The following is a 72,089-nucleotide window of genomic DNA, read 5'->3' as shown; positions in this document are numbered from 1 at the left end:
AAATTATTGTTTCCTCTTGCTCGAGACACATTTGAACCTTGTCTGTATTTTTTGATTCCTTTGCTAAGTTTTATAGGCATATTCCCAGATCTGTGTGCCACATGCCACTTACTTTCTCAGCTCTAGAAATGGCAAATAAAATACAAGTTAAGCCATCATTTCCCCAGGGCCTTAAACAGCTGAAAACATGCCTGACCCTTGGTTTTTGGTCTTTTATTTTCAAAAGAGTGTGTGGATATTTCAAGGAAAAGAGGCTGCCTTCTAGCTGACTTACTGCTTCCTTCCAACCCACCTACCTGCTGGGAAGTCGTGGCAGCCATCTTTGGACTGGCAATCCCACTGCTCCCCAGTGACAACCAGTCAGCACACGGCTGGGTGAACCCAGGTGCTGCTGAACACCCTGGGACCCGTGCTGTTGAACAAGATGTGGCTTGTCGGTGTGTCAGAGCAGCTTGTAGGTGGGTGGCTCCCAGTTGACAAAGATTCTCCATCAGGTTCCTTTCGTCTTTGTGCCTGCGGATGGCTCGACTCCTCCCAACGTGAATGGTCCTGCTTTTTCTCACGAAGAAACTTCTGTCATTTCTCTCCTTGTCGCTCTTCTTCTTTTCCCTCACATTCTTTTTCCACTTCTTCCTTCTAAAACCTGTGGGGTTTATACTCTTTTCTAGCTTTTTTCTTCTTTTTCCTATTTTTTCATTCTGGAAAAATGTATGCTTAGATTCTGATTTGTTTGCTCTTCTCTTCCTCCATGTCATAGTGCCCCTTTCTGAGGGCACAAAAAAAAATCACTGTTTATTTTCTGTCTCCCTTTTCTCTCACACGCATACATTTCCCTAGGTAACTATTGCTTCCTTCCAGGATATCATGCCCACGGAATCAGCTTCATGTTCAGGTCCAGAACAGAGAGCATTTAGCGACCTTGCATGCTGCCGTGCAAAGCCAGATTGCAGATGCTGGTGTAAGATGTCAGCAAAAGTGACTGAATGCTATAACTTGTTTGGTCACCTCAGGCAAGTCATCTCTCTTCTGTGTTTCATCTCTGAAATGGCTCTAATGATATGTAATGCCTTTGTGATTTATGGATGGAAAACTCTATGCACAATCTGGTATTATTGTTATTGTTGTTGTTTTTGTTATTGTTGTTATTATCATTATTATTTATGCAGCCTAATTTGACCCTTTAGCTTCTTCCAGGTAAATTAATGAGTATCTCAAGATCGTAAAGTAGATACAAATGTGAATAAATAGCAATTTGTTGTTTTGAGGCCTATCTCTCACAATACAAATCTAAAGGGTTAAAGGGAGGACTACCTTTCTAGGACTTTGTTTTTAAGGCACATATTTAATATTCAGAGGTCGGCTATGAAACCTGCTCTTTGGTCAGCCAAGTTTTTATTCTAAGAATGTTTTTTATAAGTAGTTAGGAAACAATGGAACACATCCGAGATATTTGGAATAATAACAGCAACTGGATTCTTTCTCATATAGTGGTAGGTTGTTTCTCTATCTAATCTGATGAGATAGAGCGCTGTACCCGAGAGGAATGACCTAGATACAGACTCCAACTGACAAACGTTTTTTAAAGAAAGGAGATCCTGTTCCATGTCAGTGATGGGCATTGAACTGCACTGAAGAACTGAGGGTGTAATTCACAGAGCAAAGAGTTGCACTAGGCAATGGTTTCAATGTACTGAGGATTGGGTATTTTCCTTTAACAAATTTGTACAGCAAAACCACTAAAAGCAGGCTAGATATTGCTTAATGGAGTCCTTCTGCTTTTCCTTCATTTGATTTATCCCTGCTTTCCCAAACAGCACCATTTGTACTCTTGATTCCTGGCTGGCTATTTGGGAACATAGGGTGAGGTCCAAAAAAAGCACTTCTGAACAACTGAGGTGGAATTTAGGTGCCTACATCAAGGCCATAATTCACAAACAAATGGGCTAAACCACTTAGGCTTCAGAGAGCTTTTAGTCTCAGAAGAACCTGTAGTTCTGCTTCTGCACATGCACCTCACCTGCTGACTTACGTGTAGGTCCCAGGTGGAACTTGCAAACTGCAAGTATCCCCTAAGCCCTCTGAGCAGCCTAACCTGTGATGTGATCCCCCACCAAATAATTCAAGGTTATGACAATGGCACAGACCCCTCAAAAGTCCTGTCCCAGGGATGAAGTCTAGCTGCCAGCTGATGTCAGAGCATGAACACGCAGGGAGTGGGAGGTGCGGATTCTGGTCCCTGCTGCTCAGGGTACACTCAGCTAAAGAGCTAGACTCCCTCTTGGTCTCCTGGTTTAATGAATGTTGCATTCTTGAATGCACACCTTCAGAGAAGTTTTTAAAGGTGGTTTCTGTCTGGATTTATCCTACAGGAGCTGTGGATCTGAATGCCCTTAAACTGGAGACTAATTAGACCTATGTTTCACGTATACCAGGTGAGTGGCTCAACCAGTAGGTCACTACCCACTAGGAAGGGAGTCGCCATCCCTTTTTGGAAGTCTCCTGAAATGGACATCTAAAGCACCTCAGCTCACATGATTATTTTCAGCTCAGTGTCTGAGTCTCACAGAAGCACATCATAAGGCTGCAAACATGTATCCTCAACAATGAGACAGACAGATTTTCATAGAACTCCATATGTTTGGATTTTTGTCTGAATCTTGGTTTGATTTTAATTTTTAGGTATTTTTCCCCACTCCCCTTGTAACATGCTTAGGTGTCTAATTTGTTCTTTCAGGATACACTCCTCCTGAATTTGATGTCCTGAAAGAAAGAGTGAAGACACGCACATCATCCTGCCTAAATACCTCTTTTATATTCAGTTCTTTAATCTGAACAACTGAGAATATAGCTTTAAAGCAGTTTCTTACAAAACTCTTAAAATCTACATCCCACATAGTTCATTAGCTACTGAGTGATGAACACATCACACATTTATCCAGAATGGCCTGTCTAATTAGCAGCTGTAAAAGATAACAAATGGAAAGAGCTGTCCGATCTCCTCCAGCCATCTAAACGTACGACAGCGTGTGCCTGTGGTCTCGTGCCCTGTTAGTTCTGTTCAAAACAATTTCTTCAGTGATCAGTGAAGTTGGCAGGAATGAAGGCAGCTCAGCATCTTTAGAGATCGTGCTGCTTCTTTAGGTGCTTGTTTGACCCAAATTCTAGAATGAAAGCCCTGCTAGCCACTCCTTTTAATCCCCGCATACACCATTAGAAATAAGGCAGAGCTTATCAGTGTCCATGACGCTCCCCTTTAGATTGTTTGTGGCTTTGGGGAGTCCTCTGTCTACCTTTATGAATGATAATGCAATAACACAACCATTAATATTTATCGTACAAATGATAAATCTGGTTAAAAAAGAGACAGTGAAAATCACATGCCATGGCAGTGATCCACGTGAAAGGAGCATGTATAATATGTTACTTAAAGAAACTGTGGGATGAAATTAGCAGACACCTGTATATATTTTTGAAGAATCTTCCAGACCACATTTGGCTGAACATGAATGGTCAGAAGACACTGCTATTCAACAGGTAAATATACACATTGTCATCAGAAGATTTAAATACATTTACTGACCAGTGTAAAATACTGTTTGTTCTTTAAATGTCGATAACAGGAAAGGATTAACTGTTGGCCTTTGTGGGTTTTTTCCCCACAACTTTGACTAACTCAGAGCATCTTAGTTTAGCCCAAAATGTTTTCTTCTCTGCAGAAACATTTCCTTCAGCTCTTTATAAGTTTATCTGTTTTGTTTGTTAGATAATCTTTGGCAATATTTTATCCATGCTATCTTAAAGAAATTAATTGTAACTACTACAGGTGGTTTGTTCTCTGGAAATGATAAGCACTGTGTTTCTTCAGATTAGAGATGGAAGAGGTAAACTTTAATCCATGGTTAAAAAGGGGAAAAAAAAAATCTGTTGGTTTTACTTCTTCCATTGATCAGACATTGAGGTGGTGTTCATTTTAGTTAACCTCAGCTGTTTAAAAGGCAGATGCTTAGTGTAGATTTCCCCTACAGCCAGTGGAAGCAAACCTGAAAAATGGCTCCAATGGACGATATACATCACCTGCCTTAAACACTGGACTCGCCCTCTGTAAGCGCCTGTATCTTTCCACTAAAAACCAAACAGATGCCTAATTTTGGGTTGTTAAAATTAGGTAAAATAATGTTATCACAAGGCTTTAATCCTGTACTGATCTTGGAGGCTTTGTGAGGCTCATGGTGTCCCAAAGATTTAGATTTCATTGCCTTAATGCATTAGCACATACAAATCAGTATTTCTATGCACTAGAAATAAACAAGGAGCTATCAATGGCTACAGATAATACATTTTATTCTTCCAGATGTTTGCCAAACACTTTGTGTCATTCTATATGCATTATCTGTCAGTTTTAAATAAATGCTGAATATTACTTAATTTGTTAATTCAACATGTTCAAAATTCTTTCCTCAGAAGTGGTGGCTTTTTCCCTTGCCCATTGACTGCCACTTTAGATCAAGATTACTAAAACTATCCAAGGCAGATACTGAAATTTCTAGCTAATTAATCTATGATTATTTTGGTTTCCATGGCAGTATAATGATAGGCAGCCTATTTATAATCTCAGAAGTAGGCTCTAGTTCAGTAGCTCACTCCCTCTCTGTTTAGCAGTGTTTATTTTAACCCCATGGTTAAGTTCAGTTGAACACATTTATTGGGAACTTTGTCAACATCTGTCAGAAAGATGTCGCTGGGTCTAGCTGGACTTTTGATCTGACCTAGTACAACCATTCATATATTCTCAAGTACTTTTCTAAATCAGGACAATGAAATATATTTTATAAAGACCATATGAACCCGCTATTAATGCCCCGCAATTCTTATTTAGTAAATACAAACAAAGCATTTCAATGGCTGCTTTTCTTAGAAGAAACACTTCTGTTCATTGTTGTGCAATTTATTTATTTTTTTTTAATAGAAGTTTGCATTGAGTAGTCTGTAAAATATGTTGTCAAAGGCAAATGAAATGATGAATCCTGCAAATGTGACACACAAAATTTGCTGCCTCTGGATCTCTTCCATTTTTTCACGTTTTTGGTAATCTGTGAATAATATTCTGCCATGAGATACTGCATATGTTTTACATGTAGGTAGCGACTGGATGACAATTACAGGAGGGCAGCTAGCCAACTAAATTGGCAAGTGCTAAATTGAACTGGATATCCAAAAGCAGGAATGCAAATATTTTGGTTCAAAGTTTAATTTATCTAAGTACAATACTTGGCACCAAAACCTTTTTTTAAATAATTTTCCTTACTCTGCATTCATGAATCAGTCCAGTGGTGGGTATATGCCTGAGTGATTCCAGCTACAAACTGCTGAAATTTGATGTTGGCTGATGCAAAAATGTAGCTATTACAATGATTTGACATCTAGCTCCACATCTTGAGTAGACACCACTACCCCATTTAAAACTAATTCCTCAGGAGTGACATCTCATGCACAGGGATTATGAGTCATTAAATAATCATTTGGTAACACAGTGCACCCCTTGCCTCTGGAAGTGGTGTTCAGCATGGTGCATACTCAATTAATCAACCTTAAAATAATGCTTTCCACTCTCCTAAATTACACTTCCCCTTCTAAGTTTGTAGAAAAGGCTCATTTAAATAGAACATGATTTTAAAGGTAGGAATGAGCCTGGGCAATGTAACTGGAATTCAGGTCTGAACTTTGTCAAAGGGCTGAGTGATTGGATCTGGTGCCAAATGCTACTTTATGGCTGATTTGAACTGCTCTGCCGGTACAAGTCGGAAGGAAAATCATTAGATGCAGCTCCCTGATGACTCCTTCTGCGGAAGGAAACCTGTGGAGCGTGGAAATGGCTGGTGGTTTGGAGAGCTTCAGCTATCCTCATTTGTTTTAATGGCCTTTTGGGGCTCTGAACGTCAGTGTGCATTCCGGTGCAGTTGGGGTATCCCTGATGGATGACCACTTCTGGACAAGGCTGTGCTTGTCCCTGAAGGAGGAGAACATTTAGTTCCCACACCCAGCCAGCTTGTAACAAATACAGCTTAAATCACCCAAAGCAGAGATTTACAAACTATTTTTATAGGATACCGTGGCAGTGGGGTGGCAGATATCGGGAACTGCAGTATGAGTACCAATAAGGGCAGGTCTGGCTCTGTGTCAGCTTGTATATTGCTCAAAATAGCTCATGCGCTGTTAATGATACATGTATTACAGCTGATAACTCCTAATGGCCTCCACTTCACAGCTGAAAACTGATGCAAGTCTGGCTCCTAGCCCATGGATATTTAATTCATGTTCTACAAATGTTACATGGTATTCAGGCCTAAGTCAAAATTCCTTCAGACTTGGGGCTTTGGCCTTGACTCAGCACTATTAAAAATGAAAATACATGGAAACATCATACTAACATTTTGTACTCAGCTAGCATCACACATATTTGAAGTAATTTTGATTTGAGAGAGCATTTTTGTTAAAAATCATGATTTTATAAATATATTTATAAAGAAAAGAAATATGCACTTGAAACTCTATTTATTAGCTGGTTTTTAATTGTATTCATCATCCTATGATCTTGTATGAAATAGCAGTGATTTCAGCAGCACTTTGCTGCTTTACCTCACCCAAAGGCTTGGCCCACAGGCTGAAAGAGTGTAAACCACTTGTGTAGGTGAAGTTATAGGATGTGAGCAAAGATTGCTGTTGCCATAACAATGAACATTGCTATTGTTCCTTGTGATTGAACTAGACTAATGACAAAATCTTTTAAACACTTTTTTTTTGTAATGAAATTTTCCGTGGTGTCAAAGTCTTGCAGACACTGCTTCAGCAGTGTTTGATAACATGAACATAAAGGAAATAAGAGATTATAAAAAGACATAATTAATGGCAAGTGGTCACTCTAAAAATTCTCAGTCCATTAAAACTATTTTTAACTTAGTTATTTTGGCCTTTATGAATTATTTCGTGCAATGCAATTTTGTAAAGTTAAATTTAACAGGAAATAACAATCATTTGCATGTGACCTATTGTTCCTTTGCTTTTATGGTGGGGCTCTTTTTTTCTTAATTTATCTACTTAAAAGTAGTTGTCTGGTTGTCTGTGCTTACTCTATAATCAAGGAAAGAGATAGATGGGATGCATGCTCCTCTGGGGACATTTATCTTTTTTCAAGTGACAGTAGAGAAACCTGGAGGAGCCAGCTAGTTTAGGCTACCTTCTGGCAATTAAGTTAGGAAAGATAAACCCCACTCTAACGTACAGGTCATATTTCATCTGCTTGTTGGCATTTTGCTTTTCCAGTGGAACAGGGCAGAATTTTGACTGAATATTTTTCATTCTAGAGATGCTTAATTCTTCCTGTACCACTTGTAATCTATAGCCAGAGAGGAACACTGTGATCAGCTGTGACCTCCTCTACAGGAAGGACATGGGACTTTGTAGGTGAGTTTATTCAAGAACTAGACACACCTTTTGAAAAACTGCCCAAACTTGAGTTAAAGGTGTTAAAAATATGCACCTGACATTTTTTGCCCGAATGGCTTGAGTCTCAGCTTCCAGCTGTAGTATCTTTCCAAACCTTTGTCTGTTGGTTCGGATGCCCCTCCATTATTGACTTGTTTTCCCTTATAGATATATTAAAGACTGCGTTCAGCTCAGCTTTTAGCCCTTTTTTTGATAAGCTTAATCAATTCAGGTCTTTGAGTCATTCATTATAGGATGTGTTTTCTGATCCTTTAATAGTTCTCATGGTTCTGGTCTGATTCCTTATCAAAATGTGGATACTGGCACTGGACTGTATCCTAGTGCCAATTATGCAGATGATAGAGCTTCCCCAGTGTGTTATCCCTCTTAGCTACAACATTTTACTGTAGCTCATATTCAACAGATTATCCATTATGGTTTGCAAAGTGATTTCAGAATTACCATTTTCTAAGATGTAGTTTCCTACCCTATAAGGATGATTTGGCTTCTTGGCCTGTTTCTACATTAGGCCATTTTAAATTGCACAAATTTTGCCTTTACCTTTTTCTCCCAGCCTCTTGTACATGATCTATTCCCTGCTTCATTTGAAATTCTTCTGGTGTCTGTACACCCACAAGCTTTATCAGTAACACTTTCATACTGAGTCATCAATACAAATGTTACTCAGTGTGAGGACAAAGACAAATTCTGGGAAAGCCAAACCAGGACACTGCAACTTAGTAGGTTCTTTGTTTACAATCCGAAACCTGCCTTTGAACTGTTTCTATAATTTCACGTGTGTGATTTATGACACAGAAGTGGCTGTTTGAATAACACAAAGTTCCCCCATTAAAGTTCTATCAGCTTCTCTTTGCATCCAATTAGTCATTCATGGCTCATGGCTCACGAGGTGGTCCTGTGTCAAAGGGACGCTCAGCTGTTTCAAATAAGCAGTCACCTGCAGTGGCTGGATGTGAGGGGCAAATATCTGGCTATATGCAGGTTGCAGACGTGAAGCTTTGTAGCTCTTTTTGCCATTGCTTGGGATGCTATGCGTGCAGTGTAAGTTACTGGGCATATCCAGCTGCAAATAGAGCATTTTAGAGCAAATAGAGCAGAGTATACTGGGTAAGTGCTTTTTTGGTATGGAATCAAAGCCTACTGTGAAATGACCCCAAGCGTGTTTTGGGCTTTGCTGCAGTGTCGTGGTGGCAAAGCGCAGTGGGCTCTTGCATGGCTCGTATAGCCTCGAAAACAGCCACACAGGGAAACGATGTTTGAAGATGTGCCTGTCTTACAAATGCGGTGTTCACATTTCAAAGGTCACAAATCTCAGAGGATTTGAGTTTTAGGTGCTGTTTTGGGCTTGATTAAGTAATGTGTACATTCCTCTAGGGTCAAAATCAAACCTGTTTTTACTGAATGAATGGTGGGGAAGAAACATTCAATTCATAGAAAGGCCAACATCAATTCACTATAAACTCCTTCCTTATTAGTGACATGATAAAAGATCAAAGGGCTGCTGCTGTATGTTTCCCTTGTCAGTTTTTGCTGTAATAAAGATAGATGGTCATACTGTTGTGCTGAAAAAAGTCTGGCTGTTATACAAAATTGTTAAAAGGAACACTTTGTGTAAGTTAGTTTTATTGTGAAAAGATCTGTCTTTGAAAAATAATAGAAATCCCTCATTATCCAGAAAAAGGAGGAACTTTGCAGCCTGCAGTGTCTTACATTTAATCTCTCTGTTTAAAGCTCCACACCGGTGACTGGTGACATTTATTTTGCTCTGTTTTAACACATGCTTCCTTTCAGCAATGCTATCTGCCCATCAGGAATCAAAGCAAATCCAGATGGCTCAAGAACAGATGGCTTATGGTTTAAGAAGCGGGGGTCAGATTCAGCCATACAGCATACCAAGTTCACAGGAGCGCTCTTCTTACTTTTAGAGATTTTGAGTTGCTGAATAATGATTTTTCTTTGCTTTACTATTGTCAGGCTGTGAAAGTTAGCATGCATGGAGAGTGAAGCCAGAAGGTGCTGTAATAGGGAAAGTTCAGCATGCTCCACTCAAGGGAAAGAATGAATTTCTCATATGGTAAAAAGGCACAATGAAGTGGTTGCAAAGCCAGAGATCTGAGAGTTATTTCAAAAATCTGCTTTGCTTTGAAATTTGAACCAGGGTCCTGGAATAAGTCTGATAAGGAATGCTGGAGAAAGCCGTGGTGTTGCCAGGGAAGAAGAGAAAGGGGGATCTAGCAACATCACAGCAACTTCCCTGTTACATGACCAGAAATGGGTCTCTTGCAGCTACAGGAGACAAACTAGTGCCTGATTATGTCTAAACGCAGATCTGTTTGCAGCCATATAACTGTGATACAGAACATCAGCAGCCATTGCAGGACACAATGGTTACATATTACATTAATGACTCAGGGCAAAATTCTGTTTCAGATGTCTAAAAGGCATCTCACCCAGACCACAGCAGACAAACTCATTCTCTTACCCCAAATTTGTAGCCCGATAAGTCTTCAAGGCAACCTTGATCACTACTTTTCACTGTCTGCCTCCACTCTAGAGGGAGAGAGAAGAGCACAATGATAGTGTCCACACGTGTTTCAGGTGTTTCCACATCCAGGGGATAATTAAAGAACTGGACTTGATTAGTACAAGCAGTAAGACTACTGTGCATGACGTATGTACATACTGTCAGTAGAGATAAAGTGCCTTGTTTTTGAAATACATGTAAGGATGCAGTCCACGTAGTATTTTTTATCAGTAAATCCCAACTGTAATACAAAATCAGAAGTATTATCCCTACAATACAGATGGACAAAGAAGCAGAGGGAAGTAAAACAGTCTAGTCTTTCAAGATCATGGAATAGAACAGTATTTGGAAAAGAAGCCAGCTCCCTTAAGTCTTACTTCAGTGATCTGTTTATAGGCCATAAAAGGGAATGAATGCAGTTTTTTAATTCTCAATGCCTGTTGTAGAAAGGGAGAGTTTTGAGAAGGGAGCTTAATGAGTCGGAAGATTAAAAGGTAATCCTACTGAACTAAACTTTGCATATATTTGGCTTCTCTCCCTTCAAAGACTTTCTGTTGTCCCCTTTGTACTGTATTCTTCACCTAAAGGTTGGAGTGAAAGGAGAACTGCTGAAGGATTTCGGAGGTGGATATGTGTGAATCTATCTATATTCTTCCCTCATTCTTTCATGATGTGGGAAACAACATAAATTGGGACATATCAATGTGGTATATCCCTCCTATGCTCTGTATTCTCTTGTCACGTAGTATCACAGAACAGTTGAGATTGGAAGGGATCTCTGGAGGTCATCTGGTCCAAGCCTCTGTTCAAGCAGGGCCACCCAGGTTGTCCAAGATCGTGTTCAGGCAGCTTTTGAATATCTCCAAGGTACCCTCACCCTCACAGTAATAAAAGTGTTTCTTGATGTTTAGGAAGAATGTCCTGTGTTTCTGTTTGTGCCCATTGCCTCTGGTCCTACCACTGGGCACCACTGAAAAGAGCCTGGCTCCGTCCTCTCTGCACCTTCCCTGCAGGTATTTACGTACAAGGATGAGAACCTCCCTTGAGCCTTCTCTTCTCCAGGCTGAACTGCCCCAGCTCTCTCCGCTTCTCCTCATAGAGGTGCTCCAGTCCCTTCATCATCTTTGTGGCCCTTCACTGGATTCTCTCCAGTATGTCCACGTCTCTGTTGTACTGGGAAGTCTGGAGCTGGACCCAGCACTCCAGCTGTGGCCTCACCAGCGCTGAGCAGAGGGGAAGGATCACCTCCCTCATCTTTGCCTTATGAGGTCCAGGGCACCGTTAGCCTTTTTTACAACAAGGGCTCATTGCTGGCTCGTGTTCAACTTGATGATCACCACGACATCCCAGGTCCTATTCTGGCAAGCTGCTTTCCAACTGGGTGGGCCCCAGCATTGGTGCCTGGGGTTGTTCCTCCCCAGTTGCAGGACTCTGCACTTCCCCTTGCTGAATTTCACGAGGTTCCTGTCAGCCCATTTCTCCTGCCTGTTGAGGTCTCTCTGGATGACAGCATGACCCTCTGGTGTCTCAGCCACCCCTCCCAGTTTGGTGTCATCAGCAGACTTGCTGAGCATACACTCTGCCCGCTCTGCCTCATCATCCAGATCCTTAATGAAGATGTTAAATAGGATCGGACCCAGTGTTGTCCCCTAGGGTACACTGCTAGTTTCTGGGCTCCAACTAGACTTCATGCCACTGTGTCATGTTTTTGTTCTGTCTGGATTGCTTTTCATACTTAACTGTAGACCTTGAAATAACAAGGAAGACCTGAGAAGAGAAAAGGGGTGGGGAAAAAAGCAGCTCCCCTATAGAAAATGAACATGATAATTTTATTCTTTATTGCATTGTGTTTGTTATCTGCTGGACATTACATATTACCTCCATTTGGTCCCTGCCTTCTGTCTCCCTTTCCAGTCCTGTAGCGGAAGAAAAGACATAGCTGGAGGAATACAACCTCCAGGAAAATCCTTAGGGATCAGCATAAGCAGGCATAAATTAGGAGGAGCTCTAAGACACTATATTTTAGAGTGAGGGCCAGGCTAGCCCATCCCAGTAGTAAAGGCATAATGGGGATGATTCATTTGCATCAGGGTCTCAGCTGAACTTGAAGACCAAGCCTCTGATGTTAGTTCTTACAGACAACATTGCCTCGCTACAGCTTCTTATCTGGGTGAACTTTACAAAACCATCTTATCTGGCAGGAAATGCAAGGAGTAATATTAAGCCTCTAATGGTTCGGTTTCAGAAATCTTGCTCTTACCGTACATATAATCAGCACAGCTGTGACTCCCTGCTATCGTCCTGAGTGCATCTTTTTCTCCCAAATACATAACCAGAACAAATGTTCATCTGCTGCAGAAGGGCTTGATGCTGACATGACAGGGATTTACAGGAGCAGAGCTGGTAGAGCAGCATGAGAAACGTGTCCTGCCTAGCTCTAGCTAATATTCTCAATCTCCTGGTTATTATAAGATTTCTAAGATTTCTGAATGTCATCCCAACTATAAATTAGACCATCGAGAGAGTTACAGATCCCTGTATGTTCTCCCTTCCTCTCTGCCAGTCATTGTCAGTAAGCAAAATTAAATCCTTCCAGGTAAGAGTTGTGACATATTACATCCACTTTGCATAATTTACTGTGAAAGATGTAGGGCAATGGAAAATAAGAAGTCCAATGATGGCATCATCCAAAACCCCTCCAAAACTTATACTACAAACTTATTTTGAAGTATTCCTTTTGTCTTTGCAGAACTTTAAATCTTTTTTTGATGAAATAGATCTACTCAACAAGCACTTTTTTTCAGGCCTTTGGTATTTCCTTAAAAGCTAGTGAAATATTAATGATAATTTTAGTCACAGATAATATAGTAAGAAGGACCCTTATAATGAGATAATCTCACCTTTTGGATGCACCAGCCATGGAGTTTTCTCGTAAATTGAATCAAAACATTCCTTGTGTGGTAAATCTACATTGAAACAGTATGTGTGGTGCAGGGTCACCCAAACCAGCTCTAAACAAATTAGCCTGGGTACCAGCTGCTGTGTTACTACGTTAGCTGAGAGCTCTATCAAGACTAATGAGTTCTGCTGAGAAACAGGCAGCATTAACTCAGGTAAAGCACCCTGCTACTGTGGTATTCTCTTACTCCTAATTTCATAATTTGGCTATTGTGTTGGTTTTCAGCAGCTAAAGATCTGTTACAAATATTTTGAATATTGTTTGTATGTATTTAAGCTTTGGAATGAAATAATTCAAAGTAAAATTTAACTCTACTCTGTGTATTTATGTAGATGGGGTATAATGAACAGAATATATTTCATTTTAACAGCTCTTTATCTCAGTGAAAGTAATTGTGCTTCATGTGAAGGGAAGTATGCAACCTGAACTTACCTGTCAGAATATTATTGAAGATGATGTGGAATTATCTGGCAAACTCACAGCTTCCATAAATACACTTCCTAATGTATTTCCCAATGAGTGGCTATATTTTTTTGGGGGGGGGAAGATGGAGTAAAGCCTTTCTCATTCTAAGATTTAGCCTGGCAGGGAATTGAGAATAGTCTGTCATAAGTGACCTATAAGCAGATGCATGTTGTAACCCTGCTGTACATACAGCTTGGGGACATTGTAAAAAGCCAGATTTTCCGCTGGATGTTCTTGGATCACCAGTGAGAGTAGAGTAAGTGTGCTGCAGACCTTCCAGGCTATTCTCTGGGTTTCTTTTGCGGCTTGTTGTATCACATCTATCTGAGCTTTTTATCCCAGTTGAATGGCAAAAGCTACATCTGCGCTGAAGATCTAGCAGAAATGTCTTTTTTGAACTTCTGCTAAAAGTGGTAAAATCCAGTGGGTCCTGTATCCTGTGCAGGTCACAAATGAAAATGATTTAGTAGAAGCTTTGTTGGAGACCCATACATGCATAGATGCCACTTTTAAAAGGAAGAGCCTTTAAACTAGAAATGTTCTACAGTACTTCTCTTGGTATTTGATTTCTCTGACTTTAAACTTTTGGGCAAACATTTTGTGGATCAACAGGAAGGAAGCATGTGTATGGAACATGATTTGTCCGGGAGCTGGTCTAGTCTACAGATTCTTATTGAGTATATAGATCTAGCCTACAGATTCTCGTAGAAAATGTCATTGACCATAGAAATGACCAATATAAAGGACATTCCTTTAGTATCCTCCCCTCTTACACACACACATCAGAAGTAAAAAAAAACCTTATAACAAAATATAGACTCTTCTCAGTAACAGGAAAGGAAGAGTTAGGCCATGAGAAATATTTAGTTATTTCTATTTTTCACTAGGTGCACTGAGATACTACAGTGACAGTGGTCAAACAGGGGCCCCGCTCAATGTAACTGCGTAGTTAGACAGACAGACTTCTCTCCCAGATGGCTCAACCCCCACAGCTACTAAACATTTGGCCTTAGGACAAAATCTAAAGCTGTATGGGTGTTATATGCAGAAACATAACACACCATGTCTCCTCTGCCTCAAAACAAAAAATCTACTTATATCTAAAGACAAAACCACATTGGCATGCATTTGAAATTGAGTGCCGAAAATCACTAGTCTTTTGGAAAATGCAATTATGTGCATAGAAAGTACGTGGGGGTGTAAGAGCTTGAGAGACAGAGCCACATGGCATGGCTGTTTGCAAGTCCTCCAAGCTTTTTTCATTTGAATCCCTTTTACTTCCCAGTAACTGTTCTCCATAATAAGTGTAACCTCCTCTGGGCATTTCCAATTTGTCAAATTGAAAACATGACCAAGATTTCCATTTTTTGGCTGATATTCTAAGGATGGGAGTTGCATTAGCTTCTTAGCCAGGACAGTCAGCTGAATAACAACTTTCTGTACTGTAGCATTTTTATCACAATAAACTCCAGTGAAATAATAGAATTCTTTTCTTGAGCTCAAGCAATTTATGTGTTATGCATTGAAGTGTTGAGAATAGATTAATAATTTTCGGGAAAGGGACTGTAATAACCAGCCATTCAGCTGTGTGAACTCTGAAATAGCACAAGCTGCAGAACACAACCCTGCAGTCCTTTGTCAGGTGAGGTAACACCAAGTTAAGCTAAAGCATACCTTTTAGAAAGGCATCCTCTAATAGGTTGAAGATTTTGAGTGCGAAAAATGCCATACAGTCCTTTGTAAAGTCTTCCAATGCCTAATTATGGTCTCCTTTTCCCCACTAAAGATTACTGCAGTGGAATTCTTATTACCCACATTCTTGTCCCCTAGGATAAGAACACCTTATAGAATAAGGAGAAATCAAACTATTTCTCACTCCTGCGTCAGCAGTTCTTGAAGTTCTGCACAGTTTTATAAGCGCCCAGACATTGTAGTGATGGGCACATCATAAATATCCAGAGGTTGTTTCCGAGGCGCCTACAGCGTAACTGTACGGATGACTGCAGCACACGCTAGCAAGCCTCCCTGGCTGAATGTCGGTAGGGTGACAAAGCAGATGCAATGGCACAGGCTTTGTCCAGGCTTTGCCATTACTGAGAACGCAAACCCCGGGGCTCTGCAGAGGTCCTTCGCTGGATGCCAGCCCAGACACAAGCCTGTGCCACTTTATCTCACTGCTGTTGCTGCACAGGCTGAAGGGAGGCAGGGCCGGGCGACGGCTGCTCTGCGCTTTGGGCAAAAGTCAGTGGTGGGACGGGGATTCAGAGCGCAGACCGTGAGCAAGCAGTCTCGTCCTGGGAGCCTTGCTGGCTGCCTGTACCAGTGTGGCTGAAATAACCAGCACCGCTGACTGGAAGGAGAGCTGGGAAGTGACCAGCTTCGTCTCCCTCCTCTTCCTCTCATCTGCTTGTCACTACTTAGCTTTCTCCTGGCAGAGGGACAATGTGGACTCCTGAAAGGGCCCTCTCTTACTGGGGTGACTGGGGAGTGGACTGCTCAAGTGGTGCGTGATGCTGCTGGCGCTGCCCTTTAGGCTGGACTTGGAACCATGTTAACCCTCAAGAAAATTGGAGGAGCCCTCACTCTTGTGTTTAAAACTGATTTTGCCCTAATCTGCTGCCCACTGCTAAGGCATACCTTGCCTAACCCTAAACGTGCTGCATGCCACAATCACACTTTATTTTGCCTTTTGTGGCAAGATGAGATAGTGTCATGCTCTGAAGCAGAAAGACCTGTGCTTTTTGCACAAGGAGATTCTTATTTGTACGTTGCATTGAAGGAAAATTAGATTCACAGTGTTGGTTACATTAACTGTTGTGAATGTAAGGAATATTTGAAGCCAATTTAATAATTAAGCTGATTTCAAGGGCCTATCAACAAGACTGTCTGCACTTCAGCTCCATAGCGGAGCCACTTGAGTAGAGAGTGTTCGCAAATATACAATGAAGTTGACAGATTAGAACATGGTTGAAATTACTATAGATTAAAACAAAGTAGGCAATAAAAATGCAAACACTCTGAAGCATTTTAATAAGAGTACAGTAAATCAGCCTCAAACAGCATTCAGCAACACATGCCGTGGGGATTTGGGGCTGCTTATCCAAACTGTCCTGTGCAATATTGCCCTTTCCTCACCTTCTCTATAAGAAGGCTTAATCTTTGCTGAAAGATTCAGATTTGCCACCCTCTAACTCCCCCTCTGTTTTCCCTTAGATTACTCTGAAGAAGCCCTGTATATTTAGGCCTTATTAGACATGGAGCTTGACCTGAAGTCATTTGAAATCAACTGCAGTCTGTGGAGCTGGATGAATATTTGGCACCATGGAAGTCATTAAGATTAAAATGCTGAATGGAGGCTACACAGCTAAGTCACTGTGCATTGAGTTAAATGCACACCACCTTCTTGTCAAGGAATTAAATATGTATTGCACAGATAACCATGGGATTTTTATTTCGGGTGGGCATTTTAAGAAATTATTTTACATTTTGAACAGTTGCCAAACTCTCCTTCGGCTCAGAACAGCGTAAGCTTTTTGGCTTTGCTTATAGGCTCTTTGGCAGCAGGGGTTTTATTTATTTATTTATTTCACTGAAGGCAAAATCTGATCAATTTATGATCTTTAATGACAACAGTCATTGAACAGAGCTTGCTTTTAATTTCTCTGGCATCACTGCTAGGTGGCAAATCATATACAAATGGTTCCCCTTGATTTCTAATACCTGCTGCACACAAAGGCGTTAATTGTCTAATAATGCAGCATGAATATGGACAGCAGTTTTGTCAGAAACGATCTCACCATTTTTTTTAATTTATCTGTTTGCTGGGGGCTTTTGTTAGCACCTGGAGCTGAGTTGCTTCAACGTATTATGCACCAGCAGTCGTGCCGAGCAAAGCGATGACTCAGGCCCTGAGAGGTTCCCGCATGGTGACCGCGTCTGCTCACAGCCAGCACTGCCCTTAATGGCAGAAAATGAGCTAGAAAACGCACTGGCCAGGTTCTCATGCCAGTCTGTGTAGGGCTTTGCTACCTGTCTCAGCCTTTAGGGCAGTATTTCTCAAACCAGTAGCTAAAAGGCGGTCTGCAAAAGGACTGCAACATTTCAAATGCTTCATCCCCACTCTTACTCCCACGCCTTCCAGAAGGAGGCAAACGTTAAGTAGGGAAAACCAGAAGTAACAAATTCGCCTTCAGCATTCCAGCCATTAAATGATTGCCAGTGTCATTATGAAAGATGAACACTGGGGGTTTTTAGACTTTTTCGCTCTAGAAGAAATCAATTGCCTTTGGGATTTAAAGGAGTTTAAAGACTAAATCATAATCCCTAGGGAGCATATCTCTAGAGCAAACATTTGGCAACCTGTTTTGACTAAAAGTTTTTGAAAGATCACAAAAGTATGCTACAAAATCCACTGCCTGTCAACAGGTTTCTGACAGCACCTGGTGCATTGATAACATTACTATATTTCAGGTGATGCTACAGCTGATTCAGACTGACTTCAGTTGCAGGACGAGTTACATGCTTTAAACCCTTAGCATGGCTCTTCTTTTGCTGATGTAGCAACTTTCAAGATCATATTTGTCATAAGCACAGATTTTTTTCTCCATTAGTTTTCCTAAGAAGCCCAAATCTCCCTGTTTCCAGTTTGAGTGGTTCTTCAGGTTGCTCATAATTCAAGTATTTGTACTTTTAGCACTTACAACATTCAGAGCTTCTGATGCAATGCGTATGAGTCATGTATCTCAAAGTCTTCTTTTCTGGGATTCTAGCCAAACAAGGCGATCTTTCTTTCTTCTTTTTCTTCTCTCTCTCTTTTTTTTTTTCTGTAGAAAGAGAAGTCACTATCTGAAAGGAAAGTGCCTTAAATTTGAAACCTTGCCCTCAGGTGAAGCCGTTCCACTACTGAAAAGTCTTGTGCTATTAATTGTTTAAATAATAGATTATCTGAAGGCCTGCATGCTTCTTAGAAACAGAATGAGAGATTTGGGTGTCAGCACTGATTCCAGAAGTTCCAGAGCCTAAAATGACTCACAAAAATACAGGATGAGGAGAGGAGCAAGAGCAGGTAAGGACTGTGAGAGCGCTCCATCATAACTGAGCAGATCACTTCACTTGCATGTTGTTGAAGGACACTAGCTGGAAAAAAGAAAGGAAATTCCAATTTTGTTTTGTAATACTATGTCTGAAACCCAGAAGTTATTGTTTACCTCATATTGCAAACAAATATTAATGGTGATTTCCCTGCGGTCGTGATGATAATAAAGGATCTTTGAAAAATATTGATTAGTCAGAGAAGAAAGACAGAGGTAGTGAAAAGCAGTATATGAAAAAAAATTGCTATGCAAAGAACATTTCACACCTAATAATCCTGTTTTGTTCAATACATGTTCCTGTGGCATGTCCATCATCACGTTATAAAGGTAAGCCAAGTCAAAGGGGAAATTTCAGGTTTGCAAATAATTAGTAAGTCTTCCCCATATTGCTTAATAAAAAAGCTTTTTCTTCTCATTTCTTACTTCCTTTATTGATATTGTATAGCTATGGTATGTTTGAAAGGAAGATGAATAGCCAAGCTTTTAACACTTTAAGTACACGTTTACTTTTTTATAACATTCAGGCCTTATTTAACAGTACGTAGAGAAAGATACAGAAAGAAATCATGCTGGACAATTTAATGTATTCACATTAGGAAATGAGGAGATCAAGGCTGGATACGTACCTGTTTCTGGTGCATCCAGACTTTTTGAAGGCAATGGGAACTCTATTTGAACTTCAACACAAGAAAGCTTGAAGTATTAGCTGAGCCAAATGTTTATCGACATTAACATAGAGATGTGAATTTTTTCTTCAGTTTTCATGCTAAATCTAAAATTAGGAAGGGATCTGTTTTAGGTTATTCTTGTCAACAAAATATTATTAAATACTTGAATCTCTGAATACGTTTTGGAAGCGTTACCCATTATACTTGGTAATTTGCCAGATCAGGAGCTGTGTGTTTCAGTATTTGAATTAACTTCAACAAACATACAAAGTGGTAATATATCCCATACTTACAAAAGATAGACTGCCACTAAAAATAAGATTGGTATGAGAAAGCATTTTTGTAATTAAGGAAAACTGCTAGAGATACTGGTTTGCTGGAATATATAACTTGACTGTGAGGCTTCGCTTCTATCCAGCTTCTTTCTACACATGCCTCCACTCACCCACCCACCCACCCTCCCTTTTTCCTTCGCGCCGGTCAGCAGCGTTCTGGAGCTCCAAAGGCTGTTGCAGTCATTTGGGGTGATGTAAACTGGGCGCTTATGAGAGCAGCTGTCAAGCTGTCGCTGCAAAGCTTCTCCAGGGGTGATAGACAGCCATCACCCAGGGAAGGACCGAGATGCAGCAAGTCTCTGCAACGATGCGGCGTGACGTTAAACACAGTTGTAACGAACACGAAAGGGCTGCTCCTGAAAGCAGCACTCTACAGCTAATGGTTTTAATTCAGACAAGTGTGGCTGATGACAGTGAATGGGCATCAGCCTCAGCAAGCCAATAACCAGGTTCAGCTTGAGCATGGGTCACAGTCCAGCTGCAGGTCAGACCTGGGTGAGTGATGAAATGTGCAGGTGGTGAAGAGGTAAAATGCAAACTAGTCCAGTATCTAAGGAGATGAGGCCTAATTGTATATCCTAATGTATGGAGGGAGAAGAGGATATCAACTGGGGAAACAACTGGACTGCTGTTGTGAGCTGCACTCCTTTTCCAAGTCTGACGTGTCTGCCTTGAAAGTGTAGGGCAGATGTCAAAAAAAGCCCATCACCATAATATTCTGCACAGCAAAGCAATGTATTTTCCCCTAGTCTCATTCTTAGAAATGGCTGAACCTGGTTTTGGCTGAAATTTTAAAACCATACACCCACAAAACCAGCCTGAAGTAGTTATGCAGCTTAGGAAGTTTCAGCACAGATGACTAAAGTTAAATTATGTTAAAAAAATTTAGAACAGGCTCAGGTGCTTTGAATGCTAGGAATTGACACTCTTCCCACAAATAATTAAATAGGATTAATTATGTTGCGTTTCTTGTGTGGTTGGCCTGTGGTTCATATTTGTTGATACTCCAAACAGTGCATACAGTAGGGACTTGAATAACTTTTTAAAAAACTAGACTTCTTCCCTGGGAAGTAACTAAAAAACTGATACCGTGGGATTTGATGTTTATTGTCTACCTTGAGAGGAAAATTGAACCACAAGTGACAGGTATTAATTTTTTACTTTATTCATACTGGAAGATGCTCTGTTCTGATATTGATAAGAGTAGGAAAAGAACTTACACGGAATATTTTTTTTTTTTTCATAGAAATTATGCTTATTTTCACTTCTTTTTCCTTTTAAGTTCCAGTTGCCAGCTCTGGGAATTCAAGCAGGGAATGAGACTGGGGCTTAGTACATCCTCACAAGTACAAGGCTGTGCAATTCAGATTGTCTCCTCATTACACATGGGTAAGTCTTGCTCTCAAAAATGAGAAAAGAGTGCCACAGAAAATGTAACATCAAGCTGCTGTGAGTAATCAGATTAATCAGTCCTGGAGGCAGTCAGTGGCAACTCAAAGAAAAGGAAGCGATTTACATGGAGAGGCTTTTCGTGAAAGCGCACACGTTCCTTTTTATCTGCATGTCCGTGGATGGAGCCATGGATTTATAATGCCACACCAGATGTAGGGAAGGAAGATCCATTTCATGAGTTGTATCTAGCCCAGAGCAAGGAGGATAGAAATGGAGGAATGGAAGAGAAAATAGCAGTGAATCTACAGTGCGTCCTCTGCTTCCCAGCCAAAATTGCCTGTAAACTCGGTAATTGATACACCACACTTACCATCCTATCTAGTGATGACTTACCCCTTCATCCTTTGTTGACTTGAGAAAACATATCATTAGATCACTTCTCAAATATATAACCCCTGATTCTACCACTGCTTTCTCATGCCGGACTTTACCTGTCCCAAAACCCGCAGCACACCTATAGACCTTAAAGAAAATCCGTCTCAGAGAACTTCTGGGAAGATATTACTCCTCTCATAGCTAGGGCAGATAAATACATCAAATTACTAAATTTAGATATGGGAAAAAATTGTTGTAGGTAGTGGTCCAAGGTGGCTGTAGCTCATCACAGTCTTCAAATAACAACCGGATGCCTATATGAGGCTAAATGCTTGCTGTTTCACCACCAACAGACTTTTATGAACTGCCGTATTATGGACATTTGCATAGTTATTTATAAATATAAATCACTGTGGGCTCTTAGTCTTTTTGTTCTAGCTCCTGCTGAAATCACTCACTGAATGAATGAAGTCTTCACATGATGGGGGAAGTGATTTTGGTAAGACTGATGCTGTAGAGGTCTCTGACTTCAAGCTGAGTTTCTAGAAGAAAAGGTTTACATGAAAATACAGGCCTAGGATAGACTTGAGTTTCACGGTAGATTTCAATTTCACAATAAAGTTAGAAAGTACCTTTGTACTATGATTTACTGAGGAGATAAGCCTATGCCCTTCTTTTCAGTTAGGTGGTACCAAATTGGTCAACACAGTTTGAAAAGATAAAGATGTGACATTTGTTTTTATCCTGAGGTGTGAAACATGGTTTAAGATGCTGATGGATGCATGACTACCATTCTCTAGAAATACACAATCACTTCAGATTTTTGGTGTTGTGTGTTCCGATGACATATAATAGCTGGTATTTAAGAAAACGTTCTGACATTAGGCAGGGATTTCCTAAATTAATGTTATCCTGAAGGTACTGGCAAGGAGACTTGATATTCTGAGGGGGTATATCAATATACACCTGCTTTACTGACTAACCAGAAAGGGAGCTGCTCCCAAGTGGACTAGGCTCAAACTGTCAGCGCTGCAGGTGAGAGGAAGGATATGTGGGTCTTGCCTTTCAGCTCAGCAAACTATCTCAAAAAAGAGTGAGGTCCTAAGATCCAGTAATTGACTCCCTCTGAGATCAGGATTCGCAATATAAATGCAATTCATGCCAGCGTTTGCAGTTTTCCTGCATTTATAGATACCTGATGGCTTGAAACACTGGGTTTTGCTGTGAATTTATCACCTGATTGCAGAGGCCCATTCCTAACCCCTACAAAACTGTGTTAAGATTTCAAAATCTTCAAACAATCTTCTCTTTCATATTTTATCTTTGTATTCCCACAGAGTTGTAACACACTTTTATTATTGTAGAGTGTGAAAAAAACGTGTGCATGTATGCACGCATATATGAAAGCATGCGAAAATATATCAATCAGGAGAATAGAGCCCCAAAGCTAGATTCACCTAAACTCTGTCCTGCAAAATTATTGAATGGTTAGCTCTCTGTTTTCTGAACTCGCAAGAGGCTGAGCCACCACCCTAGTGTTGTGCCTCATTTGAATGTTTTTGCTGAAGGTCTCATCCATGTTCAGGGTGGGAGATGGGGAAGAAGAGAGGAGACTGGCCACCACAGAAAATAGCTATCTAAATGATGGGATGTTAATAGCTTTCAGGCTGTGGCTTTTGAGTACAGAATAATTTGATTTCAAAAGTAAAATATTCTGATGACATAGATAATTTCCCTGCCCCACACAGACTTTTCAAACTGGGCCTGAAAATCATTATCTGTATTTATATAAGCACCAATTGCTTTTAATTAAATAGTGAACCACCAGTTTTCAGTCTTACTTTAGGACTTGTACAGATTCATTTTCTGTCATGTCTGCCTGATGACTGGACTAAGCGATGACTAACTCAGTGGAAACTCACTGATTTACTGACCTATACTGATAACTGTCTGGTTTAGTCCTTAGCTGGAGCTCAGATGTAGGATTTAGTTCAGCATAACAGGTTAGCCTGCATCATGGGAGCCCCGTCAGGTGTCCATATACACACTTTTGGTCAACAGAAATTCAAAATGCTACAAACTTCTTTTCACCATCTTTCACCATCACATTTCCTTCTACCAGCTTCTTTGCAAATCTGAGTGTAAATCATCGATCCAAAGGCTAGATCCTAGAAAGTATTTAGCCAATGCAGTGTAAACATGCTAGCAGAGACCTTTTCAGTGTGCAGCTCTCAGGGTGCTGTCCAGAGCCCTAAGTTTATGTTCCCTCTATAGTGCATAAGGAAAGCCAACAAATGGCTCTCTGAAAAGCAGCTATGTTGAGGATGGAGCTGTCTGTGCTAGACTAGGGCTTCTATTTCCCTGTAATATTAATTAGCTGAATTGTCATTCAGCTAGTTACTGAACAAAAGTATCTTGGATGCTTTACCTCTTCTTCATTCTCAGGGAAGAGTCACGCTGTGATGCCAACTTCTTTCTTACAAAATGGATTGGATTGCCAGATTGACAGTGTATTATGAAAAAAAACCAGAAATGCAATCAAACCCATCAGATGCAGAGAACAGATGTAATTTCTAGGTAAGTAAGTCCAACATGTATGTAGGAATCTGAGACTTGACCTCTGATCTTCTGTCTAGGTGAAATAACAGAAAAAAACCTCTCCCACCTGAATCAGACCTCCATTACCACCTGAAGTAAAGACCTCCTTTAACGAAGGATGGGTGCACATGCATGGTCCCAGTTCTATATGAAAATTCCTGATCTATGACAAGGAGTCAGATGTATAAAATGACTGTTTATAATTTAAATAACAGAATATCACAGAGCACATGTGAATAAAAGATGGACAAACTAGTAAATTTTCCCTTTCTGACACTATGCTATTAGCTGAACAAGCCTTTAATTGTAATATGCAGTGAGGAACAAGGCAGCGCAAATCATCCCAATGTATGGAAGTAAAAGTGATTTTGGTTTATTGAACAGAATATCCTTTTAAAGTACAACCAAGTAAAGTCTATGTCTGGTATGGTTTAGTCAAATTTTTGTTCACTCTTCTTTGACAATACGTGCCTAATCTTCTATCGAGCATGCACAGAGATTTGTGTGTATAATTTACCATAAAGTTAATGGGAATTCTTCTGGAAACACCCATGCGTCGGTGGCCTTGGATAAATGCTGACTGCTCATGACCCTGTGCAGATTCTTTAATGCATAAGAAATACAGACAAGCATTTTATGCTTACTTGCTCATAGAAATGAGGCAGATTCTTTTTCCCTTTTTTAATCAATGTATAAAAGAAAGCAGACATACTGTCACCTCATCACCTCTGATTCTGTAGAGAACAATAAATGGAAAAAGATTGCAAATAAACACACATCAGTTGTTGGTGTGAGTCATCCTTATGAATAATGGTGATAATGAGAATGGTGTATTGTGTATCTAACATGATATCTCTATTTCTGAAGCAGGTTATTCTGCCTTTAAAATTTTTATCTTTTCTTTATCTATGTAGAGTTTACAATGGCTCTATCATGAAGTTCCTTTGTGTATATGTTACAGACAAGGTGTATAGAAGGCAAAAATAATTTAGATAAAATTCAGTATTTTAAGTATAATCTTGACGCAAAACCATCCTAAGCAGTTGCTAACTTTCTGTGGCTTTTGTGGGCTTTGAACCCATTCTGTGTAGAGTTCTATAAAAAGAGACAAATGAGCATCACCCATTTAAAAAGTTGAATGGAAAAAGCATTGTGCAAAATGTCTTTTTTGCCAGAATATTAGATAACAGGACTTCCTAAGTGAAAAAATAGGTTCTCTTTTTTCATTTCAGAAAACAATTATATTCTTGCTATAAAAGTTATTATCTGACATAATTAGTAATAGAAGACAATATCAGAGATGAATTCTGCTACCTATCATGTACTTCAGTCTACTCCAGTCTGTTCTGGTACAGACGGTTCAGATAGAGAGGCGTGTAGAGAGGGGCATGGAGACGCTCACACACAAACACGCGCTGCGTTCCTTCCTCTGAGCACGCTAAGTTAATGATCTCTCTTGATACCTGTTCAGGAGCAAAAGGAAGATATTACTGCAGTTAAAAGAGGGATAAATTGGTTCAAAGGCTACTGGATATCTAGATACATCTCTTGGCTTAAATGGTCCCCAGTGAAATAAGATTTTTCCTTCCCCGAGGCAACTTACATTCTCCAAAAGAGTTCATGGGGGCCATTAAAATCATTCTGGATGGACAGAAAATCACCTCAGAAGAAATTTTGACTAGTCAGTATAACAATAAAAAAGGTTGGCCATACAGAAACATTTTAATGTTACCTGTTATTTACTGGAGAAGAAGGAAGAAGCTAAATCTGTTTAGGGAAGAATTTCTTTTTTGCAAATAAGGATTCTTGTACCAAAATTCATGCAGAATATAATAGAAAACATTGGTGGTTGTCAGTTGTCACAATAGTAAATTTATACTCAGGAGGAACAGGAAAATGGAAAAAAATAAATTGGTTAGTAACTGTATAACTTTGAAATTCTCCTGACCCAAAGATAGTGATGTGTAAAATGATTTGTTGCTGTAGCAAAATGTCAGTTTGGTACTAGTAAGCATTTAATCAGCTTTCTGCTTGATGCATTTAATGTGACTTCAGTGTTTTACTTGAGATACACGGTTAAACGATTGATGATGGATTCAGGAGAGCACAAGTGCCAGTCACAGAGAATCAGCTCTGTTCAGTGCCCACATTAGCTTGGTTCCCATGAATAATTCTCTGTGTGGCAAAAGATGTTAAGTAACAGCCGTTAACTATCCTCAGCAGCTACGGGTAACTTCCAGCAGACAACAGAATCCGATAAACACAGGTAGTATACTTCAATACATTCAGTCTAACATAGAACTGTCTCATCTTTTCTAGACTTATTTATGTACGGAAGCGAACTAAGTTCTCTGCTCTTTTTCCCCTCTTCTAATTCAAAGATGTCTCTTCCCCAGATTAACAGAGGACACGGGGCAGAGGTGTGCGAAGGAGAGCAGCACCCTCCAAGGCCAAAGTGTCACGGCGGGTTGACATGAGCTCAGCCAGACCCAATCTGTGCTGCCCCTGTTTCAGAGGTGGGTTCACCAGGACCAGAGAGCTGGCGTGACCCAAGGTCACAGCAGAAAGCGGAGAGTGAAATCTCCTGGCTGTCCGCTCCGTGCTGTCCTCTCGCATCACCTATTGCTCAGGGCATGCAGACCTGCTGCAGCCTGGTGGTCTCCATTCTGCTGCATAAATAAGAAAAAAGTAAACCTGTACCAGTCGCAAAGGCAAGCACTCCAAAGTGAGGAAATGCCAGAATTAAGTTATCCTTTACCAGCAGAATTAGGCATCTTATGTGCACCTGAGTGTGCTATCCACCCATCTATACACACTTATGTATGTTTATATTTATGCTGTAGGACTGTCTTTCATTACACCGTAACTTTTCATTTTTGACACCATTCCCTAATTATAGAATAATTATAAAGCAATAGGCTGGAGACAGAATGCATGGCTTGTCCCTGAGGCCTAATGTCTACTTTGCAGGGGTCACCGCAGCCCTAGAAGGTTATCTACTGCTACCTTGATTAAAAGGCACCTAATTACTCTTAACAGGGTGTAAAGGAGCTGGGTGAATTAAGTTCTTTTCTTTTTTTAAAGACATTTTCAATCTCTAACTGCGTTGTCGTAGTTACAGCTGGGGAGTTTGGAAAATGTACTAGTGGAATTGATTACTCAGACATGTGTGACTATGATTCATCTGAGAGCTGGGAGAAGAAAAGATGCACAAGTTCTTCCCCAGCCCCATCATTTCTTCCTTTATTACTTTATCTGAAACAAAGCTTGGACAACACAAAAATAATTTGATTTTATGATAGCCATAGGCAGAATAAAAGAAGATGTTCTTTTATACCTGCCCATGACAGAATTGTAGGCTAAAGATTCAATTTGAAACAATGGTTTTCCTCACTTCATTTGCTAACCATTTCGAGGGCATTACATTCTCATTTCTTTCAGGCAATCATAGATTCTGGGGACTGGAAGATTTTCGGTATTAAAACAACAGGCCAGCTACTCTTAACATCTTTTGTCTGGCAGTAGCTAGTTATCAAGTACTCTAAGGAAACTTAAAAAGAGGATCGTACAATTGAGAAACAATCCGCCCTTGAGGGTTTCAGATTTTTGCCTAGCGGGTAGGCACTAACTTGTGGGATGGCACATCAAGGCAACTGTACTGCCAAAGCACTAGTGGTTTGTTTTCTCCCGAATAAGAGAGTTCTGGATTTTTCCGTGACGCACACACACATCAGTTCCTCTTTAAAATCTTTTTAAACTCTAGAAGCATTGACACTTCAAAATACCCACTTCATAGGTGTTATCGTAGCTGACATATGATAAGTATCCCTGAGTTACCCAACATTGTAAATAGTTTTCTCCTCCTCTTCCTCCTAGGTCTTAGCCATTTTCTGACTCAGTCGCTAACCACGCACTTTCCCTCATGCAGGCATGACCTGGGACGTGACTACATGAAGCTGTTGTTCTTGGCTTGTAGTTCTTAGGTATTAACTGTGGGGTCTTCTGCATGCGTGGTGGCAGCTCCCATCCTGAAGTGCCATTACCTCTGAGGGCAACGGTAGTGAATAATGCAATGAGTAGGCAGTCTCTTTAAAGTCTTGTTTTTCAGGGCAAAACCACTACTGGTAAAAACCACCTTTTAAAACCCCAAATAAACCGTACCCATTTTTAAGGTGCCTGCCTGCCCCCTGCATGGGGACCTTGGAAGGACCAGCTCCCTCTGGGATTGCCCACAGAGCCTCCCCCTGTCAGCTTGTCTCCCTGCGACGGCTTTCGATCTGCCCTGGGCATTCCTCAGTGACTCACCACCATTTAGTGGGGATTAAGATGTTTTTAATTGTTTATAATCCTTTTGACCTTCTGCCTCAGCTGAGAACCTGGAAGCGTGCCATTGCACTTCAAGCAGGAGCTGTGGTGCCTTAGGGCAAATCGAGGTTTGTAGGCAGAGATAATATTTTTTTATTGGACCAATTACCGTGGTTGGAGCAAATAGATAGCTTTCAGGAATGCAAGGCCTTGTGCGGGTCTGAAATGAAATATGCAAACTTCAAAGATAAATGCAGGTAGAGAGCAATTACTCTGAACTTAATTTCTGTATGTTAACGAGTTAGATTACCAAAAAGAAAAGGCAGCTGGTATCTGTGAAATGGAGACAGTGTGTTAGCAGAGGAAGGGGTGATAAATTGTTAGCTCAAAAAAAAAGACTTCTACTTTATGAGGTTATTCCAGGAACATAGTAGTCTCCTAGAGGACGTGACCATCAGTAACCATTTGACCAAGATTCACCATTCCAAATACGCTGTAGGAGTTATGTGTGAGAATGCTAGAAAAACCTGGAAAATAATTTCCTTTATCTAACCACTCCAAAATGATGAACTAAAATAAGAATCAGACTAACATGAAGTGCTTCTGAAGTTTCCCCAACTGTTTTGCAAGTCTCCAAAATGCTGTAAAAATAACCATGACAGGCACTGAACACAAGAACCGACCAACACAACAACAGCTGCCCCAGCCGCTACCGGATAAAGAACCTTTCAAACACCTTCAGTCAATGAAAAATCTGCTAACCCAAGGTGAACAGTCTGCTCCAAAAGCCAAAATGTCTCCCTAGAGGAACAACCAGGTGACATACTTGTATATGGGGAATTAGAAGTACTTTGCTGACTCTTTTCTTCATACTTCTTCCTTAACCAGCCAGAAGTTAACTCCAGTACCACTCCTCCGATGGCAACTTCAGGAAGAAGACAAGGAAACATGTTGGATTTGAAGTCTCAAGACAAAACCCCCTCTTGGACCGTTATATTGACTACTTCAGGAAAAGAGCCAGAAGAGAAATAACAAACCAGCCATCATTACAATTTTTTCCTGTCTCACAAAGAAAGTCTATCCTAAATCACAAGTAGTGCAAATGTGCAACTAGATGACACTATGACTAATGAAGTCAAGGAAGACTGTGCAGAAAACGACAAGTTTTCTCCACAACGAACCAGTTATTGACCATAACTACCTCCCCACTCTAGTACCGTCATGTCCACCAGGAACGTCCACCGTGTTCCACGCTCTGATAGCATCCCGGTTTGTCCTCAGTACATCCACAAGATGAATATCAACCTTCTGTGCTCTGGCCCATACAAATCAAAAAGTCACCTAGTTCATCCTCACCCTGTACAGCCTCATTTCAGTCAATTTTTGTCAGACAACAGGCACAGTATAAGTATAAAGATAATCCTATAATATTTTTACTTTATCATGAACTACCTAAAAAAAAAAAAAAAAGGAATAGGGAAAACAAAGGAAAATAAGGAAAAATAAAGGAAAATACAAAGAGATTCTAAGTTTTTATGTCACTAAGCCTCTGCTCTATCTTATATACTTAAGTGAAAGCTTTATCATTTACACTGACAATGTGAATTTCCTCATTGATTTTTATCAAATTCAATAACAATTGTCCCTCCATTAAACTCTCTTGAATATCACTGCACTGAAATCACCTTAGATAACCTGATCAGGATCAAACCACAACTTACCAATTGTGGTAAGAGACTCACAGATAAATATGCTTGCCTGAAGAAAATCAGCCACTAGTCAAAAGATCATGGCTTTTCAGCCCCCACCTCATTTGCTCTGAAGAGATTACTCGTGGAGATCGCTGTAATTATTTAGATGTCCTTTACTGGACAGGTGTGCTCTCCTGGGCAGGTGGATGGCATCCCTGAGTTAAAAGGACCTAAAATACTGTCAGCACTATTGTTACCAGCCTAATCTGGGACCTATAAAAACAATCATTACTTACAAGATCCTAAACCGAAAGAAATTTTGTCAGAACCAGAACTCCTACCTTTCATATAGCTCCAGCCTCACTGACTTCAGCCCCAGAAACAAATGCTCAGGGCTAGTAGGTACCAAAGAGATGGAGACTGCGTTTGAGCAGCAAACATTGAATTTGGCAACACGTCTTTTCACAACAGCAGTCATCCTTGGAGCCTTTACAAGACGTTTCTGCAGCCCATCCTCTGTGCCATAGGCCCTTCTGGACACAATAGCTAAGACTAAACAACCGCGATGGACCAGGGTTAGCTCTCGCAGCCCATGATGGAGAGAAACCCCCATCTTCCAGTGGAAGATAATTCTCTCAATGGAGCCATACCATCTCTGAGATTTGGGGGTTATTCACACAGAGGCACAACGAAACACAAAACAGGAGTACAGATACTGGAAATCATCTCTCTTACAAATACTAAGAGATTAAAGCCTCTTCTGAGGTGTGTTCTCATTTAACACCCCCCTCCCCCAAGCTAACCTCTCTAGCCTTGAAGAGGGATAAATATATTTCTCACTCTTTTCCATACTATTTAACAAGCTTATTGTCTCCACAGGTATTTCCTACTTTTTTGTTTCAGACAGTCTGATGGGTTAATTTCAGTTTTTGCAGCTGCTGTTTCTATTTCAGACCTGAAGAGGGGCTTGTGTGTCCAATCACTTCTCTGTTGTTTCCAGCTTTAGCAAACTAGTCTAAAGAAACATTTCACTTCTCCCCATAAACTTTGCTTTACTTCTGCTCTCAGACCATCACAGCTATCGTACTACTTCTGCAATATTAACAAAAAATGGTTAGATTGCTGTATTTTTGATATTGTTGCATTTCAGCTCCATGCCTGTCATGCAGACTGAACTCCTAAACTGAATTATTTATGGAATTACTGCTGGACCTGTGGGCTCCCGCAATGGCTGCTGCTGTGATTTGGGTTTAGTGTGCAGAGGAACCTGAGCGTCTCAGAGCCGCCTCTGTGCCTGGGGTAGGGCAGCAGAGCCCTTGGGCTGTGGTGCAGCTCTGCCAGCTGATGGGGGTAGAATCATTGAATCGTTTAGGTTGGAAAAGACCCTTAAGATCATCGAGTCCAACCGTCAACCCAACACCACCATGCCCACTAAACCGTGTCCTGAAGGACATGTACCTGGCTGCCGGCTGGGACTCTCTGCCCTCAGAGCAGCCTGTGGAGCCAAACTCGCTCAGAGCCTTCTGGAGCCAGCAGCTGTCAGAAGCATGTTCATTGCAGAAGGAATGAGAAATTAATAACATACGGCATTTATTTAGTGTTTTCCTAAGCAGCAAACACTATGTAGTATGAAGCTGGTAAAACTGTTATGATCTCTGAAACAGGAAAACCAAAGCATAGTGCAGCCAGAAACTAAAAAAAGAGCATGAAATCGCTACCTTTTTACCCAAATGGCTTGATTTTCAGAGATAATAGTCAATCACACCTCCCACGGAATTTGTTGTTGAGATGTGCAAGTCAGAGCAAGCTGCAGGTGCTCAACACCTCTGAAGCTCAGGCCACCCGCCTAGCTGACTAATTGGGAGGGGGAGTGCTGGGGGGGCAGGTTGCCTCTTGTTGAAGCTCCTGATTTTGCCAATGTGGGCCAGGTACATGCGACATTTCAGTAACAGGCTGTCGAATGAATTACTTCTCATCCCAGTGTTAATTTGTAGGATCACATTACCTCTCAAAGCAAGATTTTATTTTCCTAAAGGGTTCTGAACACAAGCTTAGTTAAATCAATTAACGTACTGTTCTCTGCAGACACACGAGAGCTGAAAATCCCTTACATCCCAGAGGTTTTTCTAATTACATAAAACCAGCATTCAGGAACTGTAGAGCCACATGGTCCATGCAAAACTGAGTAAGGGAGGGCGTGCGTCTTACATCTGAGGAGGGAAAGAAACAACAGCCTGACTTAGTGCAGGCTCATGGCTCTGTGTGACTTCTGTCCATTTTCCTGGGGGCACTGAACCTTACCCCCATCTTCTGTGAAATGGGTGGCAGCAACATTGCTTTCACCTTCCAGAGAAGGAAAATGCTGTTACTGTTCAAAAGCAAATAGCCAAGAAAACTGGGAGGCAGGTCTGTACCTGTTAGCCCTGCTGTCTGGAAGTGAGGGATCGCTACCAGCCAGTCTGGTCCTAGGTGCGAGCAGGACTGGGGAAGGCTTTTCCAGCAGAAGAAGTTTCCAGTTTGGCACTCGGATCCAGCCAGTCTCTAAATTTTGTGGCTTGGAGAGTATAATGCAAATTTGATGTTTTGTGTTTAGGTTTTGATGGATTTGGGGTTTTGTTTTGTTGTGGGTTTTTTTTTTTTTTTTTTTAATTCTAGTTAATTTGACTGTCAAGGTTTTCAACAGCATCAACAGCAGTAATTTAACTTCTGTTACCTGTTGTGGGTGGCTTATGTAATGTTAAATTTTTACTTTCATGCAAAGCATCCAACTGCTAACATCATAAGCGTTATATAAATTACTAAATCAAATAACTAAATGAGAGGCTTTTCAAGGACTCAGAGGAAATTCAGAGCTTTGGTATAGCTCGGGAAAGAGCAGAATGACAGGAATAAAGCTATTAGGATATGATTTCTTTTCAAAGCAAATTCCATGCAAATATTATCTCCTCCTAGGAGTGTGTAGATGCCCCCACCAAAGTCACGGCTCCTTCTTGCTAGGTTTTATATATACGAGAAGAGAAAGACAACGCCTGCTTTAAAAAGCTCTCTCCGCTCCAGGAGACATTATTGTCTCTGTTGTACATAGAGAAGTCAAATGATTCACCCAGCATCAGGAATCAGTTCCTGAGCCAGGAGCTGACCCCTACCTCGTGTGTCGTGGCTCACTCCTTACTCTTCCACGTGGTCTTCCTGCTTATGCACATCCTCTTCTTCTTCCTTTACAAGGAATCGTATAGACTGAAGTCACACCTAAGCCCTTTTTTACTGCAGGACTGCAAGCAGTTTTGAGTTTTTCTGAAGTTTTGATTTTTGAAACAGAAATCATACCTCTCTTCATTTGACATTGCTGTCACATTAAAAGGATGCAGAATCAATGCAAGTTGTGGCAAGTCCAACCCTGGACTCTCTGAGAGCTTGTAAACTGACTGTAGTTTTTTAAACACTGCTACAGCCTGCTGTCCAGTTCTGCTGGCCACACAAGGATATCCAACATGTTTTAGCTGATGGCACTGCTCCTTAACAGATCTTACATGCTAGGACACGGCAGGATTTGGAGTGAGAAAGGAAACTGTAAACAAATCCCACTGTTCCCAGATGGCGTGGCTTAAGACTGTCATATCCATCTTGTCAAATCTCATTTACTTACTTTAGTTTAATATTACAGCAAATACATAATTAAGATTTTTCACATTTATGGAAATAAGAAGGGAAGTTTGGTGTTTGGAAAAATTACACCACCCTGTATTAAACACATGAAAGATCCACTAGTAGCTATAACAATAGAGATAGGGTGAATTAACTCACTAGAAATGAAGAGATATTTCATGTAAAAGGTCATATATAGTGGAGAAGAAACCTATCAATAAAACACAGCCAGATATAAAATGTGATGGAATGTCTTGATTGTAGTTTTTATGGACCTCAGCTATTAACCATGCTATATAACAGTGCAAATAACTTTCCTGCAAAATTGTAAATCAGTTTTGTGCCATTAGAGGAAATATTATGTGATATTTTGAATTAGTCTTTAAAATGACCCTGCTCAGATGTGCTCATATCAGGGATAATAGTAGAGCTCTGTGTGAGATGATATGCATTCAAGGAAAATAAGAGATAATGACCATGATTGCTTCAATAAACCTATGGTTAAACCACACGCAGATATATGCCAGACTAAATGTAGCTTGACAATGAAATCGGCCATGGTGCACGGTGTGAAGAACGTAGCTGTTAGAACAGCGGTCAAAAAATTACTACCTTTAAAAAGTGCTGCCAAATAAGAGGAGAAAAAGTATGGGCACAGCATATCCGTCACATTAGGTCACCATTTATTGATATACCTTTGAATGGAGTGTTTGGAAACATAACTAACTTATAAGGGAACTGAGCACAGAATAGAAGTTCGTCATTTCTTGCTGAGTTTGATTTAAGCAATGGCAGGGACAGTGCTGTTATCAGTGCTGCAAGCTGAAACAAAAATATGCTGAAAGCCTCTGAAATAATTCGTCCACTGTATGAGTCGTTGAGGGAGGAAAGCCGGTTTCTCCCTGCAGTTTGCTTATGGTGTCAGGTATGGGGTTTATGTCCCTAGGCGTTTGAGGGGTGAGGATAAGTTAGTTACCATCTTGTTTCAATCTGTCTTTCCAGAGTGGTACTTCTCAAGCATTTTGGAAGTGTAACCGTCTTTTGGCTCGTGCCTGTTCACCCCTTCTTGTTGGCAGCTGCTCATCTCCGAGGCAGGGCGGTGGGAATTGGCTGGAATTACTGGCTGCAAGTACTGACGCCCATTTGCTCACTCTGGTTAAGCTGAGCTGCTGCTGGCACGTAGAGGTAGTTAGCAGCTATCTAGCTAGTTGAAGCACTTGCAGCCCAGAAATAAAAATCTGTTCCTGCCAAGAATGGAACTGCTACCAGCTTAGGAGGAAACCGAATTGCTACAGATATATCTCATCTAGCACTTCATGAGCTATTTCAGCCTTTTTGCAGTTACTCATCCAGGGCAGTTCTGGAATTGAGGTGTAGCCATGGGGGATACAGACCTGGAAGAGACTTCCTGGATCATTTGCTGCTACGGAGAGCTATTTTGACCCTTTCATGCACCTAAGAGATTACATTCAGAAACAGAAGTAGTTCTTCTGCTATCACTGGAAGGTTCCTCCAATACCTTTGGCATTAGAATCCTACTTCTGATTTCCAGCAGTTTGTTATTGTGCCAGTACTCCAGAATTATTCTCAGACTTGGTTTGGGTTTTTTTTCATTCCTGCAGGTGCCCTCTCTTTTCTCCCATATGTATTTATAAACAGCAATTAGATGCCCTCTCCACCTTTATTTTGCTGACACAAATAAATGAAGTTCTTCTGTCATATTCTGCTGTTTTTCCATACCCCTGCACATACTTGCAGTGTTAGATCTCTGTGACTTTTTCTTGGACTCGAGTGGCCAGAATATGATACAGACTTCTAGGGGAGATCTCTACCTTTTTAGAGCAGTCTTGGTATTTTCCTATTTCCACTGGAAACACCACATGTGTTATGGCCTGAGGGTGATTTTCACTCTTGGTTGGTTACCTCGGTGCATCATAATTATTGGTGGTCACCTGGTACATCCAGGACTTTGTCTGTGATTTCCCATTTGGGAGCCCAAAGGTACAGGAGAATGTCTTGCATGACCTTCTACTTGGTCAGGTAAACTTCCAGATGTTTGTGCTGCTCCTGCCTTTAAAATCAAGGCTTCTTGCTGGTAACACTGGCTCCTGGTGTTAGGAAAGTACACATGCTGAAGCCAATGTTTTTCAGTTGGAGGTGTTTAAAATTAAGAAGCTCCTCTATATGTATACTGTACAAGTAAGATTTATGGCAGCGGATGAGGAGTCATCTTGCACTAGGAGCTGCACAAAAAGGAAAAAAAACCCAAATAATTGGCGACCCACAAACCTCATTATGCAAACTCTGCTTTCCCATACTTTGGAATGGGAATAATACTTGGCTGGGTAACAAAAAAAGTGGATTGGATTCTTTGGCTTAGAAGAAATATTGTGCCTCTTAACATGATTTTTTTTTTCCCCCCAGTTAGAGTCTTGCTCTGTGTTTGAGTTTTAAAGCCAAATACATTTTCATAAAATGATCATCTTAAAATCTGAGCCACAGTTGGCATAATTTTTCTTTGACGGGATTACTTGTACCTCATTCTGTATTGTATGAGGGCAGCTCAATGCTATATCTCATTGATGTGTGCTTGTGATTTTCGCTCACAAAACTCATAAGTGAATGCTAAGTCATTTCTATCTGCAAAATCATAGTCAACAGTACTCAAGAGGAAAATAGCTTATGATTAGGAAACTATGATATCAGATTTGATGAAGGATCAAAGAGAGGTCAGCACCACCTACCAAATATGTCTTTGAAGCATTCTGGTCAACAGCAATGATTTGTGCTGTGTTAGGCAAAGTATTGCCAGCAGGTCGAGGGAGGGGACCCTTCTCCTCCCCTCAGCACTGGTGAGGCCACAGCTGGAGTGCTGTGTCCGGCTCTGGGCTCCCCAGTACGAGAGAGACATGGACATACTGGAGAGAATCTCGTGATGGGACATGAAGGTGATGAAGGGACTGGAGCATTTCTCCTATGACGAAAGGCTGAGAGCTGCGTTTAGCCTAGAGGAGGCTCAGGGGAGATCTCATCCATGTATATAAATGCCTGGAGGGAGGGTGCAAAGAGGACAGAGCCAGGCTTTTTCCAGTGGTGCCCAGTGGCAGGACCAGAGACAATGGGCACAAACTGAAACACAGGAGGTTCCCTCTGAACGTCAGCAAACACTCTTTCACTGTGAGGGTGACCGAGCCCTGGCACAGGCTGCCCAGGGAGGTTGTAGAGTCTCCATCCTTGGAGATATTCAAAAGGTGTCTGGCCACTGTCCTGGGAAACTGGCTGTAGGTGGTCCTGCTTGAGCAGCGGTTTTGGAGCAGAGGACCTCCAGAGGTGCCTTCCAACCTCAACCAGTCTGTGATTCAGTGATTCTGTGGTTCTATAATACAATTTTTATGCAAAACCACCCTCTTTGAAGGAAGGATAGTAAGCAAATTTGGGGTATGTGAAATACCTCCTAGAAAAAATGGCATCTACAACAGAAGAGAAATATTTGAAGGAAGGACATTAGAAGTAGATGACCTTTATGTATAGAACTTTTTGCAGCAATGTCTATAGGTAGATTGCATCAAGTATTCCAGTCCAAATGTTTTTCTGCCTTGCTTATGCTAAGAAATACAGCATGTTTCCTTCCTCAGGAAAATTATTTTCAATTTAAAATCTATGTAAGCCGTATGTTGAATTTCCCCATTTGGGTAGTTGGATGGGTAGTGAGAAAATGCAGAGGGAATGATGGGCTAGAGAGGCAAAGTACGTCCTAATGTTTCTTTGCTTTGTTTTCATAATCTGATAGCTGCCTGCAAACCTTGGTATTAGCTGTATGTGAACAGGTACCTTTTGGAAACAGTTACAGGTTATGGGAATATTACTTCGTGTTTATAAATTAGACTCATGACGAGAACATCAGACTGGCAAATTTGTATGTCCATAGCTCACTGAAGGGAAAAGCATAATTGTCTACTAAGTGCAGCTGTTGATGCAGAAGATATATGCAGCGCAAGGGATTTGAGAACCTAAGTAGAGGGAAATTGTAGATATTAATCTGAAACTCTCTATATTTTAAGTTGGCTAAACTACTCTAGTACAAAACTGCAGCTAAAATTACCCTCAAGTAACAGAATAGCAGAGAAACTCTAAAACTCAGATAACAATAGGCACAAGTTTATGCAAATCCAAAAGAATTATTGCAAGCAGGCCATGAATAAGCTGTGGTTTGGGAATTTAATTGGAAAAGCTGCAGCCCAGTAACCAGTGAAAATTTGCTGTTGTGAAAACGTGTCCAACCAAGCATAAAACCTGCTGGTCCTCCTCTTGAAGTGTTGACGATATAGATCCCCTCTCTTCCACTCTTCCACCCCAGACACTGTCAATGTCTTCTTTTAAAAAAAGAAATTTGCAGCACTTCATTAGAGTGCTTGAATTACTGATGAATCGTTTGTGGTAAAACATACTGATGCAAATCCAGATTGTATTGCAATATTTGCAGTTTTGATATGCGTCCTTCACTTGTACATTAAGTTCAATACCATACAAGGGAAAAACAGGGCAGCCCTGTAATTAGACGTAGCAGCTATGTGTCAATCTACCTCAGATCATTTCAGAAGATAGCGAAATGCTGTTACCACACTTGAGCAGTAGGAGAGAGTAATTTTCTCAGTTGGCTGATAGCGGAGCTGGTAGGAGAAACCCAGACTCTGTGGGTCCCCTCCTATTGCCATCTCTCTGCTAGGCTGTTTTGCTGCATGAAAACAAAGCTTTACAGGAGGCAAGAATGCTTTTACATCTCAACACCATAGTAACTTTTATCTAACTCACCTTGTTTAAACAATGTTTAAAAGCTTGTCTTTCTCCAAATCTCTATAGTTGCAAGACTTTAAACTACCACTCGAGCTACAGCGAAAACTGAACAGTAACTACCACTCAGATTGAGAATATGTCAGACCAGATGTTGGAGAGGGCTTTTTATGACCTACTGGTGTCTCATAAATATGTTTGGAAAAGAGACAGTTTAGAGACCAATTATGTAAATACTTTTCATAAAAATATGTGTATCTCATGCTCTGCTTCTAATGACGAAAGACACTTGCATGCAAAGAGATCTTTGCTCCTTTAGTTATTAGCTTTTGCTCTTCATACTTCCATAACCAGCCACAGACTTCAAATATGTTTGCTGTGAAGATGAGGCTTAAATACAAAAGAAGGAAGGATCAGAAAATATGGAACATACATATGCAGGATAGTTTCCTGTGTGGCAGGTGTCACAAGCTGCTGAAGATTAAATTGTTGCTTGACAGAAGGCCCGTGGTCTTCAAGAAGGTATTGTCCCTTAACTTGATTGTCTTGCAAAAAATGTGTTTTCATTTAACATGCTGGACCTATTTTCACATTCAGTCTGATGCCCCTAGTTTCTTTTTACCCCCCCCCTTTTTTTAAACCACAAATGTAGCATAATTCTAATTTTCTTTACAAAATGCAGCAGATATTCTTGCAACCCTGAGGGCACATGGCTAGCCATAAAAGGCCACAGAAAATGCTTCTGTTAAAGAGGGACTCAGAAGAAAACTGGCTCAATTCCACAGCAAATCTGCATAATAGAGACTAAAAGAGGGAAACACCTTCTCCAGATGAAATAGATCAGCAGGAGTATTGAGTTTCATGCAGAGATGGGGTAGTATTACTTTGAGGAGTAATTCCTTTTTATGTATTTCGCAGGAACAGAGAATATTGTCTAATATTTTTATTTCAGGCTTCACACTTTGTTTTATGAAGCACGTTGAATCATTACCCCTTGGGGGAAAGTTTGCTTTAGTTCCTCACTGATGGCAATTCAATGAAATCACTTTGAGCAAAAGGTGAACGTTTGTTAGCAACACAGAGGAACTTATGTGACACTTCTGTATGATGGCATTTACACCTACTAAATCCTCCTTGTGACGCCAGTTGCTGGCATGTAAACTGAAGCTCCACCTGCTGCAGCTGGATTCATGTCTAACTTTCTGGAGCAGACAGGATTTCCAGAAACGTGACTGACAAATGAAGCATAAACTATGTTCTATTACTCATCCTGCACCACAATGGGTATATTCAAACTTCTTTCTTGGCCTGTGTCTGCTTGAGGCACTCAGATTGGTAAATGGCTCTGTCAAGACATCCCGGACCGAGAAAGGCAGCAGCAGTGTAAAACCAAGCACGCGTCCATACGAACAGATGCAGGTGGATGCGAAAGCTTATGAACTCGGTAAGTTGCATTCCCAGGGTGATATGACTGAATAAATGTAACATGACTCTGCTTTTAGCATAGGCAGAATACCATCCTAGCATCAGTCAGTGGCTTCCCTGCTAGAAATGGCCAATTTTCAACCCACTTGTAGCAGGGCTGAAACTCTTATCTTCCTTCAGCCGTACAGTTAGGCAAAGAGGTGCAGACACAAGGGTAAGCAGTTAAAATTTGGTGTGAAGATATTCTTGAAAGTTGAGGACAGGGATGTCTGAGATGGAAACAGACAAATTGGTTTTGGAGGAAGCAGTCTGTATGGGATGGGGAGGTGAGTGTCAAGGAAACTACAGAAGAGGAAATTGCAGTGATTGAAATGGGAGCTGATTGAGAAAGGGCCCTGAGCTATTTTGTTTTGAGATGGAGGAAAATGGCTAGAAGTTCACTGGGAAAGAAAAAGAGAGCAAGATTAGGAAATGGCTGCGTATTACAGCAGTATGAGAGGTGTTTAGTCAGACACCGGGAGGAGAGGTGATGTTGTCATCACGACAGAAAGGTTCTCTACAGGAGAGAGTGGCAGGTGGAAAAACAGAGGTGGGTTTCAAGGCCATTAAGCTCAGAGACTTCAGAGGCAGGCTGAAATGTTGATTCAGTCTGAGAAAAGGAGCTCCAGATTGAAGGAGCTGATTTATGAATACTCAGCAGAGAGGTATAGAAAATGATATTAAAGAAGCTGAAAAGACACTTGGAGCTTGTGAGCCTGTCTCCTGTGTTACAAACGACCTGGGAGAATGCCATAAGCCCTTACGGTAACAGAGCCCTGGCCTGTCCCCTTGCCAAAAGTTTGTATAAGACTGAAGTTTCATTTCAGCTGCACACAGGATGGTTTGGGGTCCTCCCCTTACTGAGGAACATGATATACCATCATATTTCGTCAAAAGCAGTCAAACGCATTTTATATTTCTGGAATGGGTCAAATCCTTTGGAGAGAAGTGAACAAAAATAAAGGCTATGCAATCCTAGTCTATTTTTCAGAAAGTGTTTACAATCTTGAGCAAGGAATAAAAGAACATCCTATTTTAGGATTCCTGAGCACACTCCTGGTAACAGACTGTGAGCTGAGACACCATATTAATATTGAAAGAGGTGAAGATTTTAGCTTATTCAAAATCAAAGACTAAGTGAAATAAAATATCAGTTTCATTCCTTGCTGGTTTCACTTGTATCCATCTATCAATCAAAGACACAAATGAAAATGCACAAAAGGTTCTCTATGCTCATATGTTTTTATGATAATGCAGGTATATGCCTGGATGTGTAGATCTGCAACCGAATCCTACCTTATTCAAAACAAAGCAGAGAATTTCAAATTGTCATTTATTTATTGTGTCTCTCAAACAGCTATTCCCTAGCTCCAAGCATTTGCATAGTCACTGTATGTATGCATTTACACCAAATAGCAATGGAAATATTTTTAGAATTTATAGCAGTCCTACAAAGCACTTCTGTTTTGATGAATGTGCCTTTTTTTTTTTTTTAATCTAAAAAGGATCCTTCAAAAACCACTAAACCCATTTTGGCCAGCTTTGTTTAGATTCCCGAGTGCTTTACCAAAGGACTCGGTTCAGCTGGAGGGTGGCACAACATTGTGCCCACAAAAGACAAAGACCTGGTAGGAAAAGTCACCCAAGGCAATGATAATGAACAAGCAACTCACCCAGCTACCTGCCATGCAAGCAGTGTTCACACTCGTAGGGTCGAGAATCGTTCTTGACCCGAGCAGACACGTGGCGTGACTCACCGTGCTGTGAGATTTTCGTTAGGATCCAGTACATTGCAAACTGGAGAGATGCACAAAACCATCCCGCTGCCCTTCTCTTGGGCACTCCCCCCATGCAGGTACTGCACTCTGGATTTGCGCTAGCTGACTTCTTCGCTGACCTTCACACACCCTGCGAGCACAAATTCTTAAGGGTGTAAAGCAATTAAAATGTGCTGTCTGCTCCTTATGGAATGAGAGGAAAGAAACTCATCAGGTTTCAACTAGCCCAAGAAACCGGACACATCTGCTCCTGTCATCATCAGCTCATGGGATGAGCAGCTGGAGGATTCCTGGTTCGCAGTCGGGATTGTTAAGACGGGGGGATCGGCCCATGGGAATTAATGCAATAGAAAGCTGCAGGGGAAGCGTGCATTATATAAGCACCAGGGAAAATCTAGTTGCATTTATGCTCGTTATATTCTGTAATCATGCAAATAGCTGATAAAAACCAGAAGAGGCCCCACGTCATTTCTTGAGGAAAAGTAAAGATGTCAATGGAGTTAGATCAGGAATTAATTCAGCCCATAATATTTTGAACAATTGCCATCTGCTGAGTAAAAGGAGTATGGTCCTAAAATGAGCTTAGAATAATGGCATTTATGGGCCAAAAAAGGACATGCACTATACGGACTTATAAAGAAGTTGTAATTAGGAAAGAAAATTGTAACTGAAGACCACAGACAATGTAATGTACTGAAAGAATGAATTATAATTGTCTTCAAGCTTACCCAGATGCAAAACAAGGACATTCAGCTTCCATTCTCCAGACTATTTTCAAAATAGAATGTGCTATAAATTAACAACTGTTATGTGTAGGTGTCCCAGCCTTAGAAATGGTTAGGAATGCTCTATAATTTATTTTCTTCAAAATGGTCTGGTTTGTTGAAATGAAAAGCTTTTACAGATATGTATCATGTATGACAAAATTTTTATTGCCTAAGGATAGAATTTCCACTGAAGAGAGCTGGTATCCTGATAATATCCAGTGGATGTTTCAAGCAGGTTTATCAGGAACCTACATTCAATCCTCTACTCTGCTTGCTTTGAAATCTCACTTCTTTTTCCACTGCTGTTCATGAAAACTCTGCTTTTCATATTTATGAGGAAAACCATTTCTGACACCTCATCGTTTTCACAAAACACCAGAATTCTTCTCTTTTTACACAAACTGAAAATACTTGGCAGCAACATTAATTTGTTGCTAGTGATGCATTAACAACATAAAAAAGAGACAATTATTAGCTGCACATCTCTTGCTCATTAAAAAAAAATCAGAAAATTTTCAGAAAAAAGTAATTGCTTGCTACTTGCAACTTGAAAACAGTTCTGGTTGTTTGCTGGAGTAGCTGCTGATAACAACAAAGAAACCTTCACTGATGCCTCAGTTAGAAATGATTGCTAGGAAGGACACAGCTTTTTCAACCATATATTGCAATATCTTCCAAATACTTATAAGTTTCAGATTAGGGTTGTGAAAGCGCTTGATCTTCATTTGTTTACCCATTTCTTGTTAGTATATAAAATAAATAATGGAAAAAGTTTAGGGAGAGAAAACTATTTTTTAAAAATGTATCTGTCACATGACAAGTATGAACTATAAACTTGATGCTGTGGGTATGAGGTCAAAAAACAAGTGACTTCAGGTCTTGTATAGGCAATGAGGCAGGGGTTTTAGGTATCCTGTTTTAACTATAAAACTGCTGGTTTTCAGGTATTTCCATTCAGAAGATACAAATGAACCTGCAGAGTTAATCATACTTCTGTGCAAGGCACCGTGGAGAGAGACAGATCGTGGTCACGCTGCTGAACAGAAGCGAGCCAGGTATTGCTCGGTGGTCACCTCCACGTGTTGTAGAGCTAGCTCCTTAAGGCCGAGCAGATCGGCTGATACAGTCCTTGGCCCCGAGTGGTGTCCCCGGAGCCACTTGTGATGTCCTGGTGGCATTTCTGTGCCGTTCCTGTACATTTTTCCAGCTTGGGGTCTCTGGGGCACTGTGCAAGCTGTGGTGTGGTCCACCTCAGGGGTGTCCGTATTGCAGGGCAGTGAGCCACAGCGCGGCATTTCTTCGGGAGAGATGCGAGGAGGTCCTTGAGAGTGCCAAGGCTGAAGGAGGGCTCTTGGAACAGGACTCTGGCAGAGAGCCGAGCTGGGCACAGTCACATCTGCGCTGCCTCTTGAGAGAGGTCCGGGTGACCTCGTGCCCTTTGGGAAAAGCCAGGGAGCAAACGGGGGAGCAGAGATCCAACAGTCAGGTCTCCTCTTTGGTCTCCTTTCATTTAGCAGTATGTATTTACGGAGCACAAATAACAAATAGACAAAATTTTACATCCTCGGCTCTCCATTTTCATAAATTCAATGGACTGTTGCAGATTGCACACGTGTGAGGATGAAATAAGGCCTATTATGTTCAGAAACCAAGATCATAAGTTCATTTGCTGTATCATTCGGTCCTGTCACAGTCTGAGAGTTCCATGAGTGTTTTGCCCAAACTGTTTTAGAGGACTAGGCTCATTAAGAGCTAACATTATATTCCTTATTGTAAGGCATCTTTTCAAGATTGTTCATTTTGAATATTCCAGCTCATTTTCTCTCTCAGAAGACTGTAAGATTTTGCTACAGAGACATATAGAGGTAATAAAAAAGTAGTGAAAAAAATGGAAAGCAGCTGAAGGAGATCTGAGAAGTCCTTTGCTTTAAGGCAACATCAGCTGTACTTAACTCATTCCTGGCAAACATTTGTGTAACCTGCTTTTTAAAGTGTCCCGTGGTGTGGATTGTGCTATCTTTTTCCTTCTAGGAAGCCTTCTCATTTACTCTAAATCTTTGTTGCAATTTTAGCTCACTGCTTCCTTATGCCCCCCATGTGTCGGTGTGGAGAACAATTTGTTCCCCTACTATTAGCATCCACCCATTACAAAAGTAAAAAGGCTTTATAGCATACCTCTCAGATTTTCCTAAGTGAGTGAGTGTTTTCAATCTAACAATCATGGGCTGTGTTTTTCTAGATTTGTCTTTAAGCACGGACATTTCTGGGCATAGTACCCCTGCTGAAGCCGCACGGGCGCCGGCAAAAGTGGAGGGTTTATTTATGTGCCTTACACTCGACACTCCTGTTCGTGCTGCCGCACCACCACCCCACACACACCGCTTCTCTGTGCCTGTTCGGCAGCTCCTCTGAGCTCCCCATTGTCTTTGAGGTCTGTGAGCAGGGGGTTTATTCTCTCCTCCTGCACACGAATTCTGTGCAGCACCAGACTCCAGACAGGACATTGCCCAGCCCCTCTCCAAATACCCTCTGGTTTGACATGAGCTGCCAACAACTATTTCCACAGTATTGTTTTCCAACCAGTTTTGCTGCTTATTGTGGTTCCCAAGTTGCCCCAAGCTCGGTTACAAAACTGTCATCTGATAGAGTCAAAAGGGCAGCAAAAGCCAAAATGTAAATCATGTATGTTTTTTCTTCTAACCACAAAACCTGCCATGCTACCATGGAAGAGAAGTTGGTTTGTAATCTGTTCCTCAGAAACCCACGTTGACTGTTGTTTATCTTCTTGCTATTTCTTGGTTGTTTACAAACAATTTGATTGATGACTTGTATCATCATGTTTCTGGGAACTGACATGAAACTGGTTTGTCTGTGAAACTTTTAAGTCCTCTTCTTTTTTTTCCTGGTTTAGAGCTAAGTCCTAGTTTCTCCTTTTCTACAGTCATGTAGTACCTGATCTGCCCTCCTATGTATTTCTAAAAGCAGAATGAATTATAGTAAGGGTATCACAGCCTCAGCCTTCCAGCTTAGCTTTTAAATGTCAAGACAATGTACAAAATAAACTCAATTTATTCAAAAGAAATTCAGTACTTGTGCAGTTTTCATTCCTCAGCCCATCTGATTGGAACACAATCCAAATACAGCTAAATGGACCAATATTTGAATAACCTTTCCTTTCCTTCTGCTTTGGTGAATAGCCCTCCTGTCTTGCCCTACAAACTCAACAACCAACAGAAAGTAACAGCTGGAAAAGAGTTTGTTCAGTACAGCATCATTTTAGCCTTAACAATAGAGGTAGCTAGAGCCACAATGCAATGTCTTCATCCTGTAAAAAATCCCAAGTAATTGGGTTTTTTTCACTGAAAGCAATTTAGTCCTCTACTGTAGTATTTCTAGGTAAATAATTTCCATGCAGCAAAAAGAGTCAATTAGGTTGAAGTAACACTTTCCCACCAGAGTGCAAAATGGCAGTGCTCTGTTGCATGCTGTTGACAAATGAAAAAGACACCCACAGGCTAACTGCGTACAAAGTTAAAATACAATATTGAACTGCTGGGAAAAATTGTACCTTTTCAAGTAGGTGCTGCCACTTCAGCAGTGTTTGTTCAAAAGTCATTACTAACCTTTGGCATCTCATTTGGGCTACTGAACACTTGCCACTAGGGTTGCATTAATATCTGAGCAATGGCAGAACATAAAAAAGTCAAGGAGTCGTGATTATGAAATGGAAAAGCCAGCCAAAATCTATGGTAGTCATCAGCAAAATCAGTAACATATTTCAAACGTGTATGAAAAATACTGTGTTTAGTGGTATGCTGCAAGGAGTAATTTTATGCCACTGTCTTACAGTCAAATTAATCCTTATACTGAAGTCATTTCCACCTGCGTTTTTACCTTCTAGCTTAATCTTTCCTTTGACAAGCTGTTTTGTTTGTCAAGAGAGAAATGGGATAGAGGAATCAAATTTGTTATAACAGAAAAAAGTCAGCATTTTTCTTGATGGAGGATTTATCTGCACAAACAGAGATGTCTACATTGTAGGCCACTAATCTGACCTCACTTTGTAGGTCTCCCATTAGAGTCAGTGGAAAGAAATGGGCACTTCTGCTGCAGGACCCATCTGATGTATTCAGACCCCCCACCTTTAGGATGAGAGGGATGAGGCCTTCAGCGTGCCTGTCACTCTCCATGGACCATAAAGAAAGCCAGCTAGCTCAGAGGTAAATGCTTACGGGGTAGATATTCCTATTAAGAGGAATAAACACTTCCATAAGCCTGACAATTACCTTCGGACCATTTACAAATAATAGGGAAATATTTCTAAAAAGGCATCTGGAACATATTCCCAGAGCAGGTGCCAAGCTCTGGAATCCCCAAAGCAAATCATACCGCTAAAAAGGTGGTTTGGTTTGTTTTTCACTTGCATTTCCTTGTTTGTTCACCTTCGATAGCCAGCCATTTGTCATTCAAGCCGAATTACAGAGAGCCCCTTTCCCTCTTCAGTTCACATTAAGCCTGACGGTCCGTTTGAGACAACTCGGCTCACCCAGGTTGCGTAAGGTGCTTTTTTTGTTGCATTGCCACAAATGCTCCCTGCCTCCCAGCTCAGGGGAGGTGTGGGGAGGGAAGAACCTCAGCAAAGCGGCTGTCACCCTTCGGCAGAAGGAAAGAGGAGTGCAGTCCGTCCCCGCTAGCCCCTGAGTGACATTTGACTGGGGATAAAGTCCCCGAGGTGAAGAGTCGAGAAAGTCAGGTATGTCGCTCCTAGTAGGAAAGTTAACTTCGTACGCTCTCCCTGCTGCCCCATTGAAATGAAGGTTGTTTTTCCCTTTAGTCCAAAAGGCTGAAGTGATATTCTATTGCCTGGGGGAATTTGGGGGGGCTTCCTTTTGTGCCCATTAATCTCCTTTCACATTTTGAGGTTGTAGCCCCGCAGTTGAAGAAGAGGCTAGATGTACATCCATCAGGTCTAGATTTTGGTTAAAAGTGAAGTTAAATCCAAACGGTAAATTAAGGGTTTAAGTCCTGGATTTGTCACTGAAGAAAATCTGACAAGCTATATCCGCGTTTTCCACTGGATCTGAACCAGTAAAGCCGATCCTGCTGTTTACCTCCCCACTCCTGGGGTCAAGGCCAGGAAAGTGTGTCTTTACGAATTAAAGTTATCCACTCTCTGCAAGTTCTGATCCTATTTTTGAGCTATTTTCAATAGGGAAAGATTATGACTTTGTTTTTATCTATCTGAAGACACTCTTAGGAAATGCAAAGCACCACAACAGCACTTGCAGCTTCAGATAGCCATGGAAACAGGAGGCTGGGAGCAGGCGAGAAATGTGCCAGGGTAGCAGCCGAGATCTTTGATTTCTCTTTCTGTGCTTGTTTTCTTGCTTAACAGGTTCAGGAGCAGATTCTGGCTGGATCTTAGTGCTTCAAGAATTGTGCATTTATAAACAGAGAAAAAATGTTAAAAATATACACATAGAATCTGTGCTCTGTCTGGTGAAAAAAGTAATGGCAACCTCCTTTACTAATGACAACAATGATCCCAAATACTCCTTTTTACATCAGTTGTTGATGTTTATGCAATTTGATGATGCTCAGATACTACAGTAAGATAAGCAGTTCATTGCAAAATACCATTGACACAAAATATGTGTCGATGGTCTATCTACAAGTCTCAGTGCAAACTCTATCTCCCTTTTATATGAACAATAGGCAGCTATGTTTTCATACTGCAACATCCCACACAACAGCATTCTGATTTCCAGTGATGAATTTTTCTTTGGGTTCCATTTTTATTTTTAAATTTTTTTTTTTTTTTCAGCGTCAATGTTGCCTTAGCATTTAACATCTTACTGACATTTATTTCATTGATGCTTGCCCTATAGCATCACATATTTACTCAAAAAGTGAATATCATTAAAGGTCTTATAAATTCCTGGCTATAAAATATAGGATTTTTGAAAGTGGTCTTGAGAATTTTGTACCTATGATAAAACTGTGCTAGACAGATTGTTACCATAAGTCCTGGAAATTTGACTAATGGGAAAAAAAATACAAAGATGACTTGCACCTCACAGTTTTTTTACAAACTCCAGAATAAGAATAAATGTAGAGTATTTTCTGGCCTCATAGGCAAAATGACTCAAAGGTCACGATTCTAATTCTCTCCTAGCACAGGCAATTAATGACAATTTCCTTCGTAACCCAGCATAGTGATTATTGAATTGCACCTTATTTCCTTCACACTTTACATATTCTGTCTCCCTCCCATCCGAGTCCAGGAACAGAAGAGCGCTCGGAGGACCCCAACCGCTGTGCTTGTGTCGGCGTGGTTGATGGCAGGCAGCACCCACCCAGCAGCTCGGCAAGGTGCGAACCATCCCGCGGGTGCTGCGCCCACAAGCCTCGTCCTTTCCGATGTGTGCCGAGGTACTCGTCGCTCCCGATAATCTTTTGTGAGGCTCCGGTCCTACCGCGATGGCTTTGGCTCCTTCTGCTTTTCACCCTTTTTTTTAACCTAGGGCAAGCCTGTTCACACCTGGGACCCAACGTACGTCCACAGAGAGAGAAAACAGGGAAAACGCAGCAAGAGCAGGCACTTTGGAAAGCTTCAATGATTTAGACGTGGAAGTCCCCAGGTAACGAGGAGCATCCCGTGACAGGGCTGCTGCCCTGGCTGCCGTGATACACAGCGGGGCTGCGTGCTTTTGCTTCCCGGGGATGCAACAGCGGCATAGGAAAAGGACAGGCTTGTGCGCTTTTTTCTCCAAGACGTGCACTGATAGAAAGCTATGGGGGATCCTTAAATTAGTCCTAGCCCAAAACATAAAGAGGCAGGTAGTCTAACGCCGCGTTTAAAGTTCTGGTGATTTTTTTTCCAGAACTGGGAACATAAAGCTTTTTTTCAGTTTACTCTGAAACTTCTGAGAAGCCGCAAATATTGGCTGATATTAGCTGATATTTCTCGAGTATATATTAGGTATATTTCCACGCAGTTTGTTCATGAAGGGAATGCAAACCCTCTACAGCTATGGAGAAAGAAATGGTGGTGAGGTTTTTGAACTATTTGTCCATTGTTTCTGAAGTATTCATCTCCCTCAGTGCCTGGGCCAATTCTTCTGCCATGGCTGCAGATATAAATCTCCAGTGTCATTGGAGTTAGACTGGTGTATAAAAGCAGCCAGAAGTGAGAGGAAATAAAGCCTGTTCACTGGAGCTGAAATTGAGTCTCTTTCTTTCTCCTTATTCTATATTTGTAATCTCAATCTTTAAATTCAGTGCAACAGAGCACATTACAGAAGGGTCATGAAAAGATATTTTATGATCTTCGAATGATAAGTAATGAAATAGAGAAAATTACACCTAGAAAAGAGGCTCTCAGGCTGGAACAGGCAGTTCTTGGTTCCCTTTCCAGTAGTCATCTCATTTCATGACTTGGGCATCAATTTATAAAATTCATAGCAGCATTTTAGTATAGGTGGCAAGACCATTTAAAAAAAAATTTTAGAGCATATAGGGAACTCTAAAAGTAGAAGTATTTTCCCGGTGTAAAAAGGAGAGACCTTGTACCTTGTAAGATTTCTATTTGCATGTAGGCAGTTGCTATGCTGTGTTCTTCACCGTGGAGCAGAGCCAGGGCCGGTGATGCTGGGAGGCCTTGTGGAAAGCACGACAGAAGAAAAAGGCCATGCACTGCCCATGACTCAGCTTGTCTCCCTGCTCTAAGTGTCCTTTTGCTACAGTCACACTGTTTAATTTTTCATTGTTCATAGCAAGAGACATCCGAGATTACCAAAAGAAATACAAAAAAAGTAGATTTTCGATCCAAAAAATCAGATACTCTTAAAAAGATTAGGGATAACAGCAGTCTATTAATAATGGAGAAAGAGAACAGTTATTTTACAGATGAATTCCAGGTCTCTCTGAGAGAATAAATGTTACCCACTGTACATCTTTATTGCTCAAGCCATAAAACTAGGATAATTTCATAATACTTCAACTAATAAATATTAGTCTTTCCCTCAGGAAATGTTAAGTAGTACCCTGAAAATAATAAAGGCAGTTAAAAAAAGTCACGTAACCCAAATCAGCTGTGCTTAACTTGACCATGCTGTCTCTGGAGGTTTTGTCACAGTCAGTCTTCTTTTCCTGATGAGCATTTTCCCTGCTTAGATGAGGAGCTTCGTGGGTGGGTATCTTCTTGTCATTCCCACCTGATCACACACGATTACCTAGAGCCAAGGTGCATCCACCGCTGAGCAATGTGGACATCTGCTCCGGTGGCGGCAGAAAGCCTGGCTGAGACTCCAGCACCGGGGCTTTGCATACAGTTCATGTCCCAGAGCTCACCCAACAGCTACCGGAGAGGGGTGTGCTCGATGCTCGGTGGTGGGTTTGGTTCCTGAGGTAGTCCTGCAGAGTGTAGGAGCTGACACCCCGGGGCAAACATCATTTCTCATGAGTTGAGCAGTACCAGAGATGCACTACAGAGTTTATGCACTGGTTAAGTATGCAGAGACCTGAGTGAGATGTGCAAAAATTACAGCATTCAGTAACAGATGGCCACTTGAAAGATTTATAAAGCCTCCCCCAGCCTCGAGAAGAGAATCTGAAATGCACTTACTCTGTTTGGCTGACAAGAAGTTCTTTGTCCCTGCAGGTTATGGCTTCATTTTCTGGGAAGAAGACTGTCTCCTTCTTGCCCCTACTAAGAAATAGTACTGAGCCGGAGCTAACTTCACTTGTCATATAGCTTGTGATAGCCTTCTTGATTTCTTCTGGCTCCTTTGAATCTTTCCTCTCCCGTTCCTATTACTTTTTCTCTCTGCTCTCCCGGGGATTGTTTCCTGTTCCCTCCAGCTCCTATGCAGGTTGTCCCTCTGCACTTTCTGTCTGCATCATACTCTCCAGCAATGTTCCTGCAGACGAAGAACTGTCTTGGTTGTGTGGATGGGCAGAAAGGTTTGTATATTAGAGAGGTGAGGGCATATGACCTAGAAATGTGATTCGCTGTCGCAGATCTGGACTGTCTTCCTCTTGTCCAGTTTTGGATTTTCCGTTGCCAATCCAAGCTCAATATTTTAAAAGAAAATTTCTTAGCTCTCTTCCTAACTCCTCTCCACTGCTACTTTCTCTCTTGCTTTCAGCAGTTCCATCATCCTGCCTGTCACTTAGCCTTGTTACCTGGGTGTTACCTGAATTCTCTCTTGGTTCTCACATCAAGACTACGCAAGACTCTTCCACGCAACGTGTCAAAGATATAGCGTTTCTTATCCATCCATGCAACGGAAAGTCTTGCCCAGGCTCTAAGCTCTCACCTCACATCTCAAGCAAAAGCAACCTTTCTAACTCTCATCCATCCAGAATAAGGCTGTGCTTCTGATTTTCCCAACCTGCCACATTAACACTAGCACCCTTATCTTTGTAAGTCCACGTTAATCCTCTAGTGTGCCAACATCTGCTTTCTTCTCAGGGTCTCTTTCTGTGTTTTATCACTTCCCATCATCTACAAAAGTAAACACTCTTCTGATTGGCCCCAATACTAATCTCTGTCACCAGCCTCTCACATTTCCAAACAAATATTTTACTTTTTTCCCCAGTCTAGTGCTTGGAAAAGACTACCCTGCAAAGGAACTTTGTTATTCACCTTCAGATCCTACTTCAACATTCTTCTTGGTGCAATACCTAAAAAAATTGATGAGTACACTGCTCGCGTGCTTGTACCAGCACCAACGCTGATTAATATTGTCTCCTGAAGTCCTTCTGCATCTCCACCTACCTCCATTCATTTGCTCTCTCATCTTAAATTGTAGATCCAATGGGTTAGAAATTATGGCTTTTTTCTGTGTTTGTCCCATACTGCAATGTGTGCTCAGAAAGTAATTGACCCTCGTGTCAGCATCTTATCAATGCAATTCTAAAAAGGTCACTTTCAATCCATCCCTTATCTCCAGGATACTTGTTGAAATTAATAGCAGAGCAGGACAACTACTAAAGCAAGAACAGAAAATGGAGTTGGAGTTCTACAGTGCTGCCTCAGATGGTGTTAAAGAACAAAAGACATTCAATTAATTTTCCTACTGTGAAGCAAGATAGGTATACTTAGGCCAGCACTAGAAGTTAATTCTCCAATCAGTCTTAAAAGCTTCCTACGATACCACCTACCACAATGGAGATATTCTACAATACAGTGCTGTACTATTGTCCCTTCATTTCTATTAATATCAAATTTGATTCTCTCTTTCTACAAATTAAGCCAACAGCAACTTTTCCTGTCTCCTTCAACTGGCAAAACAATTCATTTGATTGTGGTTTTTGCAATGGACTTTTTTTTATATATTTGAAAATGGCCTTTGTTCTCACTAAAAACAAAAGATTTTTTCCAGTCTTGCTTTATAGGTTACATTCTGCAGTTCTCTAATCTTTATTGTTTCTTTCTTCTGGGCTGTTTTCCTCTTTCGCTAAATTCGCTGTCCAGAGCAGGACGCAGTAGTTCATCAGTGACCTAACCAGTACCAAGTCAATGAGAGCAACTACTTCCTGTAATAACTTATATTAATACATCTGGGAATGTCATCAGCCATTTTTAAGGCAGGATCATATTGCTAATTTATATTCAGCTCACAGTATACAATGCCCCCAGGGCCTCTTCTGGCAGAGTTGCTGCTTCACCAGTTATTCCTCATTTTGTATTTGTGCATTTGATTTCTCCTTGCTAAGTGTATCACTTTGCACTTGTCTTTATTGAATTTCATCTTATTGATTTCAGTTCCTTCAATTTATCAAGATCATTTTGAATTCTTACCCTGTCCTTCGGGGTGCTTACAACCCCTGCTAGCTTGGTAGCATGCTCAGATTTTATAAGCATACAGTCTATTTTATCATGCAGGCGATCACTGAAAATACGTTATAGACTCATATTCAGGACTGACCCCACTGGAAATGCCCTCCCGTATTAACAGTGGAACATCCATAACTACTCTTTCAGAAGCGTTTTTCAACTCATCCTGTATCCATTTTAAAACACTATTATCTTGAACATGTTTTCCAATATTCTTATGAAAATATTGTGCTCTGTTAGTGCAAACCGGTCCAAGGAAATCGCAACTGACCTTCGCGGCACCAGAAAAGCTACAAAGAGAAGAGAGGGGTGAAGCCCGTGGCTGCCACGCTCGGTACCCTGCTCTGCAAAGATGCATCCCAAGAGTGACGTTGCTGCAACCCAAGGGCGCTCGGGCTGGTCCTCTCTCTGCTGTGACACGGGTGTACCCGCAGCATCGCAGCCCTGACCTCGCTGCAGAAGGGGAGCTGCTTTCCTGGCCACTGGCTGTGACTCAGTTTACTTTTTCTGCAGACGTCGGGCTGCCTGCTTCAGCTAGGAACATGCAGGATGGGATGGAGTCAGGGCTTTCCTTATTCATCACCCCTTTATAGCCTTTCTTCTCCCATGTGCCTGCTATGAGTGATATACCTGATACACTTGCCTGACCCTTAGGGACCTTATGGCCCGATGAGGGGATCCAGCCTGCAACAGCGTAGACCAATGTGAAGGAAAACATCTCTCAATATTTCTATAGCTACCATATTTTGATATTGCATATATCCACAAACAAAGGCTCTCTGGCTCTCTGTACGGCAGAGTTCAATAGGGCTTCTGCTGAAAAGGCACTGGAGTAGCTTTTGAGCAAGGGCCTAAAAACTCTGTCTACCTCCTAGAAAGAAAAAAAAGTTGTAACATATAATCAGATGGGAAAAATAAATAAATAGATAAATAAATAAATAAATAAAAGGCAATGTCCATTTGCACGTGATGCAAAATTTCAGAAAAAAACATCCCAGTTTAACTGGGATGATTTAGAAAAAGAGGAGAGGTCAGGAAATAGTCAGAAGCTGTACTCCGTTGCAGCCTGTTGGGAAGACTGAAGGAGTAATTAAGCTATCACGCAGATAGGCTGACTAGAACATTAAAAATTTAAAGAAGTTATATTGAAATTAATGCATTTCTGGGATTCCATGCAAAAATCCAGCTTTGTGGGAGGGATGACAGAAAATGTCCAGCTTCTTGATTAGATGTAAAATAGAAATAATCCAGATATTAAACTAAGTGAGCTTTAAGAGTTGTAAATAAGTATTTTGCAATTAAAACTAATCACTTCTGAAAACATGCACAGTCACATTTTAATACGTGTGATTTTAAAGAGGGGTGGAGAGTTAGGCAAGGGTAAGTAGAAGGAAACTCCTTGACATTTCGCACAGCCACAGAAATGGCCACGAGAAAACCCTCGAGCGGATTTGCAGAAAATAGGTCTGTCAGGGCCTGGGAGGTCATCTGGAGTATCCCCTGCCCCCGGGCAGGATCTCTACCAAAACCTGTTCTGAGAAGTTAGCCTGACCTCTTCCCAAACCCCTCCCATGGGGGGGTCTCTTTGGGGTCACCCAGCAATCGACTGCTTCGCTTCACCAACTCTAATGTAGAGTTTTTCCTAAGGAACAGCCAAAACTTTCCTCTCTGTAATTTTAGCCTACTACTTTCAGTCCCAGCAGACATGAAGAGCAATTTGGGCTGGATACAGCCGCCAGCCCCTCTGGTAGGATCAGTGCTGTGCCTTCCACAGGCACGCTGTCAGGAGGAGCGCTGAGCGTGGAGCAGGGAGAAAACATACCATCACAGGGGCACAGAGCTCGCTAAATTGGTGAAAAACACTGCAGATGCTCCTATTCTGGATCACCCCAGTCCCAAAAGCTGAAGCTAATTTAATGACATAGGAACAAAACTGCCTCTATTCCCGTCAAAATAAGGATGCTATAGTACAGGGGTAGTCTGAGCTTTTTTTCGTGTGGGACGTTAAATCTCATTTTTCAATGTCTTGTCATTGATCCTTCCTCTTGTTATTTCACCATGGCAACATTTTGGCCCCATTACTGAGCATGCAATTAAGATTTCTGATTTCTAATTTCAGACTGCAGATGTACTGATGGCTATGAAGCACCCACGCCTGAGATGTAGTATGTGTGCTACACAGGCAGATCCTCTGCGGCAGGAACGTATGCTTGCTTCCTTGGCCATTACACTGCCACGGTAATATTTTCCTCAAACCACGGATCAGCCAGAAGACGAGTGGAAGGCAGTGAGGCAAGGAAGAGAGTGGGGGTGGGTTAGGGTTAGGGTTAGGGTACGGGTAAGTCAGAACGGTGAGCAAGGACGGGAGAGTGGCAGAGTGTCCGGAGAGTGCAGAGCAGAGACGGAGCAAGACAAAAGAGTGGGACGTGGGATGGAGTCTACTGGGAACACAGCAAGGTGGAGAGGAGACGGTGAGGGCAAGGTAAGAAAAGCCTCCATGCGAATGATGGAGAAAAGGTGGCATGGGAGAAGGGGCAAGATGCGGAGATTGGGTAGAGAAGAAGAGAAGCTGAGGGAGCACGCAGTTTGGGCTGAGGGAGGCTGTCAGGTAAGGGAACAGAGCAGGGAGGTGAAGCGTGACAGCCTTCTCCTCCCAGCTGTAAGCAGAAATTAAACGCTACCAACATCTGAGTCGCCAGTATCTGCTTAGGCATCTGACTTTTCAGCCTGAGATAATTGGAGATGATGGTGGCAGGCTTCCTCAAATATTACTACACTTATGAAATATAACCCTTTGCAATTTAAAAATCAGCCACACATCTTGAGGGACAAGCGTTTGCAAGATATGAGGTTGGCAATAAGACTGTTGGCAGAGAAAGCATTTTTTCCCTGCTTGAATTCTCCGTTTTCTTAAAAAAAAACCAACAAACCATAATGGAAAATGTAATAAAATGTACCAAAATGCACGAAACCTAATCACATAGCTACTTATTTGTATTCAGCAACCAAATCCTTCTGAGGGAGCGGTTATTAAGTGCACAGAATCCCATAATGCTCTTTAAATATCATGTGCAGAAGAAGCAGCAGAGCACAGGGGAAGTGAAACTGCTGTCTCACAGCTCTCTCTTGGTTTATCAAGCCAGTGCCCAGTGTAGATTGCGGCTGTGGTGTTTGAATTGTGCCCGTGGATCCTACGCAGCGGGAGAGTGCCTTCTTGCTATCCTCGGTGTCTGTGGGGGAAGACAAGCGGACACCAGTCAGTTCTAGGGGAACTCTGGCTTGGCGACAGTGTGGCCACTTTGGGGCTACACTTTGGGAAGCAGTTTATTAACAATTCAGTCTCACCGTAGCGGGATCACTGAGGGATAGGGAAGGCTGCAGGCAGAAAAAGGAAAGCGGGGGAAAAAAACAGAAAAAAGAAAGCAACTCCCCACCTTTTTTCTTTTTTTCCATACCAAAACTCAGGTCCTTTTAGTCTGGAAAGGAAAGGAGCGGAGGACCTATGGGGTCAATGATGTGCCTGAAAGCCTGACTTCCACCTAGGCAGGATTTCACTCTGAGGTTCACCCTACACACTTTGCCGTGGCCGTCCATTTTACCACGAGCCATTTCGATGCCATTGCATTTCCACGAGACAGCCTAGTCCTTGATCCGTCATAGAGTTACGGCCGTCCTTCAGACAGCAAGGGACATCAAGGCTCTGCCTCCGGGCTGGGGGTGAGGAGCCAGCTGTGCTCCAGCTGTGACTTCGACCCAGGCATCTGCAGCCCCAAGGTCTCTGCCCACAGGTCTGTAAGGCGCAAAACCCTCCGAGCAGTGGATCCAAGGGTGGCGAGCGACCCATGGGGTTAGGAAGGGGGACGGTCCCCAGCCTGCAAAGGTCGGCTGTGCCTTGAGAAGCAGCGGAGGGCCCTTTGCCAGCTGCCCCGCATGTTTCGTGGATCGAGGGCAGCCGGCAACCCTGGGATAATCCCTGGTGCGGCGTGAGGGGGCTGGGGCATGGCTCCTCATGTGTGCTGCGGGTAAGAAGCTGACAGCTGTCTGCTTTGATAAAGCTGAATTTCATAAGGGAGCCATCTTTCTGCAGGTTGCTGCTTTGTATACGAAAGTGTCAACAGCAGCTAAGAATCCTTTGCCTTCCAGACATAAGAAATAGTAGGGCTCCCGCATTTATATGCTTTTGAAAAAATGGATCTCAATGCATGAAAGAAAGCTACAGTCCATGAAAATCACTGCCCTGAATTTTGTGTCCCCATATCCTATTAAACTTAGAGGCGTACAAGAGCTTCTTTCGGGGAGGGCAGGGAAAACCCAAACAAACAAGCAAACTCATAGACTGCCTAGATGTGAATTGCATTTTCTTTCTTCTTCTAGATTTCGTGAAAACCAGCTTGTAACTGAGAAGACGAATAGTTTATCTTCAGCTGCCCTATTTACATTACAAGAGTGCAACCAAGAAATCAATGCACTTAGCAGAAGAGAAAGGTACCACGTTGTAACTAGGTCATAAACACACTAGCTCTCTTTTGCCTTGAAGCCCTGCTCTTCTCTTTTCTATTTTGTGTTTCAGTACAAATATACATTGCTCTTTCAAAAAGCTCCATTCGCAAACTTCTCCCTGATGTGAGCTTTTCATTTTCATTTTCATTTTCATTTCTGAGCACTGGTGCATTGACTATTACAGGATGCGTATACTGTGCATAAAGTCCAAGAGAAAATGAGAGAAATGGAAAGTATCAAGGCCATGTCTTGCAATATCCCGTCTTGTAAATAACCCCCCCAAAATATCATTCCCATGATTCATGTTGAACATTTAATCAAGGGTCAGATAACCCTTACTCATGTCATATTCCTTATTGATACTTTATTGATAAAAGTGATAGGTCTTTTAAAGGGCTGAACAAACATGTTTTAGTGATGCAAGCTAAGATACTGTGGGTGAGGAGAAAGACAACTTTACCTGCAACAGAGCAAGCCACCTACCAATTCCCCCAATTTTTCTTTCTCCCAAGCGGTTTCGCAGCCCCAGCACAAGGCAGTAGATGGGTCTCTGTGACACTGCTCCCACCCAGCCCCCCCATGACCATTCCCAGTTGTGTAACTGCTGCTACTGGAGATAATGCATGGCCCACTGAAACCCTCCATGGGCAGTGAGACAGGCAAACAAAAATATTCAGTTATTCCACATGTTTTGATTATTCTGGTCATCTCAAGCAAGGATAGTGGTAAATAGCATGATAATTAAATCTCCAGAAAGTAGTAAGTCAAACACTGCTGCAGAGGACTGCCATAGTCTCAAAATGCTGCAGCAGTGAGATCAGATATTAGATGGCACTTCCAGAATGTAACAAAATGAAATTCAGCTTCGCAACAGGAATGCTAATGTGTCTGAGCAAAAGTAATCACAAGCAAGGATAGTCAGTGCAAGGGGAGACCTATGTTTTGCAGCAGTAACAGCAAAGGAGAAGTTAAAATTAATGGGCAGCTAATCAGATATGAGTTTCTGCTGTGAGACATCAGCAACAAGGCTGCAGCTGAACTGACAAATCATTGCTCCTTTGCTCACATAAGTTAGTAATTCCAACAGTAATTCTGACTTTCCTTGGGCACCTGGCTTGGATGGCAGGCACAGCACCCTGGGTAGATTTACAGGAGATGTTGTGCTTCTTAACAGCACCAGCCTGACCACTGCCAAAGGCAGGGCTGGTGGGTGAGCCCGGAGGAGGACGACGACGAGGAGAAGGAGAAAGTCGCTATTTCCTAAGAAAAGTTTCAACACAGGGTAAGCAGCCCAGTGGACGGCACCCGGGTGTCTGAGAAGTCGGGAAGCCTGTGGGAGGACCTGTTGGTGCTGGGGGGATGGAGGGGATGGGTGAGGGCAGGGCACGAAAGTGAGGAGAAAGGGGAAAGACGTGGTGGTTTGGACTGTTAGTCCTGATGGCATGTTGTTGTGCTGTGGCTTGTTTTGGTTTATTCTAGAGAGCGAGAGAAAATGCAGAATTGCTTGGCTTGAGGTTTCCTTTACCCAGGTTGCAAAGTCCAAAGGGAAAAGCCTTCTTTTTCCAATTTTGATGAAGAATGTCTTTCTGCATAAAAGTTCTTAGGTGTGGAAAGAAGCAGGCACATGTACATGCACACTTTTTGTCGTTGGTGCAGTTTATGATTATGTGCAGGCAAGCTGTTCTTAATTTCACAGTAGAGGCCATAAATGAGAGTCCTGCAGTTCAGTGAGGGAAACTGTTTTTTAAAATTTCATGTGGGAAAGATCTGAGATATTTTGATACACGCTTCCCTTAAAACCGTCTCCTTTTTTAAAGGGAAAAATATTTCTTGTTGCTGAATTCATCATACCTGACAGGAATTTGTATAAACCTGCACAAAAAAATTTTTCTTCTGGTTTATGTCATTAATGGAAAAATTCCACTGAAAGAGGTGAAGTAAATTTTGTGGCTAACAGTAATGGAGAAAGTAAATTCAGACCTGATCTAATTCAAACAGTACTGCAATTATAAAATGTTTAAATATGGATTGTTTTGAAAGGACTGTATTGTCTACAGTACTATTCAAGTTGTCCTTGCACTGCAGCGTTTTTTATGATACAAGTGCTGTTCCTACCTCAAGTGTTGAGCAATTTTCTGTCGGATCACGCAGCCTCTCCTCAGCTGGTAGTCCCTCTGTCAGGTCAACAAAATCAGTGGCACAAGGGGGAGGCAGGTAAAATACCCGCTTGGCCACCTTTGCCCCCCAGTTTGAATCTCTATTCATTTACAGCTACTCCCTTGCAGCTGGGCTGACTGGGACTGGGATTTGTACCATGAGGATGCATAACTAGAGGCCACTGTATACTTAAAATCAGAATAAAAACAAAAATAGGTTTGCTTGTTTTCTGAAGTTGTGTCATTGAATTGGGTTATGTCTTTAAGCTTTTCCCCATAAATCTAAGAACTAGAAACGTACTTTAAAAGGTGAGAATCCTGTAGACCAGGGGCCTCCAGGAGCTGTGGCTTCAGTGAAACACTGACATTGCGAGAGCTGTGTCACACCTTACCTAAAGGACTGTCTGGATGCATGTCACCTAAGTCTGAGCTTGGCTGTAATCATATTTGTGACAATTTCTTCGCCCACATTTTCCTCTGACTGGGCAAAACCAGACTTTTGGTTAACAAACCGTGTTTTATTGTCTGTCTCAAAACCCAAGTGATTAATGGCCTCCAAAGGTGAGTGCTTCTGATACACAGGCTTACTCTCATCATCCGAAAGGGCTTTCAGCCTTCCTTTGTAGTTGCAAATCAAGCAGGTGGAGATGGAGGTGCCAAGGGCAGGTGGATGGGGAAAGATGGATCTTGCACATACGCGGCCTAGAAGTAGTAACTTTTAAAATCAAAACAGACACACAACTTTTAAAGCTGTGGTTAAAGTGGAGAAAGGACTTTTACAAATCATATATGATGTTTTGCCGGCTGCTACAGGTGGAAGCAGGAAGGGGAAAGAAAATAACACTTGTATAATAGAAAAAAACATATATATTCCACACAAAGAATGTATCTGAGGGAAGGAAGGGGAATCACACCGATAAAATCAAAGCAGAGTTAAGAAGAGTTGCCTGTGAGGATAAAAAGAAAGATCCCAATCCTAAATGGGCATCCTGGTGCGCTCAGCATCTAATCTTTGCCTCCCACAGATTTTCTATAGAAACACATCAGATAGATCTGTCTCTTTGGGATTTCAGATCGGCAAGCAGCCCTGAGTCAGGGTGATATTATCCAAATTTCAGGTTCCACCGCTGAAGAAGGCGCAGGGGGTTTGTGAACGCCGCCTGCCTCCCTGCGGCTCTGTTCTCAGCCCTGTGAGCAGGGTGAGCACACGGTGCAAAGCTGCAGCCCAGGGTCCCTCTACACCAGCGCCTCTGAACTGGCAGGGAAGGGAAAAAGGAGAGCCGACTTCGGATGGCTGACGTTACCCTGCAGATGCTTAAGGAAAACAGGTTTCTGAGATTGTACTAGTGGGTGTGCACGCTTGCACACTCCCACCTGTACCTCTCTCTCCCTCCGTTTGACTCCACTGGTTGGCTTCCTACAGATCTGGCGTTGCAAAGAGGGCAAGTTCCCATAAGTTGTTAATGAGCGCAGCAACAGGGAAGAGGAAGCGGTGGCCCTTCGGAAGGAAAGGTGGCAGTCCCTCACACACTCACGTCTCGAGCCCTTGCCTCCCAAACGATATCCACAGGAAGAAAATTGTAGCATCGCTGCGACAGCAGATGGGGCCCGTGGAGCCTCCGGACCCTGTTGGACATTAGAGCAGCCACTCCAGCTGCACAGCTCCAGCAGAAACATTTCTGTTGTGGTTCCACCTCACGCAGGTCAACCTGTTTTCCTCCACAGAAGAGGACAGGGACCAGAATATGCTTTGGGTGTGTTGCTCTTTTGCAATGTCCTTTCTTACGTGGCAGCAGCTTGGCTGGATCTAGATGTCTCTGGAGGGCTGTCATGGCACAACAACCTTCCACTAAGGGACCAGTAAGGGAGCACTGTAGCGTCATGCTCATGCTTGTGAACTGGCCAAATACGTTGAGTTTTATGTTCTCCACAGGTTTCACTCATGCTGTCCAACCACTTTAAATCATTGCCCCCAGCCTATTGGGATTACAGCTTGTTCCCATGTGATTTTTCCTTCTTTTTGGACATACCCTTTCCCCCATGTTTTCAGGTGTCTTCATTTTAATTCTTCCAAACTCAGAAAAATTAGAGCCAGGGTTTCCATAGCAACTTTAACTCTAATCCCTATTTGCATTACAATAAAATTATTCATTTGATGTTCATGAGGCCCTACTGCCCAACCTCAGCTTGAAGACCCTATTGGTCTGTTGAAGCTCAAGTCCTTGCCCAGATCTCTGGAGACAGTTAAGGATATGACACATATATATGTTGTTGTTGTGTTTCCAAGGGACAAAAATTACTGGGTGAGTCAGGAATGAGATTGGTTCAATGTTCAAATAATTATAGCTAAAAGGTATGTTTTGTATGGTTGGTGATGCTTTTTAATCACTGAGGAGGAAAGGAAGTTATTTAAAACCGTAATTGCTGAGGAAGTCTCTGGAAAGAAAACAGACACTTCTAACAGATAATTGGTTTTGTTGGTATACTAGGGTCCTTGGAATTTTATTGGATCTAGTAACTGCCTAATTCAGTCTCATATAACAGTCTCGTATAAGTCTCATACAACAGCCATATATTATATAACAGTCTCATATAACAGTCATATATATATACACTCATAAATTCAGTGTCATATAGCATTCGTATATAAATACTTATATACTCAGTCTCATATAGCAGTCACCATTTGTCAGTTTGAGAGTTTAAGATTAAAAACTTTTTTTTTTTTTTTTTTTTTTTTTTTGCTAAGCACACAGTCTTCTCAGTCAACTGCATATCCAGCCAACACATCCATAATTGTCTCCATTACAAAAGTATGGACTGGCTGAGCTGAAAAATATGTGTGTTTGGAGACAGCCTTCTAAGCCTATAGCCAGACACTTTCAAAGAGATCTCTTTTTCAAAATACTTACTGGCATTTTAGCAACCAAGTTGATGCTATTTGCTTCATTTGAGCTGATAGGTATTTAGTGCTTTAGAAAATTAAAGCAGTTATTTGAGTGCCTAGCAGGGAATAAATGGCATAATTTTAGACAACCACTTTTAGAATCTTGCATCTTGGTTTGAATCTTGTTCTGGATATAGGAAAGTATATTAAAATAAACTTGCAGCTTGCCAGGAGAATGACTTTTTAATGAGGATTTGTAAATTCAGGAACTACCTATGTCTTTCTGAAAACAAAAATATTTATGTATTTATGAAAAAACCCCACCCTACTATATGTCCTACAGGCACACAAACCCTTATGTCTTGGAGAGCATTTTTGGCTGTAGAGATGAAATGGGATCATAGCAAAGTGCAGTTGCCTGAGAATCACGTAGCTGTTACTTGCAATTACTTTCTTACTGGTTGGTTGGTGGGTGTGCAGAAAGTGGCAGCCGTCAGGGTCCCACGGCGGAAAACTGTTTTGCTTGACGGTGGGGGTTGTATCGTTGACGCTCTGCCACCGGCTCGGTCTGACGAAGTGCCACAGCAGCCTGCGCGTTCAGTTTGCCAGGAAGGCAGGCAGACTAGCCCGGCTGTCAATCCCGGCAGCACTAAACCCCTGGCCATAACTGTCATTCCAGTTACAAGGACGGATTTTTAACCCGTTCAGTGTTCACCTGTTTTGATAGATTATCGTGAAAATGATGGCTGCTAAATACACGGCAAACGAAGCAGACGGTGCTGGCGGGTATTTGAAAGATGGGGTGCTCATGTCACTCACCTGCGGTCGTTTCAGTGGCCTGAAGCGTTCAGAGACATCGTTGCATGATGCTTTCTGCAATGTGTCTAGAAATGTACACTTTTGTCAACATTGGTGGTTGGTAGTGAATCATGACTGCTGAGGAATGGCTGGATGGTTGGTTTAATTCTTGCCATTTCGGTCAGCTGCCACAGATGCTCCTCTCTGAACGCAGCCATGACACCTCTCACAAGTTTGTTGGCTTTCTCCACTCCTTGGGCTCATCCACTGGATGTAAAAATAACAAAAAACCTTCCCCCCTCCTCAATTCAGAAAATAGCTTTATGCAGGACTGCTGCCATGCAGTCAGTGATCGTGGGATTGCTAGCGATGCTGCGAAAGACTGCCAGCAGTGGCTCTAATAGCACATCCCAGCAGGCTAAAGAGCCAGCCACAAATTGACAGGATAGCATTCAGATGGTGAGCAAGTGATATTGTTTTGGGGCTTGCCATGATGGTTGTGATTTATATCATGTCTGTACAACTGCTATCAACTTTCCAGAGAGAGATGAAAATAAAACACTCACAGGGAAAGGTACTGCTGAGAGCAGTAAAAGGGAGAGGAGTGAGCTCTGGGTAAGGAAGAGAAGTCAAATGCTACAGAATTTTAATTAAGTTTCCCTACAACGTTATGTAAATACTAAAGAGAATAAGAATGTACCTTATTTTTGCAATATTTATTTCTGATACCAGTGTGGTGGGTTGAGCTTGGCTGGCTGCCAGATGCCCACCCAACTGCTCACTCAGTCCCTCTCCTTAACAAGGCAGGGGGAGAAAATAAGATGAAAAAGCTCCTGGGTCGAGATGAAGGCAGGGAGATCAGCTACCAGACCATTGCAGAGCCAGCAGGAACTGGCTGTGTCTGGCACAGTGCAGCCCCTGACCTCTTCCCACTGAGTCCTGCTGCCAAAACCTTGCCACCAACAAATACACAGAGTCATTAAACTATTCCATTTTAAAGAACAGTTTTTGGCTTTGTATGCATAAACCTTGTTTACTTGCCATTAACTCCCCTTTTCACGCGTAATTAAAAATCCTGCTTGCCCAGTGTATCACATCTTTAAGTGATTCTGCCAGCTACATTTGTGAAGGACTGGTATGGATTTTTTTTTTTTTAAATATTTATGCCATGTGGTACACTGGTTTAATAAGAAGTGTTTACATGCCAGTGCTGAAAACAAGGAAATTTTCAGAAGTGTGGCTAGATAAAAGCTAATTTCTCTGCATCTAACCAACTTCTAATGCTGCATGATGTCTTCTGTCTGGACCTCCAGGACTTTATCTTGATTTCTCTACTAACTTAAATAAGAGCTGCATGATGCCATTCTTTGGTCAAATGAAGTGTGTAGTACAAGCTGATACAGGGCAGACCAAATCTTAATTCATATATGTCTGCAAAGATCATAGAGATCAGGAAAGTGACTCTATAGACTTCTTCATCTTCTCTGCTATAGGAGATGATCTTTCAGGGTCTTCATTATTTAGGCAAGCAGTTTTCATCCCATCAGTGTTATGGCCCCCATTTTCTGCTCCTGCTCATTTGGATCAGTACACTCCTGCAATCGAAGAAAAAGGCGGATTTACACCAGTTACAGAGCCCTTGGACAACTTTTTCAGAGATTGGCAACCCCAAGCCTATGAAGCTATAGAACCCAAGCCTACCCCAAAGCATATCTTGGATATCCAACAGAAGTTTTTAACCCGCTGTCACAGCGCATTGGTCAGAATATTAAATCTGTGTTAACAGGAAACTTTTTCATACCGGAGTTGTCAGCACTGTCACTTCAGTTACCTTTAATAACAGAAGTATGTAGTGTGTGACCAACCCTATTTTAATTTCATAACGTGCTGACTTCGAAAAGTCATTATTCTCTGGCCTTTTTTTTTACTGTTTTCTCCCTTAACAATTACAGTTTGGCTAGTAGTATAAATTATCACTTGTTTAATGCTGCAAATTACAAGTGAGGTAGTCCCCAAGCCTGCTTTGCCTAGCACACTTCTAGCTTAAAAGAAGCATCTCATTTCTTGTGTCATGATTGGTGCTGACATAGGAAAAGAAGCAAGCTGCTCCTGCCTGTAAGTTTCCATAGACTTCAATGTGTGGTAAATCCTTTGACATCTAGATATTATGAACTGTATCATAATATATTGATCATCATTCTTCATGGGTTTTACATACTGAAAGCTGGTTTGGTTTGGTTTGGGTTTGGGTTTTTTAATGATTTTGCAGGTAGCGTTTTTTTCATTAACTTTAACCAAATGCAACATTGTGGCAGGAGATGGAGAAATTCACTGCAGCACCCACATCAGTGACAGTATCTCGCTCCTCAGCCCTGTGGTGAATCTCGTAGCTGTGAACGTGGGCCAGGAATGAGACAGCAAGAGCGAGCAGCTCTCCCGTCGGCTCACTGCAGGCCTGTGCTGCAGAAAGTCTGCACAGAACGGGGATTCGAAGTGACAGTCCCATAAATTAAATCATCGTGTATATCTTGTCATTTCTAGTTCAAGTGACATTGAATATTTTGCTTTTTGGTTACTAGTAATAAGTCAAACTTAACTGCTCAGTGAACTAAACTGTGGACTAAAAGTGCCAAGGAATACCCTGATCAGACAGGGACTTACTATAGCTACTAGAAAAAAAGAAGGTAAAACATGTAAGGAAAGTTCATTGAGGGAGTGTTCTCTTTAAGAATATGTATATTCCATATACCTTTAAAAATGTTATTTCTTCTAGTAAAATATCTGAAAGGCAGAAAGTATCTCTATGAGAAACCAGTGAAGTTGTCCTTGTCTGCATAAGGCAAGACTCAGTGCACGGTGGACTAGAGAAAGGGTTTATATACTTGGTAATACTGACTAACCGTTGAAACGGGCAGCCATTTGACATAGTAGCTATAGACCTTTGCCAGCAAAAATGCCCAAAACATTAGCAGTCTTCCAAGCATGGAGTTCAGAAGTGGAAACTGCCTTGTGACTGCAAGCTGCGTATAGTGCACAGCTATGAAAATACCATTATTATTAACAAAACACAGCTGCCGGCTGATGTAGATCTAGACTTTCAGAGTCATCTATTTTTCTGGAGGATTTAAGTTAAGAGAACCAAAGCTCTTCTGGCTGTCACCAGAGGGACTGTTTTCTTCCAGTTGTTGTACGTGTGTGTCAGGAAAGTAATCACCTAGAAAACCCAGCACTGACTTTAAAAGCCTGTGAAGTGTCTCCTTTTTTCTCCCCAAATAAACAACTGCTGGAACCGAAGCTGGTTTCAGAGCGCTCCTTTCCCACCTACGCGGTGCACTGGTTCTCGGTCCCGTAGGTTGGCTCAATATTGCTTTTCTTTCTACTGTCACTGCTATTAACAACAGGTGCTTAAAGTCAAATACCCTCTTTCCTAATAAAAGGGAAGCTTTGGCATTTTCTGTTGATATTGGTGCTACTTTGGGTACAGACTCCATGCAGTTCCCACAGAAGTCTGCCAGCCTAAGAAGGGTGACCCGTTTTTAAAGCGAGGGTGTGCTACTAAGGCTGCAGCCTTCAAGAGGGGGATGCTACTGAGTTGCCAAGACTTACAACTTTCCAGCTTATAACTTTCTTGGACAGCGAGGTTTCTGCAGCTGCTCCTCAAGCCTTTCACACAGTTACAGGACGTATTCCATGAATTTCAGTGTTGCTTCCGCTACAGCTCAAACTTAATCTATCTTGAAATTGGAGCAAGTACATGATTAATCCTTTCAGTGATTTCACTGCACTATAATGAAAGCTGCTCATTAGTCCAATATTTGCAGATGAGAAAACACTTAGCACAAGCAAATGCTTTTACTTAAACCTTGCACAGGTAACAGTTAATGTGCAATCATAATGTGCCTTTGCTTCATTTGCAAAAGATAAACAAGGCAAAAAAGTCCTTCAACAAATATTGGAGTGTTCTGACTTCATTAATAGATCCTTCAGTGCATTTTTAAAGGGTTTAACCAACTGTAACTTTTCTCTGGTGCTTTCGTATTGGATGCTGTGCCCCATCTTAACCGTAAGTAATTACATGCTACAGCATCCAAACTAAATAAACAAAGTTTCAAGTACCAGATCTGGGAATTGTCAATCCATTTCCCTTAGCTTGTATCCACACACTTCTTGTGCCTTTAAAAACACACTGTCCAAGTGACTAGGGAGAAAAGAAGTCATCTACTCATAGACACAGAAGAACTCAGAAAAACCCTTCAGAATCTGGGAATTTGATTTTGTTAGTGCTTTTAATGATTTACCTTACTGTAACGGCAGGCAGTACCTCATAAATAAGATGGTAAAACAAAACGTCCCTTTTAGACTTAATTTTCCCTACACTCTTATATTGGTTGACAGTGATCAATAGATAACCTTTCCACGGCTGGGCACTACTGGTATCCCTGATGCCTGTTGTTAGGACGTTTCTTGTGTTGCCAGCTGACAGCGGCACGGTCTTGGGCAGAAGAAGAACAAACAAGACCACAGTGCTCTAAGCTGCCCTGGAAAAGCCTGATTGTCCTCCACATGCTCCACTGCTTCTGCCCCAGGTGACTATCTGGGTGCTTCCATCCCGGCTGTCTCGGTGCAACAGGGAGGTTAGTTTTCCATCTACAGCAGCTCTCAAAGCCTCTTGGGAGCGCTAGCTAAAATTTTCCAAGGCATCCCAGATTTAGGCTTTACTAAGTTTCTCCTTTCCAGTCTGACACTGGGGGTTGCTTTCTGACCCCCAAAGAGATTCAGGTATGTACCTGCCTACATCCCACCAGAAAATGAGACTGAGGCATCAGTGTGACCGTGGTACTTTTCCATACTTTCAGCCAATCTGTTTCAGTGTAAATGCTATTTTAAAATGCTTTAATGGCCACCGGATACTGATATGTGACTTGTGACAGAGGTAGTCTTTTATGCCGTGTTTCTTTCACACCTTGATGAACTGTTAATTATTCCTTGCAGTTCAGAGGACAGAGTTCACAAAATCATCTGGCAAAGTGTTTCTGAGACAAGGCATATGTCATGGGATTATGGACTGTCTCTGCTAATGAATGGCTGAACGGCTTCTGGGTTTCCCTTGAAGAGATCAAATTACATATTCTTGGCTGAAATGGGAATCAGAAGATTTCTTCCACTGGGGGAGAGAGTACAGCATGTTTTAGTTTCCTTACTTTAATATACATTTATACAGCTTCACAGGCACAGGAGTGACAGGATGAAGAACCAAAGCAAGTGAGGCTGCTTTTTAATGTAAAGTACAAATTCCCTTAATTGAGTGCTCCTTAAATATATGGCTTTTAGGGCTTTTGAAGGAAACAAGTTTGATCACAGGTGAAGCTTTTCCAAAGTCTCATTAAACCAATTAAGTTTTCTTTAAGTCCAGTGCTGAGGCGAGTGGGCAAGCATTAGACATCACTAACAGAATAGTCAGGCTTCATTCAATTTTATGGGGACTCAGCCCACCTTTTGCATAATGGAAAGTTGTGAGGTAGTTGCAGTGGTAGATAAATGTTTAATGGTGCCATACTCTACAATTTAGAGCTTGGCCTATTCTTGGTTTTCATTCTGGAGTTGCAACACATTGGTGAAAATGGCAACATAAAACCTCCTAACAAGCTAATTTTCACAGTACGTTAAAGTGCTTACACAAGTGAAAAGCATATTGATTGTCCCGCCTGCCCCTTCCACTGTAACTGCTGCTGTTTAAGGGTTTGATGAATTGCAAAGCTTTTGCTTTGATTTCCTTAATGGTCTCTAGAAAAGGTGGAGCAATAAAACAATTTCTCAGCTGTATCTGTGAGAGAAAGGGAACCAGGGACAGTCTGTCATGTTGGAAGATGTTAAGTGGCGGGGAAAATAGGTGCTTAAATTTGGATGATAAACTTTTTATACTTAGACCTATCATTTATTATGGTATTTGTAAGTCATCTGCCACCCTGGCAGTTTATATTCTGATTTGCCTCTAGGCTGGTATTTTTCAGCCTGTTCTGTTTGAAGGGCTTCATTTCTAGGAGAAACCCTTGTCATTTGATGGGGCAGGGTAAGGGTGCCAAAACGTTATTTACTCACTGATAAGACTGGAAATATTGATAGCAAAAGATGAGGTCACTTTTCATCTGCTGGCTAATAACAGCCAACTTTTAGGAATACCTATATGTCTGTTGGTTTGGTTTTTTCTGTTTCATGGAGTATCACCAGTCACTGGACCACAGGTGGGAAAACACTGCTCTAGTGACACCAAGTTACATTTTTGTTTTTTTTTATAGAAATAGGAATGATGGCAAACTAACAGAGGAAACAATGGATGCAAAAGGGAGATAAATTGTTTTACTGTGGCATTTCAGTTCCCTTTCTGGTTGCAGTCAAGTATCAGGTTGGGGCAGGGTCCTGGTTCATCACCATAGCCCAGCCCAGGCTGGAAGAACTTGCTAAAATTGGGAGTTGTGAAATATTCTAAAAGGTAGTTGGCAGTACTATGTTCCAATGAACAACATACTATGTTACAATGAATCTCTGTCTTCAAACTTATGTTTTATCTGACTTTTGTCTGGGATGCAGGGAAAGAGCATTGCATTTGGCTTTGTTCAGAAACTCTGCTTTCCTACTGTAAGGACTAGGAGCATCCTTTATTTATTTTTAATAAAAGATAATCTTTCTGAGAAAATATCAAAAAACGGTATATTGCCTATCGGTATTTTGCAGGCATCTGAAATTTATTAATTCCATTTTAGTGTAAAGAACACCTGTAAAATTCTGCCACATTCATATACAAATGAAAGAGTTAAGAGGCTGAATCCAGCACTGTCCAAGTCTGTAGCCTCTTTTAATTTCTTTTAGACTTGTGTAGAAATATCTCCACAAATACAGATTTTTATTTTTTTTTCTTTCCTTGTGACCAGTCTTCAAAGTTAGACCAGGCTGTATCAATATCTTCCACAAGGCTTATTTTCTTAAGTTACAGATCATGTTTTTTCTTAGTAAGTTATAAAACTCGCAAGGCAGCTGTCCCTGCAACAGGACCAAGAGCAAATCTTTTGCTTTGCAGCGTGTCTTCCTCCAAACCCACTTAAGGAAAAAATCAGAAAGTGGGAGGGGTACGGATGATAGAACAGACACTTAGTTTTGTATGCGAGCAGCCAAATGGGACCGCAGTGTTCTCCGTTGTCCCTCCCGCAAACCGCTCGTTGACATTGGAAGCGGGTATCTTTATGTACCTATATGAACGGAGACGATACAGGGGGCTGGCGGGGCTCTGACAAGAAAATGTGAATTGCTCGGAGGGACCCGGGTAAAGAAGGTTATGCCTACACAAAGGCGGAGGAGGCGGCAGCCTGGCGGTTCCTTCCCCGGGCACTGAAAGGACGGCGAAGCTCGTCTGGGCGGCTGGTGGGGAGGGATGGACGGGGCTGCCGTGGTCCCGGAGAAGCCCGGCGGGGAGAGGGAAGGAGGCGGAGGAGGTGGGCTGCTCCTCCTCTTCGCTTCTGGGACTTCTGTCCCAGCAAAACGGGTGCTGGGGAAGGCTGGAGTAGGAACCCTTTGCAAAATAGAAGTATGAAAACAGTCCTTTTCAAAGGATTAGTATTGTATGATTTACTGACTGTCCAGTTTGGAAATTTTAACGAGCTTTTTCACCAACCTTTATGCTTTTTGAAGAACAGGAGAGGGAGGGGAAATCAAGAAGGTGGAAAGTCTCTCTGTGCATCTCTTAAGAACGTAGTTTTCACTATAACCACCTTCTGTCATGAACTACCTAGCAGATCACAAAACTGTCATGCAAAAATCTTTCACATCTATTAATTTAATTCAAATTACATTTGCAAAGGAAGTTTTTAAATTCTGGAGGCCATGGCCTCACCCAGAAAATTTTGTTGTGCAAATTCCTTTTTAAGTGCAAATGTAGTACTGTGACCAAAACTACAGTCTTCTGCACTAAAGAGTCAGCATTCCCCAGGAATTAAATTGAAACAGAAAAGGCATTTCAGGCAAAAAGCAGCACAAGAATAAATATCTTAATAGGTTTTCTCTTGCTTGCCTTTTTATGAACAGAGACAATAAAATGATTAAGAAACTCAGAATTTGTCAGTTACTATTAAAGTCAGAAAGCAAAGAAATATTATATAGAGGGGGTATTGGAAAACTCATTGTTGATACCATTTAGTGAATTGATGAAACTAAGGAGTATACTGTGAGTATATCAAAACCAATCCTTTTTTTGAAATTCACAATCCAAATCATTTCCACAAAGTATAAGGTTTATTAAAAAGAGGTTTTAAAATGCAGGGTAGGTTTTGCTTTTCCTTAAGTACCTCTTTAAGCCAGATAGAGAAAACAAGCGGCCAGTTTCTACCTTCCCCGTCCTGAAGTAGCGGTTATGCTTGCTCATCGGGGCCCTGCCCTGCACGGTCCTGTCTCTGGTTTTGCGAGGAGACTGTCACTGGCCAAGAAGCAACGTTCAGTGGGGTGAACCCTCCTCACTCATCTCTTCAGACAGCACGAGGCTGTCCTGCTGCAGAGGAAAAACC

General features: G+C 41.6%; 4 long non-coding RNA genes across 4 annotated transcripts; all 4 read left to right on the top strand.

Moving 5' to 3' along the window:
* Positions 1-18,093: 18,093 nt before the first annotated feature.
* Positions 18,094-26,602, top strand: LOC115344102. The gene is made up of 4 exons (XR_003924420.2): positions 18,094-18,516; positions 20,830-20,936; positions 23,760-23,891; positions 26,309-26,602. It is a non-coding gene; the product is annotated as an uncharacterized LOC115344102 (long non-coding RNA).
* Positions 26,603-39,563: 12,961 nt separating this feature from the next.
* LOC115344103 lies at positions 39,564-46,512 on the top strand. The gene is made up of 3 exons (XR_003924421.1): positions 39,564-39,788; positions 43,298-43,408; positions 46,433-46,512. It is a non-coding gene; the product is annotated as an uncharacterized LOC115344103 (long non-coding RNA).
* Positions 46,513-48,648: 2,136 nt separating this feature from the next.
* LOC115344099 lies at positions 48,649-55,493 on the top strand. The gene is made up of 3 exons (XR_003924417.1): positions 48,649-48,785; positions 48,878-48,994; positions 55,316-55,493. It is a non-coding gene; the product is annotated as an uncharacterized LOC115344099 (long non-coding RNA).
* Positions 55,494-56,666: 1,173 nt separating this feature from the next.
* On the top strand, positions 56,667-58,971 carry LOC115344100. Its single transcript, XR_003924418.1, has 3 exons — positions 56,667-56,984; positions 57,571-57,681; positions 58,871-58,971. It is a non-coding gene; the product is annotated as an uncharacterized LOC115344100 (long non-coding RNA).
* Positions 58,972-72,089: the final 13,118 nt, after the last annotated feature.

The sequence above is a fragment of the Aquila chrysaetos genome, chromosome 7, assembly GCF_900496995.4.
Source record: "Aquila chrysaetos chrysaetos chromosome 7, bAquChr1.4, whole genome shotgun sequence".
NCBI classification, from domain to species: domain Eukaryota; kingdom Metazoa; phylum Chordata; class Aves; order Accipitriformes; family Accipitridae; genus Aquila; species Aquila chrysaetos.
The sequence above is the reverse complement of the archived record's forward strand: the minus strand, read 5'-3'. Positions and strand labels throughout refer to the sequence as shown.